The sequence below is a fragment of the Hypanus sabinus genome, chromosome 3, assembly GCF_030144855.1.
Source record: "Hypanus sabinus isolate sHypSab1 chromosome 3, sHypSab1.hap1, whole genome shotgun sequence".
In the NCBI taxonomy this organism is placed as follows: Eukaryota; Metazoa; Chordata; class Chondrichthyes; order Myliobatiformes; family Dasyatidae; genus Hypanus; species Hypanus sabinus.
The window spans coordinates 17,115,240-17,183,394 of record NC_082708.1 but is presented as its reverse complement, the minus strand read 5'-3'; the positions used below and the strand labels follow the sequence as shown (position 1 = coordinate 17,183,394).

Below are 68,155 nucleotides of genomic sequence, written 5' to 3'. Positions count from 1 at the left end.
GTTGAAAGGTTCAAATACATCAAATCTGATTTTAAAGACTAAAATTGAGATGGAATTGTTTCTGTATCTCTCCATTCTGAGCGTGTTGCATTTTGTTGTGTGTCCCAGCCCCGCATTGCGGGTCTTGCCTTCGTGTGTGTAGGACTCTCGATCTTGGATTTCTTTAAACACCCCCAGCTGCCTATGGCAGTTTAAGGCACACTTTTGACAAATTGCTTGATCACCTGTCTTAATCCCGGTTTGGTACCTGAATGTCTCACATTTACCAATGTGCTAACTAAATACAATTTGTGAAGTACCAGTAAGTCTTTTCTGATAGACTTGAGGACAATAAACATCAGCAGTGTTTGTGTTAACCAGATCACAAGTCAAGCAGCATCTACAGAGAGAGGATATGAGAAGAGTAGGATGGGTAGTTGTGTGAGAGCACAAAACTGTAAAGAGGTTTTGTAATGAATATGGAAATAGGGAGATACAAAACTCTGTGGTGTCAATTTGCCATAAATCAATTGTAAAGCTGTAAATAACATGCATGTCTATACAAATAGCATAATCAAATCACTGAATCTTAAGTTAGAAGAGTATTAATAAAATCATATATAATGGAAACATTTTTACTCCCTAACATAGTATTCAGTCCCCCCCCTCCACAACCCTTTGTTCACACAAATGAGTATTACAACCGAGGATTTTGATCAATTTAACTGTAAATTTTTAATTGTGTACCTCATGCTCCTTTTTTCACAGTAGAGTCCAAAAACAAGGAAAAGTAAAGCCTGAAAAACTAAAAACTCAAACTGAAATGTCAGCAGTTCAAAAGTATTCATCCCCCTTTGCTGACTACTTAGCTGTGGGAGGTGGTTCAACTATTTCAGCCAGCAGTCTTTTTTGGATAAGTCTACATTAGCTTTGCACAACGTGATGAAGCAAGATTTGCCCATTCTTCCTTGCAAAATTGCTCAAACTGTGACAGGTTTTTTGGGGAGTGGCAGTACATAACAATCTTGAGGTCAAGGTCATAACTGACTGGGCCACTCAAGGACATCAGCCCTGGGGTTGTTCTGGCAGTGTGCTTTTGGTTATTGTCCTGCTGAAAGACTTGACTTCCCTCATCAGTTTAAGCCTTCTGGCAGGTTTTTATCTGGGATCTCTCTGCATTTAGCAGCTTTCATCTTCCCATCAATCTTCAGTTCCTTCTGCTGAAAAGCATTCCTGTAGCATGTTGCTACCTCCACCATACCTTTATAGCAGGGATGATGTTACCTGGCTGATGCATAGTATTAGATTTACGCCACAGGTACCACGTAATGTTGAAGTCAATAAGTTCCACCTTTGTCACATCCAACCACAAGACCTTCTTCCACATCTTTACAATATCTTTAAGTGACACTTTGCAAAGTCTAGATGGGCAAAGATTTTTTTTTAAACCAAGTTTTCTTCCTTGCTACTCTTCCATAAATACCTTTTTTGTGCAAGGCCTTAGAGATTGTGGGTCCAGTTGCAACCATTGACGGCAGTTCACTGAGAGTGACTGTTGGTGTAATAGTAGCCTCTCATACAAGTGCCATTCTTCAGCGACTAAGTTTCGAGGGGTGGCCTGACCTAGGCAGTGTGGCTGAGATTTCATACTTTATACTGAGCTCCAACATATGTTCAGTAGCTTTGAGATAGATGGTCCTGTACCCTTCCCTAGATTTGAACTGCTCTGTTACCATTTCTCTGGCTTGTCTTGAATTCTCTTTTGTCTTCATTTTGATTTGGTCTGTTGAAAATCTACTATAATGTTGGACCTTACTGAGAGGGAGGTTATTTATTCTTATCAATTAATTGAAATTAGTGATCCTCCAATTTTCTACATCAACAAATTGAGCAAGTTGGTAAGGTAATATACAGTATTGTATCTGAGGAAAATTAGTAAAGTAATTACAAAGGGGATGAATACTTCCTCAGAACCAAAATTTTGGTTTAAAATTTTTAGTAAATTGTTGACATGTTTTGGAAGGTTTTGATATGATGCACAATGTTTTACACATTAGCTCAAAAATCCTACCTCAATATATTTTAAATTTAAAAAAAAAGACATTAAATGTGAAAATAGTTGTAGGAGCTGAATTCTTTTTCCAAGGCACTGTAATTAAATAATTTCCAGTTCTGTGAAGACAGATCCTTCCCAATGGATATTTCTCCTTTTCCAGACTGTTGCTGTGCCGAAGGTAGACGTGGTATGTAAGGGAATAGAAAAATCTGATCTACCATTTAAAATTAAATTGCAGGAGTGAGGCAAAAGAGCACAAACTCAACCTCATACCAAGTTATATTTAGCATTGTTACCTGGAAGTTTTTTTACACATGGGATAATCAAATCACGCACTCGCCACTCTCCTGAGTAAAAAACATACCCCTGACATCTTCTCTGTACCTACTCCCCAGTACCCTAAACCTGTGTCCTCTTCGGGCAACCATTTCAGCCCTGGGAAAAAGCCTCTGACTATCCACACGATCAATGCCTCTCATCATCTTGTACATCTCTATCAGGTCACCACTCATCCTTTGTTGCTCCAAGGAGAAAAGGCTGAGTTCACTCAACCTATTCTCATAAGACATGCTCCCCAATCCAGGCAACATCCTTGTAAATCTCTGCATACTTCTATGGCTTCCTGTAGTGAGGCAACCAGAACTGAACACAGTGCTCCAAATGGGGTTTGACTAAGGTCCTATATAGCTGTAACATTACCTCTGGGCTCCTAAATTCAATTCCACAATTGATAAAGGCCAATACACCGTACGCCGTCTTCATTTCATTTTTAGAATCTTTTTATTGGTACATAATCTTCTACAGCTATAAAATGATACAAAACTTCAACAAATTAATATATATACAATTAATAAAGCTGAAGAAAATAAAAAACTAATATATAAAAATGAAAAGAAATATATGTAAGAAAAAGGAAAAAGAAAGAACCCCATCTACCTAAGGAAACAAAAATTCCACTGACTTTAAAAAAAGGGGGGGGGCGGAGCCCATTAGGAAACAACCCCTGGAGCAATACATCTTACAATCATCTATATATATTTTTTAAAAATCATAAACTGCCAATTTATATTTATATAGAATAAGAGTGGAAGGAAACCATATAAAATAATTCAAATTAAATTATAATATTTGGCAAAAGAGCCCCATCTTCTCTCAAAATCGAATCGGGGATCAAAAGTTCTAATTTTTTCCAAACTTGAGAAAACCATTCAATTAATGTAGGGACAGAGGAATCTTTCCATTTTAATAAAATAGTCCTTCTTGCCAATAATGCAATTACATGTTGATCTGAAGATGAGATACCCTGAATATGATAATGGAACTATTTCAAATAGAACAGTCAATCTATTAGGTTGTAAATTAATTTTAAGAGCTTTAGAAATTGTAGAAAACAAAGATTTCCGGAACGGTTTTAATGAAGAACATGACCAGAACATATATGACAAAGTAGCTACTTCAGTTTTACACCTATTGCAGTAGTTGTCTATACTAGGAAATATTTTAGATAGTCTCTCCTTTGTTAAATAATAATGGTGAACAATTTTAAACTGAATTAAAGAGTGATTGGCACATAAGAGGAACTTACATTTTTCAAAACTTGCAACCAATCTTCATTAACGAAGGTTATATTAAGTTCTGTCTCCCAAATTTGTTTAATCTTTAGTGAGAGGTTCTCTTTTTGTAACAAAAGTAAATTATAAATTCTGCTAATGGAACCTCTCACTAAAGAATTCAACTTCAAAATGGTATCCAACAAATCAAATTCTTACAAATATGGAAACTTAGATAAATATTGTTGTAAAAAATGTCTAACCTAAAGATATTTCAGAAAATGTGTATGAGCGAGAATATTTGTTAATTAACTCTTCAAAAGTCATCAATCAACCATCACAAAATAAATCTGTAAAAGAACGGATCCCTTTATTTCTCCATAAGAGAAAACTGGGATCAGTTATTGAAGGTTTAAATAAAAAGTTTCAATATAAAAAACTAGACAACGTAAGTTGTTTAAAATTTTTAAAAATTGTGAAACTGAAACTAAATCCGTAAGGAATGTTTAATAACAGGGTAAAGATTTAGATTTAGAATTTTAGAGTTGTAAAGGTAATGGAGCTCCAAATATTGAAGTTAAATAAAATTGTTTAACAGCTTTTAATTCCAAATCAACCCATAGTGGTTTTTGGCTCTTGTCAAGCCAATATAGCCAAAAACATAATTGTCTAATATTAACAGCCCAGTAATAGAGTCTTAAATTAGGAAGTTGAAGTCCACCATCTTTTTTAGATTTTTGTAAATGATACTTATTAATTCTTGGACTTTTATCATTCCAAATAAAGGAAGAAATAAGAGAGTCAGTTTGATCAAAAAATTTTCTAGTTAAAAAGATAGGTATATTTTGGAAAATATATAAAAATCTAGGTAAAATCATTCCTTTCACAGCATGGATACGACCTATTAGTGAGTAAGTGGATTCCATCTAGAAAATAATTGTTTCACGGAGTCCATTAAAGGAACTATATTCGCTTTGTAGAGATCTTTATTTTTTTTTGTAATTATAATACCTAAATATTTAAAAGTATTAACAATTCTAAAATGAATATCATTATATATAAAAACAGAGGCATTTAATGGAAACAATTCACTTTTATTCAAGTTAAGTTTATATCCTGAAAATTTACCAAAATCTTTTAGTGTTTCCAAAAGATTAGGAATTGATTCCTCAGGATTCAAAATAAAAACCAAAAGATCATCTGCATAAAGAGAAATCTTATGTATAGTTCCATTCATAGAGATACCATGAATATTTTTAGCTTCACGTAGTGTTATGGCCAAAGGCTCCAATACAAGATTAAATAATAAAGGGCTTAATGGACATCCCTGTCTAGTGCCACAAGAAAGTGAAAAAAAAGAGGATGCCTTCTTAACCACAGAGTCAACCTGTACAGCTGTTTTGAGCATCCTATGGACTCAGACCCCAGGATCCCTCTGATCCTCCACACTGCCAAGAGTCTTACCATTAATGCTATATTCTGCCATCATATTTGACCTACTAAAATGAACCATTTCACACTTATCTGGGATGAACTCCATCTGCCACTTCTTAGCCCAGTTTTGCATCCTATCAATGTCCCGCTGTAATCTCTGACAGCCCTCCACACTATCCACAACACCTCCAACCTTTGTGTCATCAGCAAACTTCCTAACCCATCCCTCCACTTCCTCATCCAGGTCATTTATAAAAATCACAAACAGGAAGGGTCCCAGAACAGATCCCTGAGGCACACCATGGGTCACAGACCTCCATGTGGAATATGACCTGTCAACAACCACTCTTTGTCTTCTGTGGGCAAGCCAGTTCTGGATCCACAAAGCAATGTCCCTTTGGATCCCATGCCTCCTTACTTTCTCAATAAGCCTTGCATGGGGTAAACTAAATTGGCCAAAAGGTCTAGTACTGTTCGGTAGTATATCATGAGTGTATCTTGGTGGCAATAATGTCTTGGGCTGAAAGGCCTGTTTCTGTACTGAATGACTGATTAATGAATTAATATGAGCTAAATTAACAAAACAAGCATGAACTCCTATACAGTACATTTCTTTTCACAACGTACCCCTCACAGAATGAACCAATTTAACTATGTACAGTATTTGATTACCTAGTTAATTTTTCTATTGCACCTGATCTTTTGTGCATAACACTTCAAATTTCTTTGCATCACCACTTAACTTGCCAAGTGCATTTGATTTGGAAGTTCACTAGTAACTAATCACAAAAGACTCATACAAGAGTGTGATTTTTGAACAATAATTGATAGATTGGTTTCCATCAGTTATAAAATAAAATTGAATTGACTTTATTACTTACATCCTTCACATATACTATCTCAAGATTAATTTTCTTGTGTACATTCACAGTGGATACAAGAAAATACAATAGACTGAATGGAAAAACTACAAAGACAGGCAATCAATGTACAATAGAAAACAAACTGCAAATACAAAAAATAATAATATTGAGAAATGAGTTGGAGAATCCTTGAAAGTGAGTCCCTGGGTTGTGGAGCCAGTTCAGTACTGAGGTGAGTAAAGTTATCCACACCAATTTGGGAATCTGGTGGTTGACTTCAAGATGGCAGCAAGGCACAGCACACAGCGGCCACTCCAGGAATGAATATTTGTTATCTGTAAGTAGGGGCCGTGTACAATCCTGATTTGATGGAGGCGGACATGTGAAGCACGGAGGAACATCTAGTGGAACTTCTGAAATGCCTGTTTCGCTGCCGCTGCTACTGTGCGATTGGAAAAATCTCCAGGAGGAAGGCCCCGAATCCTCAGCTTTGCCTGTTGCTTGGCGGCTGGTGCTGGGGTCGAAGTGCTCGGTGCTCGGTGTCGGAGGGCCGGTCGGAGGCTTGAAGTTGGCTGTGGTCGAAGCTCCCATATAGTGCTGTATTGGCAAGCTGCGGCGCTGGAGGTTCATGGCAGGAAGAGTTTTTCTTCCTTCTGTCTGCGTGAGATGATGGGCTGTCGGGACTTTGAGACTTTCTTTTAAATTGTGCCATGGTCTGCTTTTTATCAGATTATGGTTTTGCTTTGCACTGTTGAAACTATGTGTTATAATTTTGTGGTCTCTGTCAGTTAGTCTTTTATCAATTATGGTATTGTCTGCACTGTTGAAACTATATGTGAACTATACTTATACGTAATCTATGTGGTTTTGTGTATGTCTTGTAGCTTTAGGTTTGTCTGATGGGTTTGTAGTTCCTTTCCAAGGAACACGCTAAGACGGTAGTGCGATATCGATACTCAGCAGCCTCTCCGGACTCTGGATTGGGGATTACCAAATGTTACGTGGTTTTTCTTGTGTGATCTGTTTTGTGCTTTTTCATGATATCATTCCGGAGAATGTTGTCTCATTTTTTAACTGCATTGTAATTGTGGTTTATAAATGACAATAAACTGAATCTGTATCTGAACGGTGATAACTTTCTGAATCTGCTGGTGTGGGACACAAGGCTCCTGAACTTCCATGCAGGGTGGTTGGGGGAAGGGAATATCTTTGATGATGGATACTGCTCTTGTGTGGCATTGCTCCTTGTAGATGTGCTCAATAGTGGAGAGGGTTTTTCCTGTGATGGACTTGAGTTGTATCCACTACTTTTTGTAGGCTGTTCTAGTCACGAGCATTGTTGTTTCAATGTAATTACTACTGGCCCACCACCTTCCCACCCACCCCATCCATGTCTTGGTAACCCCTACACTTCACTATGTCACCACACTCTTGACTGGCTTCCCCAAGATGGCACAGGAGTTGTTTTCACATCATCACGTCACTACCAATCCAAAAGACCATCTCACTTTCAATCAATCAATCACTCTATCTCTGCAGGTCATGATTTTTGAAGTGTGTCCAGTTACTTCTTTAACTTGAAGGATTCTGCCTCCACCACTCTTTCATACTGCGACCCCATCACCTGAGTGAAAATAAACCTTATTTCCCCTCTAATTTGTCTAATAATTATATTAAATCTGTCTTGTCCTCCCTCTGTGATCCTGAGATCATCCAGAACTCTGCACTTCATTCTAACATAATCTTTACTCTTTGTCTCCTTTTTAAATAATGCATCAACCTTGGTTTCAAATCCCTTTATGGTTGCTGCTACATATTACTTATAATCCTCTCAAGGTCGGTAACCCTCTGACCTATTCCTAATCCTCAAAACTGGCTGTGGTCAGCTGAGTGCATATTCCTACATCACCGTGAGAGTAATTTATTGACTGGGAAATTAATTGGTTTGCAAGAGTAGAGGTATCATTAACTCAAGAGATTTTGCAAATGATGGATGTCCAGAACAACACACAAACAATGCTGGAGGAACTCGGCAAGCGAAGCAGCATAAATGGAGCAGAATAAACAGTTGACATTTTTGGTCCGAGTGGCAGATTTCACAGTATAGAATTGTGGTGAGCTACATATACCTGTCTGGACACGCCCCCTGCTGACTGCTCCTGTGGCTCCTCCCACAGACCCCAGTATAAAGGCGGTTGAGGCCTGAGCCCGGCCTCTCAGTCTCCAGGATGTAGTATGGTGGTCACTCACTGCTGGTTCCTTCTTCCAGTCAATAAAAGCCGATACATCTCAGAGTGAGTTATCGATGGTGCATCAAGAATCCACTTAGAAACGAATCTGTAGTAAAACTTCAATAATCTAGTATCTTGTTGTTTGGAAATTCTGATATTTCTGGCTTTCTGGGTGCAGATTTCTGTCCTTCATTTAACTCACTGGTGTACTGGTTTCCTGGCTCCCTTCGCCACATTGGACCCCTGCTTTCTGAACTCCTGATCTCACCAGGTCTCCAGTTTGAATGCTTTCTTTAAACTCATCGGGTTTAATGGTGTGTGTGTGTGTGTGTGTGTGTGTGTGAGTGTGTGTGTGTGTGTGTGTGTGTGTGAGTGAGTGAGTGATTAATGGCACAGTGGAGTTTTCCACGCTGCAAGCCGTGCCACCCAGCAGCTCAGAATCAGATTTATTATCAGCGGCATGGCTCGAGGAATTTGTTAACTTAGCAGCAGGAATGCATTGCAATACATAATATAGAAAGAAACAAATTAATTATATAAGTTACAGTAAATATATATATTAAATAGATTAAAAAGTGCAAACAGAAATAATATAAAAGGTGAGGTAGTATTTATGGATTCAATGTCCATTTAGGAATTGATTGACCGAGGGGAATATGAAGTGTGTACCTCCTCCCTAATGATAACAATGAGAAGAGGGCATTCCCTGGGTGACGGGGGTCCTTAATAATGGACATCGCCTTTCTGAAGTACTGCTCCTTGAAGATGTTTTGGATACTACGGAAACTAGTACCCAAGATGGAGCTGACTACTTTCTGTAACTTCTTTCAGACCTGTGCAGTAGCCCCCGCATGCCAGACAATGTTGCAGCCTGTCAGAATGTTCTCCATGGTATGTCTGTAGAAGTTAGCGTGTTTTAGGAAGAGGACTCCTGATTTAACCCTAACCTAGTTACCGGACAATTTACAATGATCAGTCTTTGGACTGGGGGAAGAAACTGGAGGACCTGGAGAAAACCCACTCATTCCACGGAGAGGATGTACATGTACAGAGACCCTTTCAGGTCGGCGCCGGAATTGATCCAAACTCAGGAGTGCAGCCAGCTGTAAAATGGTGTCGAACAAACAGCTACGCCACTGTGGCGTGTTATATTACTGCACAACGTCTTTAAAAAGTGACATAAGAGTATGTTAGCGGCTAAGTTGAAGTATCAAATAGCCCAGGAAGTTGAGAGATAGCAGATACTGGAATCTGGAGAAAAAACAAATACGAATAGCTGGTGGAACTCAGCAAGTCAGGCAGCATTTGTGGAGAGAAATGGCTGTTCAACATTTTGGGTCAGGACCCTTCATCTGGACTGAAAGATAGTGGGGATAGAGGCAGTATAAATGGGTAACAGGGTGAATTAGTACTCCCTTTCCTGTCAGAATCCACCCGCAGTCCTTTGTTGCCTCCACCTATCGCCTCCCAGCTTCAGTCACTATTCCCACCCTGTCTCCTCCAGCTGCTCATCACCCCTCCTCCCCCCGGAACCTACTAGCTCTTACCCCACTGCTTCTCCTCTGCTCTTTAATCTGACAGTCTCCTCTCTTTCAGTCCAGATGAATGGTCTCAACCTGAAACATCAGCCCTCCGTTTCTCTCTGCCTGACCTGTCCAGTTCCTTCAGCAGTTTGTGCTTCAGCCCATAAAATCTGCCTTGCACCACCAGAATCCTAAACTGCTGGATTAATGGATTTTTACTGCATTCCACATACAGGAACATTACGCAGGCACAGCAGCTGGTCCATAGTTTGTTTTCTAAAATAAGTATACACTCGGTACCTGATAAAGTGGACAGCGAATGCATGTTCATTGTCTTCTGCTGTTGTGTCCCATCCACTTCAAGGTTCGATGTGTTGTGTGTTCATATTTGCTCTTCTGCACACCACGGCTTTAACACATTTATTTGAGTTCCTCTTGCTTTCCTGTCAGCTTGAACCAGTCTGGCCATTCTCCTCAGACCTCTCTTATTAACAAGGCGTTTTCACCCACAGAACTGCAGCTTACTAGATTATTCTTTGTTTTTCATATCATTCTCTGTAAATTCTAGAGAATGTTCTGTGTGAAAATCCCAGGAAATGAACAGTTTCACAGATACTCAAACCATCCTCTCTGTCACCAACAATCATCCCATGGTCAATGTCACTTAGATCACATTTCTTCCCCATTCTGATGTTTGGTTTGAACAACTGAACCTCTTGACCATGTCTGCATGCTTTTATGCATTGAGTTGCTGCCAGATGATTGGCTCATTACATACTTGTATTAACAAGTAGATGTACAGGTGTACCTAATAAAAGGGCCACTGAGTATATCGACTGCAATGACAAATGTTACAGCACAATTATTTTTAAAAATTAAGGAGTGAGTTAAGTTTCTGTGAGGAGACCTAATGATGCTTCAAGACTGTAAAAAATCTGACACCAGCACAGGTTGCAAAGGCCATAAAAGGAATTACATGAAATGTAGGTTCTTATCGTAAATCCCGAACAGCATTACAATCAAAAAGATTGTCAAAGTCAATCACATGTAGCTCCAATCTCCTTAAGCGATTAGAAAGTACCAGGTATTTACACCTCAGCAACCAATGAGTGATCGTAGCAGATGAGCAGATGCCTTATATGCTGGCTGTGAGACTGGGGAATTTGCAAATGATATTGAGCTATTGATTACCCGACAGAACCCATGAAGAACTGAGTTGTTGTACATTAAGAAAGCTAACGAGCTTTTATTATGGAATACTCAAAGCAGGAACCTGAGTATCCACAGAAGCTGCTGGATTATATGAATGGATTTCTTATATCCAAGGTAAGCAAGAATTTCTCAAAGCTAAGGAAGTGAAATCACGTCATTGATAACTTTTCAGTTGAAATGTATTTACTAGTCAATTGGATTTAACCCTCATCATGACATAGATATTCTGTCGATGCTGGAAATATTGAGCAACACACACAAAATGCTGGAGGAACTCAGCAGATCAGGCAGCATCTATGGAGGGGAATAAACAGTTGACGTTCCGGGCTAAGAACTTCTTCAGGACTGGAAGAGAGTTGGGGTGGGGGCGCAGAAACTCAAATAAGAAGGTGGGTGGAGGGGAAGGAGTAGAAGATGGCAGGTGAGGGGGAAGGTAGGTGGGTGGGGGAGGAGGGATGCAGTAAGAAGCTGTGAGGGGAGGGGATAGGTGCTAAAGGTAAAGGGCTAAAGAAGAAAAACCTGATAGGAGCAGAGTGTGGACCTTGAGACAAAGGCAAGGAGGAGGAGCACCAGAGAGAGGCCATAGGCCAGTGAAGAGAAGAGGTAAGAGGGGAACCAGAATGGGGAATGGAAAAGGTGAGAAAGGGGAGGGGGAGTCATTACAGGAATTTGGAGAAATTGATGTTCCTGTCGTCAGGTTGGAGGCTACCCTGACAGATTGTGAGGTATTGCCCGTTGTCGACAGAGTGAAAGTGCTCAACAAAGCTGTGCGGCAACCTACGTGGGGTCTCAGCAGTGTATCTGGAGCACTAGATGCAGTGGATGACCCTGACAGACTTGCAGGTGAAGTATAGCCCCACCTGCAGTGACTGTTTGGGGCCCTGGATGGTGGTGAGGGGGCAGGTGTAGCACTTAACTACAGCAATGCATTGGTATCTGTTGTCAGATGATGATAGTTGAGTTAGCTACTGATAAGGAGAGTGAGTTGGCCACTGGACCCTTCAATCCTGCTCCATCATTACTGGTCCCCTTAGACAATAACACCATATGACACAGGAGCAGAAGTAGGCCATTCAGCCCATTGAGTCTGCCCCACTGTTCCATCATGGCTGATCCTGGATCCGACACAAACCCACACACCTACCTGCTAGCCATATCCTTTCAACTTCTGCTTTAAATATACCCACAATATCGGCCTCAATCACGGTCTGTGGCAGAGCATTCCACAGATTCACTACACTCTGGCTAAAAATATTCTTTCTTACAAGTGGAATATTGTGTTCTAAAAGATCGCCCCTCAGTTTTAAGGCTGTGCTCTTTAACCAACCACAGGAAACATCCCCTCCTCATCCACCTTATTAGTCCTTTACACATTCAATAGGTTTCAGTGTGACCTCCCCCCCTCCACCCCGCATTCTTCTAAATTCCAGTGAGTACAGGCCCAAAGCTGCCAAACGCTCCTCAAGCATTAACTCCTTCATTCCCAGAATCATCCTCGTGAACCTCCTCTGGACAACATATTCTTTCTGAGATATGGAGCCTAAAATTCTTGATAATATTCGAAGTGCAACCTGACTAGTGTCTTATAAAGCTTCAACATTCCTCACCTATCACCCTACCAGCCTACAGATCCAACGCATAATCCTCCGTAACTTCTGCCACCTCCTACGTGATCCGACCACCAACCACATCTTCCCCTCCCCCCCACTCTCGGCTTTCCGCGGGGATTGCTCCCTATGCGACTCCCTTGTCCATTCATCCCCCCCAATCCCTCCCCACCGACCTCCCTCCGGGCACTCATCCCTGCAAACGGAAGAAGTGCTACACCTGCCCCCACACTTCTTCCCTCACCACCATCCCAGGCCCCAGACAGTCCTTTCAGGTGAGGCACCACTTCACCTGCGAGTCAACTGGGGTGATATACTGTATCCGGTGCTCCTGATGTGGCCATTTATACATTGGGGAGACCCGCCACAGACTGGGAGACCGTTTCGCCGAACACCGGCGCTCAGTCCTCCAGCAGTGGCGGGATCTCCCTGTGGCCACACACTTCAATTCCACAGACCACTCCCACTCCGACATGTCTGTCCATGGCCTCCTCTACCGTCAAGATGAGGCCACACGCAGGTCGATGGAGCAATACCTTATCTCCCACCTTGGTAGCCTCCTACCTGCCGGCATGAACATCCAACTCACAGACCTCCGTTGGTACCCCTGCCCCCCCCCCACCCCCATCCCTATCTATTATTTTAGTCTGGTTCTCTTTCTCTCTCTTCCCCCCCACTATAATCTCTCCCCCCAGCCCTACCTTTCTTTCTCTTTTATTTCCCATAATTCTCCACCTTCCCCCAGCCCATTTCCCTTCAGCCTACCACTTCCCAGCTCTCTACTTCATCCCTCCCCCCACTTCTTATCCCCCCTTGACCATCCCATGTAACTTCACTCCTGATGAAGGGTTTCGGTCCGAAACATTGTCACTACCTCCTCCCATAGATGCTGTCTGGCCTGCTGAGTTCTGCCAGCATTTCATGTTTTTTTATTTCAGCATTATCTCCTTGTTTTTATATTCTATTCCCCTTGAAATAAATGCCAGCATTGCATTTTCCTTCTTTACCACAGACTCAACCTGTAAATTAACCTTCTCGGAGTCTTACACGAGGACTCCCAAGTCCCTCTGCACCTCTGACATTTGAACCTTCTGCCCATTTAAATAATAGTCTGCATTATCATACATTTCCCAACATTATACTCCATCTGCTGCTTTTTTATGCCCATTCGTCCAATTTGTTTAAGTCCTGCTGCAATCGCATTGCTTGCTAAGCACTACCTACCCCTCCATCTATTCCTCGTATCATCCGCAAACTTTGCCACAAAGCCATCAATTCCACTATCTAAATCATTGACAAACAATGTGAAAAGTAGCAGTCCCAATACTGACCCCTGAGGAACACCACTAGTCACTGGCAGCCAACCAGAAAAGGCCCCTTTTATTCCCACTCACTCTTCTGAGCCATTTTCCCATGGCTTAATATCATGATCTATGAAAAAAGTGTTCTAATTCCTCTTTTAATACTTCTCATGATCTTACCTCTAAAGTCTTCTAGGACAAAGAATTCAAAGTGCTCATTACACTCTGTGAGAAACTTTGTTTCAAAAAGTTCCAAGGGACCTTTTACACCAACCTGATGTAGGCAAAGGAACGTCTCAATCTCATATTTCCAAAGAAACTCTAAGCATAATGCATTGGACACCACTAAACAAAGATTGGTATTCCATGACGTAGAGTCACACAGTAAAAATACAGTTCCTTCAGGCCACCATAAGGAAGGCATGTGGTCAGGGAATTTAGTTCAAGACCCATGAGGTAATTTTGAAGATCTATTAAATTCTGGTTAAACCGCACGTGGAATATTATGTTCAGGTCTGGTCATCTTATTATAGGAAGGATGCAGAAAGTTTGCAGAGATTTACCAGAATGCCACCTAGATTACAGAATATATCTTGAGAGGATAGGTTGAATGAGTTAAGGCTTTTTTCTTTGTAAAAAAGGAGGATGAGAGGTGACTTGGAGGTGTATAAGTGGATAAGGCATAGATATAGACTGGATACTTAGAGACTTTTTCCCAAGATGGAAAAAGCTAAGATGAGGGGGCATAACTATATGTGGGGGGGGGGGGGGGTTGGATGTCAGAGGTAATTTGTCTACACAGAGCGTGATAGATGCATGAAACACCCTGCCAGGGATGCTGGTAAGTCTTAGATAGGCAAGCGGATGAAATAAAAATGGTGGTCTATGTGGGCGGAGGGTATAGATTGACCTTAGAGTAGGTTAATGAATCAGGACATCATAGGCTAAAGGGCCTGTACCATGTCCTAAGTTCTAAGTCCATGCAGGTCAATAAATCTCATCTATACTAACTTCATTTACCAACAGTGGGTCTGTAGTCTCCTATGCCTTGGTGGTTTATGTGATTAACCTGATTTTTCTTAAATATAACAAAGTCATGTTTCTATGCATAAGTACATTAATGCACAGGTGCAATGAAAAAAAATAAATGCAGCAACATGTGTACAGTTCATTGCAAATAAGCAGCATTCACAGAAAAAAGACACAATTTATGTATAATCTCTGCAAGAAAAAGACAAAACAGAAAAAGTGCAGTGTAGTGCAGAGTGATCAAAGTAGGCATACTGTTACTATGCTGAGGTAGTGATGCAGGTTGGATAAAGAGTGAATGGTTGAAGTGAAGTAACTGTCCTTGAATCTAGCCATGAAGGACTTCAGTCCTGCCCGATGGCAGCTGCAAGAAGGTGGCATGACCCAAATGGAGAGGATCTTTGATGAGAAGGTTTGCAATCTTGAGTCAGCACTGCCTGCAGATACTTCCAGTGCTGGGCAGGGATGTGCCCTTAATGTACTGGGCTGAGTTCACTGCTCTGCAACTGTATTACTTTCCTATGCATTTGAATTACCATACCCATCCGAGATACTTATCAGTTGCACTACATACACAGGGCCCTTAGTATTGTCAAGGAACCCTCCCACCCTGTCCCACAATCGCTAGCAAGTTTCTACAGAACATTCTGGTTGGTTCCATCAACGTCTGGTATGGAGCGGCCACTCCACAGGGTTGGAAAATGCTGTAGAAAGCTGCAGGTTCAGTCAGCTCCATTGTGGGCTTCCCAGCATCAAGGACATCTTCAAAAGGAGATTCCTCAAAAAGGCTACATCCACCATAAAGGACACCCATCACCCAGGACATACCCTCTTCTCATTGTCACTGTCAAGGAGGAGATACAGGAGCCTGAAGACATGCACCCAATGTTTTAGGAACAGATTCTTCCCCTTCACCATCAAATTTCAGAATGGACAATGAACCATGTACTACCTCACTTTTTTCTTCTTCCTCTTTTTTGCACTACTTGTCCAATTATTTATATTTATTTCTTATTCTAATTTATAGCATATATATATATATATATATTGCACTGTACTGTCTGTGTTGGTGCATGGCCTAGTGTGCAAGGCATCAGACTAGTAACCTGAAGGTCGCTGGTTCAAGCCTCAGCTGAGGCAGCGTGTTTGTGTCCTTGAGCAAGGCACTTAACAACACATCGCTCTGCGACGACACCGGTGCCAAGCTGCATGGGTCCTAGTGCCCTTCCCTTGGACAACATCGGTGGTGTGGAGAGGGGAAGGGCTGCAGCTTGGGCAACTGCCGGTCTCCCATACAACCCTGCCCAGGTCTGCACCCTGGAAACTCCAGGCGCAGATCCATGGTCTCTCGAGACCGACGGATGCCACCACCACTGTCACAAGATAACAAATTTAACCTAATACTGCATGCCAGTGATACTAAACCTGATTCTGATTCAGATCGCTTTGACCCTCTACCATCAGGCAGGAGATACCATCGCATTAGGACAAGGACGGTTAGGATGGGAAGTAGCTTCTTCCCCCAAGACATGAAACTACTGAACTTGCTGCCGCCACCTAGGTCTCATCATGAATGAAGCACCAACAGTGCTACACTGTTTACTTGAGTCATAATTGCACATTAAGCTGAATGTCAATCTTATGTATTTTATTATTCATTTATTTGTGGTAATATTACTTTATGAGTTGTGCATGAGTTAAATGTGCTGTGTAGTGCACCTTGGTCTACTGGTATGAAGTATATGCATACGTGGGGAAAATAAAAACTAAAGTTATTTTGAACTCCGTGGAGCATGTGGGGATCCTCCGATATCCAGGCACTCTTTCTTTCTTTCTTTCTTTCTTTTTTCTTTTTATTTTCTTTTCTTTTTTTCAGATAGGGATCTAAGGGGGGGGGAAGGGTTAAGGGGAGGGGGGAGGGTTAATATTAATTTTTCACTATTCTAATATTCTATTCATTTTATGTAATTCTCTTAAAATTAATAAATAAATAAAAAATTCTGAAATATATGCATACGTTTGCTGGTATGCATGTATATGGTTGAATGATAATAAACTTGAATTTGAATGGACCGTGATGCAACCAGTCAATATAGAATGTAGAATTATACAAAGCAATTCATAACACGGTTCTGGTTGTAGACAATGTTTGCTGCCTGCGAATTGGGAGTATTTGACCTTCTGCATGAGGACACTGTCCTGCTCTCTTCCAATGCCATTGCCGAACGTCTTAACACCAGTGCTGATGGCATGGAAAGACTACTCTCTGCATGTGTCGGACTCCAGCTGCTGGATGTCAAGGACCATCAAGGTGAAGGTACTCAAATTAGAACGCTTCTTGTCTATCGATGTATTTGGGCATGACTGCAGTAGGAAATTGGTATTTCATTTGGATTATCAAGGCTCAGCATGTGTATTTTCAATTCAGTTCTTATTTGTATTATTTTAAACAACATGTTGACTCACCCTCAGTTGCAAGTGCTACTGCTAACTTAATGATCTGTTAATAATTCATCAGGGGTGATTGATAAGTTCATGGTCTAAGTTAGGAGACGAGTTATTAACTTCAAACTTTCTGCATAATCACTCAGAGTTGAACTGCATGTGCATGTTATGAGAGCTGTATAACTCATCTCCCTCTACCATAGGCCATAGACTTATCAATCACCCTTGCTGTGGACACTTTCTGGAGGTCCAAGATCTGTATGCTCCACAACCGCTGGACTAAGTGTGTAAATGTAGGAGGGGACTCTGTTGAAAAATAAATGTGCTAGGTTTTCCAAAAATGACTCCTTCTACCTTAGGCTACAAACTTATCAATCACCCCTCGTATATTCTTTCTAAGTTAATGCATTAACTTCATTGTTAAAAAAAACAACAAAATCTACCAATACACCCAGTGGCCACTTTATTAGGTATCACCTGTACTTAATAACATTGTCACTGAATGTATGTTTGTGGTTTTCTGCTTCCACTTCAAGGTTGGATGTGTTGTGCATTCAGAGATGCTCTTCTGCACACCACTGTTGTAACACATGGTTATTTGAGTTACTGTCGCCTTCCTGACAGCTTGAACCCAATTTAGCTATTCTCTCTCCTCTGACTTCTCTCACTAACTAGGCACTTTTGCCCAGACTGGATGTTTTTTTTTGTTTCTCACATCATTCTCTGAAAACTCTAGAGACTATTGTGCTTGAAAATCCCAGATGATCTGCAGTTTCACAGATACTCAAACCACTCCCATTTGGCACCACAATCATTCCATGGTCAAATACACTTAGATTACATTTCCTCCCCATTCTAATGTTTGGTCTGTACAACAACTAGATGACTTGACTCTGTCTGCATGTTTTTAATGCATTGAGTTGCTGCCACATGATTGGTTGATTAGATATTTGCATTAATGAGCAGGTGTACAGATGCACCTAACACTGTGGCCATTGGGTTATGAGTTGTCGGGGTGAGGATAAATCTCCACCAAAGGAGGGGTAAGGCGGTCCTTCCCTCTGCAAGCCTGCAGGTCACCCTTGGGTGAGGCGTAGCACCTGCTTACCCCCCCCCACCCCCCCAGTCAGGGTCACATGAAGCCATAGGAGCAGCAGGTGCTGATCACAAGGCCTGATGTGACCACTGATGCCAGGCAGACAATCTCTGAAGCGAATTGATAATGGCTGGGGCGACTTGTCTTGTAAAGACACTGCCCAGAAGAAGCCAATGGCAGGCCGCTTCTGTAGAAAAAGTTTGCCAAGAACAATCATGGTCATGGAAAGACTATGAATGAAAGGGGACGACTAGAGAGATTTTTAAAAATTTTGATTTCTAGTATGATTCATCGGTTTCTGACGCTTCTAGTTCAATTAAGCACATAGTAATTACAGCATTTCATCACAGTGCAGCCCAGGATGTTGTGCCGACCTTTTAACCAGCTCTTTTCTTTTTCAATATTTTTATTGATTTCTACAAAAAAGAATACAAAGTACAGGAGGATATACATCATATATCAATTACAATATATGTGAATCACACTTATAGTCTCATTCATGTAAATTAAATTGAATCATATTATTGAAAAGTAATAATTTTATTATACAAAAAAATCTAAAACCATTACCAAGAAAAACTGTTTGGTAAAGAAAGAAAAAAGGAAAAAAAATCCTTATCATATAGAAAAAACATTATTAGCCAACATCTGTACTTGATAACAAATCAAAGATTTTGAAAATAATTCAAAAAAGGTCCCCACAATGTTTGAAAGTTTTGTCTTGATTCAGAAATTGAACAACAAATCTTCTCTAAATTTTAAGCATGATTTAACATCGCTTAGCCATTGAGCATGAGTAGGTGGAGCAACACCCTTCCACCTAAGCAACAATGCCCACCTAACTATAAGAGAAATAAAAGCCAAAATGACTTTCTGCGATCTCAATTACATACATTTCCTAAAAGTACTGATAAGAATTTATAAGATGTAATTTTTATTTTGAAGCCTTTTCATAATGGATCAATATCTAATATTTACGGTATGTTGTTGGGAATGAGAAACGCTCCTTTAGACAAAATTAAAAATCTCTGGGAATAAGATTTATAGACTTCAATTTCTGAGGAAACTTGGAATGAAATTTTTAAAGTGGTTAATACCTCATCGTTGTGCGCCCATCACTCCTTCTCACAATTTAAAGTGGTCCACGGGGCCCATATGACTAAGGATAAGCTTCCTCGTTTTTATTCAGATATATCTCCCTATTGTGACAGATGTAACAATGGAGCGGCTTCAGTAATTCATATGTTCTGGACATGTCCGAGTCTTGAAAAATACTGGAAGGAAGTATTTCAAACTTTTTCTGTACTTTTTAAAGTAAAATTTAAACCAAACCCTTTGACTGCCTTATTTGATATTGTTGGAGGAAAAGGTATTATCTTAACCAACTCTAAGATCAATCTAATTTTTCCCTCCATTTTCTGTTACTACAATGCACAACCAGCCTTTGTAATAAGCACAAAGCTTTCACAAAAAAATGTTATATTTTTACTGTGGATCACTTTTACTTAAAAATCAGCAGCTTAGAAATGACACTGAAAACCATTCAAATTATTGGTAAAAAAAATCATTTGTATGTTTTGTAAACCTGCTACTTCACATTTTATAGATTTGGAGAGTTATACAACATGGAAACAGGGCCTTCGGCCCAACTTGCCCATGCTGACCAAGTTACCTTCCTGAGCTAATCAAATTTGCCAATTTTTGACCCATATCTCCCTAAGGCAGGGGTTCCCAGCCTGGGTCCACAGACCCCTTGGTTAATGGTAAGGGTCCATTGGTAATGGCAAACAAAAAGTTGGGAACCCCTAGTATAAGCCTTTCCTATCCATGTTACCTGTCCAAATGTATTTTAGCATTGTGATTTACCACTTCCATTGGAAGCTCAGTCCAAAAATATGCCCCTCAGGACCCATTAAATCTTACCCCTCACATAAACCTATCCTTCTAACTTTTGACATTCCCCTCCTGAGTGTGGGAGGGGAACTGCTGTGACCATTTACCTTATCTATTCCTCTCTTGATCTTATAAACATCAATAAGCCTCCTTCTCTCAAGCAAAACAATCCCAGCCTAACCAGTCTCTCAGTCTCCTGTCATAACTCAAGCTCTCTAGTTCCAGCAACAGCCTTGTGAATCTTTATTGTGCCCTCTCTGGCTGGGAGCTTAATGTCCAAGGATACACGTTGCATCTATAGGATAGGTTGGTAGGGAGAGGGGTTGAGTGGCTCTGTTGGTAAAAGTTGAAATCAAATCATTGGAAAGAGGTGACATAGGGTCAGAAGGTGTTGAAAAGTTGTGGGTAGAGCTAAGGACCTGCGAGGGTAAATATACCATTATGGGAGTTATATACAGACCCCCAAACAGTAGTAAAAATATGGTCTGCAGATTACAACAGGATATAGAAGATGCATGCCAAAAGGGCAATGTTACAATATTCATGGGGGAATTTTAAATGCAGATAGATTGGGAAATTAGGTTGCTGCTGGATCCCAAGAGAGGGAATTTCTAGAATGCTTACAAGATGGCTTTTTAGAGCAGTTCATGGTTGAGCCCACAGAGGGATCAACTGTTCTGGGTTGGATGTTGTGCGAGAAACTGGAAATGATTGAAAAGCTTAAGGTAAAAGAGCAAATAGGGAAGTGTGATCATAATATGATTGAATTCACCCTGAAATTTGAGAATGAGAAGATAAAGTGGGATGTATCAGTATCACACTGGAGTAAAGAGAATTGCAGAGGCATGAGAAAAGAATTGATCAAAATTAATTGGGAAGGAACACTAGCAGGGATGATGGCAGAGCAGCAGTAGCTGGGATTTCTGGAAGCAATTCAGAAGGCACAGGATATATACATCCCAAAGAGAAAGAAGCATTCTAAAGGTAAGATGGCACAATCGTGGCTAACAAGAGAAGTCAAAGTCAACATAATAGCCACATAGAGGGCATATAATAGAGCAAAAATTAGAGGGAAGTTAAAGGATTGGTAAGCTTTTAAAAACCAACAGAAGGCAACCAAAAGGTCATTAAGAAGGAAAAGATGAAATACAAAAGTAAGCTAGCCAACAATATTAAAGAGGATAACAAAAGTTTAAGATACATAAAGTGTAAAAGAGAGGCGAGAGTGAATATCAGATTGATAAAAAATGATGCTGGTGAGGTATTACTGGGGGGACAAGGAAACAGCAGAAAAACTAAATTTGTATTTTGCATCAGACTTTACTGTGGAAGACACTAGTAGTATGTTGAACATTCAAGAATGTTAGGGGACAGAAGTGTGTGAAGCTGCTATTACTAGGGAGAAGGTTCTTGGGAAACTGAAAGGTCTGAAGGTAGGCAAGTCACCTGGATCAGATGGTCTACATCCCAGGATACTGAAAGGGGTGGATGAAGAGATTTTGGAAGCATTAGTAAATGATCTTTCAAGAATCACTAGATTTTGGCATGGTCCTGAAGACTGGAAAACTGTAAATGACACTTCACTCTTCAAGAAGGGAGAGGCAGAAGAAAGGGAATTATAGGCCAGTTAGTCTGACCTCAGTGATAGGGAAGATGGTGGAGTCGATGTTAACGATGTGGTTTTGGGGTACTTGGAGACACATGATAAAATCAGCCATAGTCAGCATGGTTTACTCAAGGGAAAATCTTGCCTGCCAAATCTGTTGGAATTCTTTGAAGAAACAGTGGCCTAATTCGGCTCCTACATCTGATGGTCTTATGGTCTTCATCACATCATGTGCAGACCAAATCTGCACACAATATTCCAGGTGTGTCCTTACCATTATTGTATACGATCATAACATGGTGTCTCAACTTTTGTACTCAGTTCCCCATTTGATGATGGCAAGCAAACCAGATGCCTTCTTCTCCACTTTGTCCACCTGTATTACCAGTTTCAGGAAACCTTTTCCTTTACTCCTTATCTCTCTGTTCTGTAACACACCCCAAGACCCTTTTTTTTCCTCATGTAAATCCTGCCCTAGTTTAACTTCCCAAAGTGCTTCAGTTTGCACTTATCTCAGTTAAATTCCCTTTGCCATTCCTTTGCCCACTTTCCCAGTTGATCTAGATCCTATTGTAACCATGAACAACTGTCCACCACACCACTGCATCTCTGTAAATCTGCAGTTCTCAACTTTTATAATGCCAAGGACCCATACCACAATGCAAGGCGTCCATGGGCCCCAGGTTGCAAATGGCTGTTCTAAATCATATCATGCCAACTACATATTCAGTGCCCATTATTAGGTACAGGACTGGAAGCTGGTGTGGCTTTCTGTTGCATTAGCCCATCAACGTCAAAGTCTGATGTATTGTGCATTCTGAAATGCTCTTCTGTGCACCACTGCTGTATTGTCTGTTTATTTGAATTACAGCTTGAACTAGTCTGGCCATTCTCCACTGCCCTCTCTCATTAGCAAGATATTTTCATCCACAGAACTGCCACTCACTGTGTTTTTGTTTTGATTTTAGCACCATTCTCTGTAAGGTCTAGAGACTGTTGTGCATGAAAATCCCAGGAGATCAGCAGTTTCTGAGATACTGTAACCATTGTGTCTGGCAGCAACAATCATTCCATGGTTGAAGTTACTTAGATCACATTTCTTCCTCATTCTGATGTTTGGTCTGAACAACAACTTGACCATGTCTGTTTGCTTTTATGCACTGAATTGCTGCCAGATGATTGGCTGATTTGATATTTGCAGATATACAAGTGAACCTAATAAAGTGGACACTGTATGCATAAGCATATATTTTTTCTTCCATGTACAGCCTTGTACAGTAATACCAATTTGTCCAGAATCTACCTGACGAAGACAAGTCCCAAGACGTTACATTATTCAATGGCATACTATTCACAAACCATTTACCATTGTTTTTCCTACATTACTGATGCAATAAGGTAAGAAATTTACATTTTCTGAGAATGTTTCTATTACATTTGAGTTCATATCTCCATACGCATTAAAACAAGGTGGACCACAAATGATTGTTGAAGATGCAGGAGCTGCTAGTGGTAGTCAGGCCTACCAACATTTGAGAAAGGATGTAATGCTGAGGCTTTAGTAGACATCGGACAAACAGTACTTGAAGTTTTGTGAGCAGCTTTGAGTCCCTTATCTAAGAAATGATGAGACCATAAGACATGAGAGCAGAATTAGACCATCTGGCCCATCGAATCTGATCCTCAACCCCAGTTCCCGGCCTTCTCCCCATAACCTTTGCTGCCATGTCCAATAAAGAACCTATTAATCTCTGCCTTAAATACACCCAATGACCTGGCCTCCACAGCTGCATGTGGCAACAAATTCCACAAATTTATCACCCTTTGGCCAAGGAAATTTCTCTGCATCTGTTTAGAAAGGGCAACCCTTTATTCTGAGGCTTATGCTCTCTTGTCCTAGACTCTCTCACCATGGGAAACATCCTTTCCATATTTACTGTCTAGGCGTTTCCAATATTCAAAAGGTTTCATTGAGGTCTCCCCTTTATCCTTCTGAATTCCAGTGAGTACAGACCCAGAGCCATTAAACATTCCTTGTATGATAACACGTTAATTCATATAACCATATAACAATTACAGTATGGAAACAGGCCATCTTGCCCCTTCTAGTCCGTACCGAACCCTTACTCTCACCTAGTCCTACCTACCTGCACTCAGCCCATAACCCTTTATTCCTTTCCTGTCCATATACCTAACCAATTTTTTTCTTTTTTTTTAATGACAAAATTGAACCTGCCTCTACCACTTCTACTGGAAGCTCATTCCACACAGCTACCTCTCTCTGAGTAAAGAAGTTTCCCCTGTGTTACCCCTAAACTTTTGCCCCTTAACTCTCATGTCCTCTTGTTTGAATCTCCCCTACTCTTAATGGAAAAAGCCAATCCACATCAACTCTATCTATCCCCCTCATAATTTTAAATATCTCTATCAAATCCCCCCTCAACCTTTTACGCTCCAAAGAATAAAGACCTAACTTGTTCAACCTTTCTCTGCAACTTAGGTGCTGAAACCCAGGTAACATTTTAGTAAATTTCCTCTGTACTCTCTCTATTTTGTTGACACCTTTCCTATAATTTGGTGACCAGAATTGTACACAATACTCCAAATTTGGCCTCACCCATGCAATATCTTGTACAATCTTACAATGATTCCTTGTACAATGATTCCTGGAATCATCCTTGTGAACCTCCTCTGGAAACTCTTTTCTAAATGGGGGGCCCAAAACTGTTCACAATACTTGAGGTGAGGCCTCACCAGTGCCTTATAAAGCCTCTGCATCACATCCTTGCTCTTGTATTCTCGACCTCTTGAAATGAATGCTAACATGGCATTTGCCTTCCTCACTGCCGCTCAACCTGCAAATGGAGAGGATTCAGAGGAGGTTTATGAGAATGATCTCAGAAAGCAAAGGGTTAATATACGAGGAACATTTGATGTCTCTGGGCCCCTACTTGCTGGATGCTTGAAGAATGAGTTGGGGGCGGAGGGGAATATCATTGAAACCTATCTAATTTTGTAAGGCCTAGATAGAATGGACATACAGAGGATGTTTCCAACAATGGGAGAGTCAAGGACCAGAGGGCACAGCCTCAGAATAGAGGGAAATCCCTTCAGTACAGAGGTGGGAAGGAAAATCTTTAGCTGGAGGGTGGTTAATTTATGGAATTAAATGACACAAATGGCTGCGGAGGTCAAGTCTTTGGGTATATTTAAAGCAATGGCTCTTGATTTGTAGAGGCATCAAAGATTATGGGGAGAAGGCAGGAGAATGAGGTTGAACTGGAAAATGAATCATTAGACTATAAGACATAGGAGCAGAATTAGGCCATTTGGCCCATTGAGTCTTCACTGCCATTCAATCGTGAGTGATCCTATTTTCCCCTCCTCTGCACCACTACCTGACATTCTCCCCATAACCTTTGATTGCATGGCCAATCAGGTCCAGAGCCACCAAACGTTCTGCATATGATAACCCTTTCATTACTGGAATCATCTTTGTGAACCTCCTCTAGACTGTCTCCAATGCCAGTGCACCTTTTCTTAGACCAGGGGCACAAAACTGTTCACAATACTCAGTGTGAGGCTTCACCAGCGCCTTATAAAGCCTCAGCATCACATTCCTACTCTTATTTTCTAGATCTCTTGAAATGAATGCTAACATTGCAATTGCCTTCCTCATCACTGATTCAATCTGCAAGTTAACCTTTAGGGTTTTCTGCACAAGATCTCCCAAGTCTCTTTGCATCTCAAATTTTTGGATTTTCTCCACGTTTAGAAAATAGTCTGCACATTTATTTCTTCTACCAAAGTGTATGACCATGAATTTTCCAACATTGTATTTTATTTGCCACTTTCTTGTCCATTCTCTAATCTAAGTCCTCCTGTAGCCTCCCAGTCCCCGCAACACCACCTGGCCCTCCACCAATCTTCATATCATCTGCAAATTTGGCAACAAAGCTATCTGTTCCATCATCTAAATCATTTATATACTGCATAAAGAGAAGTGGTCCCAACATCGAGCCCTGTGGAACACCATTAGTCACTGGCAGCCAACCAGAAAAGGATTCTTTTATTCCCACTTGCTGTCTCCTACCAGTCAGCCAATGCCCTAAACATGCTAATAACTTTCCTGTAATACCATGTGCTCTTAACTTGGTAGGCATAGAATTCCATTTGGCAAGATTTTCCCTTAAACGAACCATATTGACTTTTTCCTATCTTGTCCTGCGTCACCAAGTACTCCATAACCTCATCCTTAACAATCAACTCCAACATCTTTCTAACTGCTGAGGTCAGGCTAGCTGGTCTACAATTTCCTTTCTGCTGCCCTCCCTTCTTTCTTAAAGAGTGGAGTGACATTTATAATTTTGCAGTCCTCTGGAACCATGCCAGAGTCCAATGATTCTTGAAAGATCATCAGTAATGCCTCCACAATCTCTACTGCTACCTCTTCCAGAACTCTAGGGTGCAGTTCATCAGGTCCAGATGACATATGTACCCTTAAGTCTTTCAGCTTTTTGAGCAACTTCTCCCTTGTAATAGTAACTGCACTCACTTCTCTTCCCTCACACCCTTCAACATCTGACACACTGCTGGTGTCTTCCACAGTGAAGACTGATGCAAGACACTTATTTAGTTCATCTGCCATCTACTTGTCCCCCGTTATTATTTCTCCAGCCTCTTTTTCTAGCAGTCCTATATCCATTCTCATCTCTCTTTTAATTTTTACTTGAAAAGGCTTTTTCTATCAATTTTGATATTGTTTGTTAGCTTGTTTTTATATTTCATCTTTTCCCTCCTAAAAATTCTTTTAGTTGCTTTCTGCAGGTTTTTAAAAAGCTTCCCAATCCTCTATCTTTCCCATAATTTTTGCTTTGTTGTATGCCCTCTCTTTTGCTTTTACATTAGATTTGACTTCCCTTGTCAGCCACAGTTGTACTATTTTGCCATTTAAGTATTATTTATTTTTGGAACGCACCTATTTTGCACATTTCTTATTTTCCCTAGAATCTCACGCCATTGCTGTTCTGCTGTCATCCCTGCCAGCATCTCCTTCCAGTTTACTTTGGCCAACTTCTCTCTCATACCACTGTAGCTTCCTTTACTCCACTGAAATACTGCTATGTCAGACTTTACCTTCTCCCTGTCAAATTTCAAGTTGAACTCAGTCATATTGTGATCATTGGTTCCTTAGGGTTCTTCTACCTTAAGCTCCCTGATCGCCACTGGTTCAGTACATGACACCCAATTCAGTGTAGCTGATCCCCTAGTAGGCTCAGTGATAAGCTATTCTAAAATGCCATCTCATAGGCATTTTATAAATTCACTCTTGAGATCCATTACCAACCTAATTTTCCCAATCTACTTGCATGTTAAAATCTCCCATGACCATTATGACATTGCTCTTTTGACACACCTTTTCCATTTCCCATTGTAATCTGTAGTCCACATCCCAACTTCTGTTTGGCGCCTGTGTATAACTGTCATCAGGGTCCTTCTACCCTTGCAGTTTCTTAAATGCAAGCCACAAAGATTCAAAATCTTCTGATTCTATGTCACATCTTTCTAATTATTTGATGCCACCCTTTACCAGTAGATGCACACCACCCATCTGCCTACCTTCCTATCTCTTAGATACAATGTGTAACCTTGGACACTTAGTTTCCAATTACAGCCATCCTTTAGCCGTGATTTAGCAATGGCCACAACATCATACCTGACAGTCTGTAATAATGCAACAAGATTATTTCTTGAACTCCATGCACTGAGATATAACACCTTGAGTACTCCATTTGCTGCCCTTTTTGATTCTGCATCACCAATGCACATATTCACCCTGCTGGCTGCAATTTTGTCCTATCATCTGCCTGCCCTTCCTGACTGTCTGGCTGCACATTATCTTTGCTTTTTTACCATCTGTCCTATCCTGAGTCCCTTCACTCTGCCTATCCCCAGATTAGTTTAAACCCACCCCAGCAGCTCTTACAAACCTGACCACCAGAATATTGATTCTCCTTGGGTTCAGATACAACTTGTCATTGTTGTACTGGTCATATCTTCCCACAGAAGAGATCCCAATACACCAAAAACTTGAAGCCCTGCCCCCCGCACCAGCTTCTCAGCCACACATTTATCTGCCAAATCACTGTTTCTACTCTCACCCGGTGCATGGTACAGGTAGGAATCCAGAAATTGCTACCCTGGAGGTCCTGCTTCACAGATTTCTGCCTCATTCTCTAAATTTTCTCTTCAGGACCTCTTTGGTCTTCCTATGTCATTAGTTCCAATATGTACCAAGACATCTGGCTGCTCCCCCTTCCACTTCAAAATGTTGTGGATATGATACGAGATGTCTCTGACTCTGATACCTCAGTGGCAACATACTATCTGGATGTCTCGTTCATGTCCACAGAATCTCCTGTCTGTTCCTATGACCATCGCTCCCCTCTTCTCCCTCTTTCCCTCTGCATCATGGACCCATGCTCGGTGCCAGTAACCTGATTTCTCTTGCATTCTCCTGGGAGGTCATCTTCCACAACAGTATCCAAAACAGTGTACTTATTACTGAGAGGAATGGCCACAGGGATACTCCTGCACTAACTGTCTATTCACTGTCCCATTCCTTCTCCTGACAGTCATCCATCTACCTGCCTCCTGCAACTTAGGGGTGACTACTCCCCTGTAACTCCAATCGATGATCTCCTCACTCTCCCACACAAGTGGAAGGTCATCCAGCTGCTGCTCCAAATCCCATCACGGTCTTCAAGGAGCTGCAGCTGGATGCACTTCACGCAGGTGTAGTTTCAACATCTGGCATGAAGAACACACAATGGCCACTTAAACTACACTAAATAGCCCTGGCACAGTAAGGAGAAAGGGAAGCTTAACGGAAACTTACCTGGACAACCTACTCAGAGACAACATCTCCTCCGAGCCGAAGCCTCCTTTGAGTCAAAGCCTGACACTCCCATTCTCAGCAGTGGCCCACTCACAAAAATGGCCGCTCTGCTTGTCCATTCTGGTTTTTTATGGGCCATTCTGTCTCTGCTCTGCTCCAACCCGCCTGAATGACACCAAATGCCCACGAAGCTCTCCTTTTAAACAAACGCCGCCGACCTGCGAGAAATCTCCTCACTGTGTGCTGCTCCTGCTACTGATTGGGACGTCAGAATCATCCATGATGGAATGGTGGAGCAAGCTCAACAGGCCAAATGGCCCAACTTTGCTCCTATGTCTTATGGTCTTATCTTTGTGCTAGTAAGCCAGATGTTTGCCAACAAGGACAGGGTTATTGTCACATTTTAACATCTCATTGTAGCTGGCCTAAAGGTAGGCCTGCCTCACCTCTACTAGAGTGACATGGGTTTTACACTGATTTCCCGTGCAGGGTTTGTACGTTGAATGCAGAGTTGCTCCAAATCCCACCCAGTCCCCCATCCACCACATCCCGAAATGTGCTTGTTGGTAGGTCAATTGGCAGCTGGGTATTAAGGGAAAGAGGAAGGTAGGAAATGGGTATTTGAGAGACATACAGGGGAATACTGTAGGCATGGGGGATAGAAATGTATGGATTCAGATTCATTTATCGCATGTACAGTGAAACATACAGTGAAATATGGTGATTGCATTATAAACCAACGCAACCTAAAAATGTGCTTGGGGCAGACCACAAGTGTCGTTACACATCCGGCAGCATCACAGCATGCCCACGTTGTTCAGCAAATCACCACAAGCAGCACTGCAACATAACACAAACACAACAGAAAATCAGGCCCCTTTCCAACCCACCCACTCACACGCACGGAGCCTCCAACAACAGGACCTCTGACCTTCGGTCCTTGTTGAGTTTGCTCTGAGGGGTGACATAGACTGAAAGAAACAAATTCCATAAGGAAATGGAAATTGTTTTGTCAGGTGATGAGAAAACCAGATTCGGAAGTGGAGTTTTGCCTCACTTGGGTGGTCTGTTTGGGGCCCTGAGTGGAGGTGAATGGGCAGGAGTAGCACTTTTGCTACTTACAGGGACAAGTGCTGGGAAGAAGATTAGTGGGGAGGGATGAATTTAAAAGGGAATCACAGAGGGAGCGATCTGTGTGGAAAGAGAGTGGGAGGGGGAGGTTGGCGATTGGCGGCAGGATCCCTTTGGAGATGGCGGAAGTTACGGAGAATGATGAGTTGGTTGTGAAGGCTAATTGGGTAGTAGGCAAGGACAAGAGGAACTTTTTCATTGTTAAGGTGGTGTGAAGGGTGAGCACTAACGCCTAGGAAATGGAGGAGATGCAGATGAGGGCAGCATGTATGATGGAAGAAGGAAACCCCTTTCTTCGAAGGAGGAAGTCTCTGATATTGTGCGAAGGAAAGCCTCATTTGGGGAACGAACACAGCAGAGGTGAAAGAACTGAGAAAAGGGACAGGTGACAGGGTGAGAACCAGTATAGTCAAGGTAGCCACAGGAATAGGTAGGTTTATAAAAGATGGATGCCGCCTGAACTGCTGAGTTCCTCCAGTATTTTGTGTGCATTTAAGATGACACTGGTGAAACATAGCAATGACTTACTGGCAGCAAACAGAACTACTAGCTACTCAATTAATTGTTAGTTGCCTACTTTCTATTGCACAATTTGTTCTTTTTTTTTGCACATTGGGTGTTTGACGATCCCTTTTTTTAAAATGGGTTCTATTGGATTTTTTTGTTTGTGGTTGCCTGTAAGGAGTCAAATCTCAAGTCTGTACATCGTATACATACTTTGATAATAAATGCACTTTCAGCTTTGAAGTTTGAATTATAAAAATGCAACCTGAGGTGCACATAATACTCAAGAGTGGTCTCACTTTGTAGGGAATGCAGATTCCACAGGAGCTTTCTAAAGGCTGAGTGCACACCAACATTGATATGAAAAATTCTGCAAGGGCTATGGGGTAATGATTGACAATGGTTGATAATGATTGGACAGTTTGTTCAAAAATCTGGCATGGACTCCATGGGGCAATATCCTCTATGATTCTACACAAGTGCGTTTAGCATGACAGAAAAAGGAAAACTTGGTTTTCCCTCAGAAACCTAAGAACCACCTTAGTCTAGGTTTGTCATTTTGACTGCATACATGTGCACTGCCAAATGAGACAATGTCCCTCCGAATCAAGGTGCACAACACAGTACAAATAGCTCTCACACAACCCAAAATAATACTACCACTGGTAAATTGACAAATAATAAGGTGCATTTATAACAGGAGTTAAAAGGTAACAGTATAACACTACTGACGCTTCATACGTGGTGAGTCCTGGTTGGTGGCAGGGAGTTCAGTAGTCTCACAGTATGGGGGAAAAGAAGCCGTTTCCATTTTAACAGTCCTTGTCCGAATGCTATTGTACCTCCTGCCTGATGAAGCTTACTGGACAGAAGGGAGGAATCATTGATAATGCCAAGGGCCCTGCATACACAGTACTCCTGGTAAATATCTTGGATATGAATGCTTATTATAGTTATTGATCCATCATTTCAGAGAGAATTGATCTTTCAATATTCTACTTCAGGGAAGGGAAAAGCCAATATAAACGAGCATTTGGAATCTCTTCAACTGAACTCTTTGAGGCTCTCTACAGGTATGTGATAGTCTCTCTACACTGCTGTGATATTCTTTGGATTCCTTGACAAATGAATATGAGTTTCTAGAAAATTGGTAGAGTATTTCATCATCTTAATGTGAGACTGACATACAATGTTCCACTTACTGTGTTCATTCATCTAATAGGTACACAAACAAAATGCTTCAGTAAACAGCTTCCAGTGTAGTGCACAGAGAAACGTTTATCCTCAGAAAGTAGTTAGTGTGTGGAATTCTCTACCCCGAGACGCAATAGAGGTCATCTCATTAAATGCTCTCAGTGGTCACTTCAATAGCTATATCCTGCGCCTAATAAAGTGACCACTGGTCTTCTACTGCTGCAGCCCATCTGCTTCAACCCTGAATGCATTGTGCTTTCAGAGATGCTCTTCTGCACACCAGCATTGTAACGTGTGGTTACTTGAGTTACTGTTGCCTTCCTGTCAGCTTGAACTAGTCTGGCCACTCTCCTCTCATGTCTCTCATTAACAAGGCATTTTCAGCCACAGGATTGACACTTACTGGATTTTTTTTTTTTGTTTTAGCACCACTCTCTGTTGGCGCATGGCCTAGTGGGCAAGGCATCAGTCTAGTAACCTGAAGGTCACTGGTTCGAGCCTCAGCTGAGGCAGTGTGTTTGTGTCCTTGAGCAAGGCACTTAACAACACATTGCTCTGCGACGTCACTGGTGCCAAGCTGCTTGGGTCCTAGTGCCCTTCCCTTGGACAACATCAGTGGTGTGGAGAGGGGAAGGCCTGCAGCTTGGGCAACTGACGGTCTCCCATACAACCCTGCCCAGGCCTGCGCCCTGGAAACTCCAGGCACAGATCCATAGTCTCACGAGACCGACGGATGCCACCAATGACCAATGACTCTCTGTAAACTCTGGAGACTGTTGTATGTGAAAATCCCAGGAAATCAGCAGTTTCTGAGATTCTGAAACCACCCTGTCTGGCACCAACAAATATTTCATGGTCAAAGTCACTTTGATCATATTTCTTCCCCATTCTGATGTTTGGTCTAGACAGCAACTGAACCTCTTGACCACTTTTATGAATTGAGTTGCTGTCATATGATTTCCTATTTAGATATTTTTGTATCTAGGTGTATAGGTGTACCTAATAATGTGGCCTTTGAGTGTATATTTAAGTCATTGTTAGATAGATTTTTGCATAGCAGTGGAATTAAGGGTTCTGGAGAAAAGGAAGATTTGTGGATCTGAGCCTACAGACAGATCAGCCACGATCTTACTTAATGGCAAAGCAGGTTCTGTGGGCCAAGTGGCCGACTCTTGCTTGTATTCCTTATATCCTTATGAGGGAACTTGATTGGCACTTGAGGAGGAATCTTGGTAGGTCAAATGACCTTTCCTGTGCTCTAAGAATTTTAGGGTATTGAGGAAGCTTTAAAAAAAGCTCTGCAGGAACTTTAGTTCATTCTTTTCTTGGACAGTTTTGTCTGTTACTCAGCTGTTAGACATCGTTTAAATTGGGTATTGGCGTATTATTATCACATGTACAGTGGTAAGAGAAACTGTGTTGATGTTGGAGAGATTCAAGAGGAGGTTCACAAAAGTTATTCCAGGAATGAAAGGGTTTGAGGAGTGTTCGATGGGTCTCACTGGAGATTAGAAGAACGAGGAGGAACCTCATTGATTATTGAAAGAGTGCATAGAGAGAGTGGATGTTTGTTATAGTAGGGAGGAGTCCAGGACCAGAGGACACAACCTCAGGATAGAGGGACATCCCTTTAGAACGGAGATGAGGAGGAATTCCTTTATCCCGAGGTTAGTGAATCTGTGGAATACATTGCCACGGATGGCAATGGAGGCCAAGACATTGGATATATTTAAAACAGAGGTTGGTAGGTCCTTGATTAGTAATGTTGTTAAAGGTTACAGGGATAAGGCAGAAAAACGGGGTTGAGAGGGATAATAAATCAGCCATGATAGAATGATGGAGCAGACACGATGGTCCAAATGGCCTGATTCTGCTCCTATGTCTTATGGGCAGTTCTGTCTGGTAACCAGCTGTTAGCCTTTACATTTAAATGGGGTTTTCATGTTGGTACTGCGTCACATGTACTAAAATACAATGATAATTACAGGATACAGTGCTACTTACCAAAGTGCTACTTACAGGTACCAAAAAATGTGGTAGTACAACTTGTCTTGGATACCATTCATACAGATCAAATCATTATACCGTGCACTGAGATAAAACAAATTAAAACAATAACAATGCAGAATGAAGTGTAAAAGCCACAGAGAAAGGGCTTGTGTGACTTAACAACAAAGCGCAAGATGGTAACAGCATAGATTGTGAGCTGATGAGTCCATCTTATCGTAAAAGAAGTCCATTGAAGTGTTTGATAACAGCAGGATAGAAGCTGTTGTTGATTAAAATTATAATTAAAATAGTATGAAATAGCTTGTGAAAAGTATTAGCATTCTTAGAGCAACACCAGTAAATTAATTCAATGATACAACAGGTCTGAAGAGGAGATGCTGAAGTTTATGCAGCTGATGAATTCAACCTGGAACATTTGTGGGAAGGATGTGGTAACTGCATTTGATCTTTCAGCTTTTACCAGCATTTTTGATCTTGGAGGTAAGTGACTGATTATTGCCATGCATTCCTTTCTGAAAATGTTTGCTGAAAGAAATTGTTCAGAGAAATGCAACTTTTGAGTTCAAAAGCTGCAAGGTAATGTTCCTCTATAAAACCCTGGTTGGATCACACTTGGAGTATTGTGTTCAGTTCTGGTCACCTCATTATAGGAGGATGTAGAACCTTTAGAGAGGGTGTAGAGGATATTTACTAGGATGCTGCCTGAATTAGAGAGCATGTCTTAGATTGGGCAAGCTGGGCCTTTTCTCTTTGGAATGAAGGAGGATGAGAGGTGATCTGATAGAGGTGTACAAGATGATAACGGTGGAAATAGCTAATACCAGGGAGCACAGCTTTTGGGTGATTGGTGAAATGTACAGGGGATATGTCAGGGGTAAATTTATTATACAGAGAGTAGTGGGTGTGTGGAACATGCTGCCAAGGATGTTGGTGGAGGCAGACACATTAAGGACATTTAAGAGACTCTTAGATAGGCACATAGGTGATAGAAAAATGGAGGGTTATGTGGGAGGGAAGGGTTAGATTGATCTTAAAGTTGGTTAAAATGTCAGCACAACATTGTAGGCTGAAGGGTCTGTACTATGTTGTAGTGCTCTATGTTCTATATAAATGTTATTTTGTACCTGGTTACTAGACCCATGACCTTCCTACCTCTGGGTTAGTTTACTTCCCAACCTTCTGCATATGCCAGTTACATCTCTGTTTTGTCATGTCTTTGATTAATATTTTTGATAAAGTTTAACAGTACAACTGGCCCTTCAAAGATTTCATCCAAGTGCTTAGTAATCTGCATTGTAATCTGTTCCAGCAGAGCATGACTTTTTTTTTATCCTACTATCCAATTATTAGAATGATAAAGTAACAGAGCAGGGAAACAGGCCATTCGGCCTGACTTGCCCATGTTGACCAAGACTCACACCAAAGGTAGTCCCATTTGCCTATGTTTGTCCCTTTAATTTACTGCCCGTTATGCCGCTGTCATTTAGGGCAGCAGTGGAAGTCCTCCATCTCTCCCCGTGCATATTGTTGCACACAGGTATGAAAGGATTCTTTACTGCTGTTTCTGTAGTGATTTTTTCTTTGATCAGTCAGGGTTGTCAGCCCTGAGCTGAATCCCTGAACCTGGAGGTTCAGTGAACCACTTATTCTGGCCTCTACCCTTTGAACTCTTTGGGATGGCTGACCCTACCAAGAGCCAAAGCTCAAGGCCCTGACTCCAGCCAACATAGCTCTCAGGGTCATTACAGCCCACAGCCCTCTAAACCCTATGGCAAGGCTGTGGTCCTCTTGGAGGTATGTCTGTCCCACCTCACTCTAAACGTTACCTACCTATGAACCTGTCCAAGTATATTTTAAATGTTGTTAACATACCTGCCTCAACCACTTCCTCTGGCTGCTCACTCCATACACGGACCACTCTCTGGATTAAAGCTTACCCCTCCAGTTCCTATTAAATTTTTCCCATCTCTCTTTAAACCTTTGCTATCTGGTTCTTGATTGCCCAGCCCTGAGAACAAGACTGTGTACATTCACTTATTTTATTCCACCCTCCCATGATTTTCTACACCTCTATAAGGTCACCCCTCAATGAAATGCTCCAGTGAAAAAAGACCCAACCTGTTCAACCTCTCTCCATAACTCATAGACCTGGCGATATCCTTATAAATCTCCTCTGCACACTTTTCAACTTGGCCTCCATGGTTAAATTTCTCCGTGTTACAACCTATTTTTTCCTGACATCTTGTATTCGTTCAAGGTCTCTTTGCTCCTCTATCAATGCTTGGGAAAAGAAACCTGCAGATGCTGGAAACCAAAGCAGACACAGAGAGTGCTGGAGATACTCAGTTCAGACAGGATCCACTGAGAGAAAAACACAACGTTAGGATTCTGGGTGACATGCTGAGTGTCTCCAGCACTTTGTTTTCAATAAAGGTTCCTTAAACCTCAGTTTTCCAATGTCCTCTCACTCCACCTCATTAACAAACACAGTGGATTCTGGTTAATTGGGACACATTGGGATCAGCATATCTTGGCCCAATTAAACTGCTACCTCAATTAGCTGAAGTTCCATGGAAATAGTTAAAAAAAGATAAAAAAGATAAAAAAGATAAAAAAGATAAAAAAGATAAAAAAGATAAAAAAGATAAAAAAGATAAAAAAGATAAAAAAGATAAAAAAGATAAAAAAGATAAAAAAGATAAAAAAGATAAAAAAGATAAAAAAGATAAAAAAGATAAAAAAGATAAAAAAGATAAAAAAGATAAAAAAATATAAAAGATAAAGATAAAAAAAGATAAAAATATATAAAAATATATTTAAAAAATTGTTTAAGTTCCAATGTACTTAAACAATGTACTTATATTACTGTGGTACTATTGGTTGTATTTTAATTAAAATACAATCAAAAGTACCACAGTAATATAAAACTGTGTATTAGTTCCTAATAGTTATCAATGGAGGAATTCATCCAGTGTGTGCAATGAATAAAATCAGCACAGGCGCCTTATACAGACAATGAACTGTCTTCAGACAATGCTATCAATGGTTGTATCCTCTGAATCTTCATTTTCATTGTAACATTCGAGAAAATTGTCAATACTTCCAAATTTTTTGTAGCTCCTAACTTGAAGCAGTGGAATTGTTTCATTTGCACTTCTGGCCATGTCTGGCATCTCTAAGCCTGAAAGCTTGAAATTGCAATCAGCAAAATGGTTCTGAATTGTCTTACTGCTTATTTCTCACCAACTATCAGTGACAAATATCCCCACTTTTTGAACACAAGTGCATGCAAATGACACTATTTAAAACCTTTTCGCCTTAAGCACAATGTGGCGTCTAATGGCCACACAGGTGCACATGACTGCCACTAATTAAAATCTGTTTGTCAGCAGTCTCCTGCCCCAATTAAGTGGCATAGAGTCTCATATAAACGAAGGGAATCCCAGCAACTTACTTGATTAGATTTTGTTCTTTAAGAGTTGTCCCAAATAAGAAGCTGTCCCGATAATCTGGTGGCCCACCAGAATCCACTGAACTTCAGTGTCTTAGGAACGTCTTTTCTGAATGTTTTCAGCTCACCGTCTTATCTTGAGACACATAAAAACTACGCCTCTGATGAAGCCTCTGCTAATGCCTCTTTGCACGAGTCAAAGCTAAATTTTATCCAACAATCTTCCCTTGAAGCACCCTGGAACGTTTCGTTCTTCAGGGTGCTGTTGGTGAGTTTGGACCTCACTGCTTTTGATACACCAAAGAATGACAGGTTAATATTTATCAAGGAGTTAGGTTGGAGATAATATTACACATCCTAAATTTGGGAGCTTTTGCCCACCTTCAAAATGGACAATGTTTGCACTAAGGCAAAAAGAAACACTTGCGTTAAGTTTGGCTATTTGATCGCAGAACATGAATGGTAAAGGCCATTGATTTTCCATCTCTAAATCCCACTTTGTCCTTTCATGGAGTCATACAACATGGAAACAACTCCTTATAAACCACCAGGTCCTTGCTGGCTATCATGTACCCATTTATACTAATTCTGCACAGATCCAATTTTATTTGTTTATTGACATATAATGCAGAATAGGCCCTTCCAGCTCAAGAGCCCAGTGATTCCCCCAATTTTAATTTGATCCTAATCTTGGGGCAATTTACAATTGATAATTAGCCTACCAACTGGTACATCTTTGGACTGGGAGGAAACCCATGCTGTCATGGGGAGAACGTACAAACTCCTTATAGGCAGCAGTGGGAAATGAACCAGGTCACCTGTATTGTAAAATGTTGTGCTAACCACTACACTAACGAGTCACCCAGGGCAATACCCACAAAATGCTGGACTAACTCTGCAGGTCAGCCAACATCTATGGAAAGGAATGAAGAGTTGATGTTTTGGGCAGAGACACTTAATCTAAATTCCGGTCAGCTCCCCCCAGTCCTATGCTGCACTCGAGTAATTTTAAAGATGAGCTTTATTTGCAACAGATACATCAAAACTTTGAAACAAACAGTGAAATGTGTCATTTGTGTCACAGTTCGATGATGTGCTGGGAACAGCTGGCAACAGCTGGGAACATGCCCGCAATTTACTAATCTGTACTTCTTTGGAATGTAGGAGGAAACTGCACCCAGAAGAAACCCAGACAGTCAGAGGGGAAACTTTTTACAGACAGTGACAAGAATTGAACCCCAATTGGTGTTGTAAAGCATTATGCTAATTGCTACACTACAGTGCTGCACATAGGTCAATTAGTCTGGCATTGGGAGAGAGGCATAGAGTCATGAAGTCAGAGAGCACAACAGCACAGAAACAGGCCATTTGGCCCATCTAGTCCATGCCAAATTGTTATTTTGCCTTAATCCAATGATCTGCACTCGGTCCATAGACCTCCATGTTCCTGTCATCCATGTACTTAAACCAAACTTCTCTTAAATGTTGCAATTAAATCTGCATCCACTGCTTCTGCTGGCAGCTTGTTACACACACACATGCACACACAACCAGAATTGAATCCGGGTTCCTTGATCTAAGAGACAAAACTTCTAACAGCTTTTGTAACATGCTACTGTGAGTTTACAGGGCAGTTCAGAAATCAAGAATCTAGAGGTGCATATAGATCATGCAAAGACAGTGGGTCTAGTTAGCAATGATCTAATAATTTCATGATCCTGATTGCTGATGTTAAATTTTTATTCTGGTTTACACTTCGTGGCCACGTTATTAAGTACCTCTTGTACCTAATAAAATAGCCACTGAGTGCACATTCTGCTGTTGTAGCTCGTCCACTTCAAGGTTCAATGTGTTGTGTGTTCAGAGATGCGCTTGAAAGGGGTTGAGGGAGATAATAGATGAGCCATGATGGAACAACAGAACAGACTCGATGGGCTGAGTGGTCTAATTCTGCTTCTATGGTATACTTTATGGTCTTGTGGTCTCTCCTGCACACCACTGTTTTGTTGCGACACCTGGTTATTTGAGTTACTGTTTCCGTCCTGTCAGCTTGAACCAGCCTGGCCATTCTCCTCCAGCCTCTCAAATAACAAGGCGTTTTTGCCTACAGAACTGCCATATACTGGATGTTCTTTTTGTTTCCCCACACAATTTAATGGAACTCTAGAGACTGATGTGTGTGAAAATTTCAGGAGATCAGCAGTTTCTGAGATACTCTGACACTTGTGATGGTATTGAATTTCCTGACCATGAAACAAAAACCTTAAAGCCCATCAGATATAAATAGCCACAAGCACCCTCAAAAAAAAATTATACTGTAACCACCAAATCTTCAATGACAAGTTTACTTGTTGGTGAGTTTAACTACCAATACCCCTCTTCGAGTGATGGGTCCCTTCTCTCTACCATAGAGAAGATACTTCCACCTAAGAAAGAAGTTTAAAACATTTCATTTATTTTCAGAAATATGCAATTAAGTCCAAAGAACACTCTTAAAAGACATTTAAAACTCAGAGGATTTCCATCTTAAACATTTCTATAACACAAACCATTTCCTAAACATGAGCACGTCATAAGCATAAGATTTCTAAAACACTGGTACAGTTCCTATAAACAACAAGGGTAAACCACAAGGCATCTATCACAGAAAGCAAAGCTGGCAGAATGGATTCTATTTCACCCTGTGTTTCTTATGGATATTCTTTATCCCATTCCTGCTAAGCCTGAACTGCTCCATACATTTATACTGTTTCTTTCCACTTGGATGACTTCGCACATGTATGATATTTCCTCAGATATCCTTTTAACACAAATGTTCTAAAAGCATCTCAGAGTCATAGACTTCAAGAATGCTCTAAATACTGTGAAGCCAACTTCCTTGAGTATGCAAACTTTCCAACTATAAACACATCAGTTATTTGATGTGCTAAATGATACTATACACCTGACTTGCAAACTCCTTGAACTAAGTAACTTAAGAGCCAGCTTGTCTGTTGGAAACAAAACAAAATTAAACAAACCATTAAGAAGCAATAAAGAAGCTGTAATGAGCTAACATCTGCTTTTACAGGCAAAGTGACTATTAAGAGATTATAATCATATAACCATATAACAATTACAGCATGGAAACAGGCTACCTCAGCCCTTCTGATCCATGCCGAATGCTTACTCTCACCTAGTCCCACTGGTCCGCACTCAGCCCATAACCCTCCATTCCTTTCCTGTCCATATACCTATCCAATTTTACTTTAAATGACAATACCGAACCTGCCTCTATCACTTCTACTGGAAGTTCGTTCCACACAGCTACCACTCTCTGAGTAAAGAAATTCCCCCTCGTGTTACCCTTAAACTTTTGCCCCCTAACTCTCAACTCATGTCCTCTTGTTTGAATCTCCCCTACTCTCAATGGAAAAAGCCTATCCATGTCAACTCTATCTATCTCCCCATAATTCTAAATACCTCTATCAAGTCCCCCCTCAACCTTCTACGCTCCAAAGGATAAAGACCTAACTTGTTCAACCTTTCTCTGTAACTTAGGTGCTGAAACCCAGGCAACATTCTAGTAAATCTTCTCTGTACTCTCTCTATTTTGTTGACATCTTTCCTATAATTCGGTGACCAGAATTGTACACAATATTGATTGATAGATCAGTTTGAAGTTATAACAAATGCATTGTTTTAATTTCAAATTGTGTAATGCTTTCCATTTATATTTCAAGAACTGAGGACTGACTCCTGTTTTACAACCAGAAATTAAATGAAACAATATTAGCTAGGAATTTACTTACACCTTTTTGATTTTACGAGTGGCCGATGTGTTTAGAAAGCTGGGATTAGCAAAGCACCATGGAGCCCACTGGCCTAACCATCACACACCGACAATCATTTCACAGTCAAAATCACTTAGATCACTTTCCTTCCCCACTCTGATGGTTGGTCTGAACAACAGCTGAACCTCTTAACCATGTTTGCATACTTCTATGCATTGAGTTGCTGCCATATGATTGGCTGATATGATATTTGCATTAATGAGCAGGTGTACCTAATAAAGTGGCTGCTGAGTGGAGAGGATTAAAGAGGACAAGACTCGGTCGGGAGGGCGAGAAATCAGTTGGTGCATGTGTGAAAGTGGTTTGGAACTTGTTGAGGGAAAGAGAGTGGGGAAGGAGTGGGAATTGCTGGGGGGGGGGGGGTGCCTGGGTCTGGTAATAGCAGACAAGGCGAGAGGAGGGGCTGAGGGAAAGAGAGTGGAGAAGGAGTGGGAATTGCTGGGAGGGGGGTTGCCTGGGTCTGGTAATAGCAGACAAGGCGAGAGGAGGGGCTGAGGGAAAGAGAGTGGAGAAGGAGTGGGAATTTGGGATCAGAGGTCGGCAGCTGGGGAGAAATGGATTATTGTGAAGGGAGAAATAAAAGGAATAAGGAGATAGTGAGGGGATGGATGAATGAAAACCAAGACAAAGGGAATAAAAGAATAAGAAATGACAAAGGAGAGAGTTCTGAAAGTGAGAAAGATGAACAAGTTCAGAGAGGAGGTGTTGTCATAATTAGGTTTAATGAGAAGGCGCAAGGACACATGAAGAAAATTAACCCGTTTGTGCTAACAACAACTCTGGCAAATAAGATAGGGGAAATAGTATTTGCAAAAGTCCTTAATGATGGCAATCTATTGGTAAGATGTGCGAATGAGGAACAACTTGAGAAAGCACTCAAGGTAAAAGAGATAGGAAAATGCAAGGTGGAATATACAGGGAGGGTGGGGGCACGAAATGGTGGTTGTAAAGGAGTGATCATGGGTGTACCAATGAATATAAACATGGAGGAGTTGAAGAGGAATATCAAAGGGGGGAAAGTAATTAATGTTCTAAGACTGAAAACAACAAAGGAGAGAATGAAAAAGGAAGGTGAAACAGTATTGATTGAATTTGAAGAAGAAAGAGTGCCAAGGAAAGTGTTCCTGGGTTTCATGAGTTACCCAGTAAGGGTATATGTGCCAAAGCCATTGAGGTGCTATAATTGTCAAAGGTTTGGACACATAGCTAAAAACTGTAAAAGGCAGAGGAGATGTGCTAGATGTGGGGATGATCATGAATATGGAAAGTGTGAAACAGGAGTGCAACCAAAATGCTGTAATTGTGGAGAAGCTCATAACGTGGTGTATAGTGGGTGTGAGGTTATGAGATGGGAGAATAAAATTCAAGAAATAAGAGTGAAAAGAAAGATCATTTATGCAGTAGCTGTAAGAATGTCAAGAGAACAGAATGATGCTCCTAATGACCAGAGAGCAATAGGGATGCAAGAGATGCAGCGACGAGTAAATGACAGGATTTATGTGGAAAAAAAAGCTCCAGTAACATTCATTGCAGGAGTCATTAATAGTACGGCAGAGGTAAAGTCAAAAAGTGACAAAATTCAGCTCTTGGTCAAAGCAGCTGCAGCATTTAGGGTTAGTAGGACTGACATGGGAAGAAGTGAGGGAGAACCTCACTAATCAGTCAAGCCAGGAAGTGTCATAGGTTGGTTAGTACTCATTATGGTGATTCTTTTGCAATGGAATGCAGGGAGTTTACTGGCCAATGGCCAGGAATTTAAGGACTTTATTAAGGAAATGGTTGTAAAACCGGATGTAGTATGTATTCAGGAAACTTGGTTGAAATCAGCTTTAGATTTTGTGGTACATGGGTATACAATGATAAGGAAAGCTAGAAATCTAGGAGGAGGAGGAGGTTGTGCTATGTTAATCAAGCAAGGTATACTGTATAGAGTACTGGAAAAAGGAGACGATCAGGAATACATAGTGGTGGAAATATGGGAGAGAGGGGAGGGAGTGGTCATAAATATAAGGGGAGGGAGTGGTTACTATTATAAATCCATGTAAAAGGTTGGATTTGGACAGCCTACTAAGGATACAAGGACAAAATAGACATAAAGTAGTGTGGTGTGCAGATTTCAGTGCTCACAGCACAATATGGGGGGATCCGATTACAGATTCAAATGGAACGGTAATTGAAGATTTGATGGAAGAAAGGGACTTGGTGTGTATGAATGATGGTAGAGGAACAAGGATAAACATAACAACAGGAACTGAGTCGGTATTAGATATTACGTTAGTGTCTAATGTCTTGGCTGGCATCAGTAACTGGGGAGCTTCAACAGTAGGCAGTCATCACTACCCAGTTTTATGTTCAGTGGGTGAAAGAGTTGAAATAAGACCAGGTGGGGGAGTCCCAAAGTGGGTGTTTGGAAAAGCAGATTGGGGTAAGTTCCAGAAGTTAACTGAAGAAGCATTGACAAAGATTGACTTTTCTGGAGATATAGATGAATTAAACAGTCAGGTGACTTCAGCAATTATTATGGCAGCAAAAGGATCTATACCCAGGAGTGAAAATAGGATGAATAGAAAACTGGTTCCATGGTGGACAGAGGAATGTTGTCAGGCTGTTAAAAACAGAAATAGAGCTTTCAGGCTAGTTAAAAGAACCCATAATATGCAGCATTTGATTCAATATAAGAAGGCACAGGCAGTGGTGAGAAGAACTATACGTCAAGCTAAAAGGGTAAGTTGGAGGAGTTTTTGCAACAAAATGGAAAGTACAACGCCTGTGGGAGAGGTATGGGGAATGATTAAGAGGATGGGGGGAGATAAAAGGGATTGGGAGTATCCAGTAATGATATCTGAGGAGGAAACAGCAGTCTCCAGCAGGGATAAGGCTGAGATCATGGCCAAGTCATTTGTAAAGATATATAGTTCAGAAAATTTGTCTGAAGAAGGGAGAAGGAGAAGGGAAAGAACAATGAGTCAATACCCAGGTGTGTTAAACAGGAGGAAAGAAACAGATGATATAATTAATGATCCATTTACTTCGGCAGAAATGGTGAAAGCAATAAAGAGATCAAGACCAACCTCCCCAGGGAAAGATCTAATATGCTATGTTATGCTAAAAAACCTAGGAGAAGGAGTGCTCTTGAAGTTACTGCATTTTTATAACAGAGTGTGGGAGGAGGGAAGATTACCAAGTGCATGGAAAGAAGCAGTAGTAATTCCAATAAGGAAACCTGGCAAGGATCCGTCAAAACCCACTAGCTACAGGCCAATAGCACTAACATCAAATATATGTAAGGTAATGGAAAGTATGATAACTGAAAGGTTATCATATGATCTTGAGAAGAGGGGAATGCTGGCAAGTTATCAGAGAGGTTTTAGGAAGGGAAGGAATTCCATGGACTCAGTGATAAGGTTAGAGACTGAAATAAGAAAGGCCCAGGCAAATAAAGAATCAGTAGCTGCAGTGTTTTTTGACTTTGAAAAATATGATATGATGTGGAAGGAAGGATTATTAATGAAATTGCACAAGATGGGGGTTGGGGGGAGAGTTTTTAATTGGATTAAAGATTTTTTGTTTGTTAGAAAAATTCAAGTTCGGATTGGATCAGAATTATCAAAACAGTACACAGTGGGAAATGGCACACCCCAGGGTAGTGTGATTAGCCCGTTACTTTCATCATTATGATCAATGATGCCTTCACAAAGGTACCAGTGGATATAGGTAGGTCACTGTTTGTGGATGATGGGGCCTTGTGGAAAAGAGGCAGGAACACGGAGCATATAATCAGGAAACTACAAGGAGCAATTGATGAAGTGGTGGAGTGGGGTTATGATTGTGGATGTAGATTTTCAGTGGAAAAAACTCAAACTGTATTTTTCACTAGGAAAAGAATTGAAGTAGGGAAGAAGTTAAGGATGTATTGGATTGAATTAGAAAGGGTTGGATCATTTAAATTTCTGGGAGTTATATTTGATTCACGATTAACATGGGCAGACCATATCAGGAAAGTTGAGGAGAAATGTAAAAAAGTAATAAATGTGATGAGATGTTTGACTGGTAGGGAATGGGGAGCAAGTTGTTCAGCATTAAAGAGAATGTACGTGGCTTTAGTAAGATCTGTGTTGGATTATGGAAGTGTAGCATATGGATCAGCAGCGAGGTCTCTTATAAGGAAACGGGATGTGATTCAGGCTCAGGTTTTGAGAGTGTGCAGTGGGGCTTTTAAAACATCACCAGTATCAGCCCTGCAGTTAGAAATGGGAGTAATGCCTTTGGAATTAAGAAGGATGCAACTGATGGCAAACTACTGGGTTAATTTGCAGGGACACAATGACTCTCACCCTGCTAAAGGAGTGTTGCAGGAGTCCTGGGAAAATGGGAGGTTTCAGAGGGAAAAATGTAGTCGGGTAGGGAATGATATTGCTAGATCATGTGGAGTGTTTGATCTAAGGATAAGTCCTTCAGTAGTTTATCCGGTTGTAGCTCCATGGAAGCTGGTATGGCCTGACCTAGACTGGCATTTGTTAGAGGTAAAAAGGAAAGTATAAAACTGATTTGGTAAGTGCATTTAACTGTCATGTGATGGAAAAGTATAGTGACTATACTCGGGTCTATACAGATGGTGCTAAGGAACCTGAGACAGGAGTGACAGGGTTTGGGATGGTTATACCAGCAAAAGCAATTGCAATCAGCAGAACATCTGATAAGCGGTGTATACAGTGGAGATGATGGCAGTGTTGGGTGGAGAAAACTAAACTAGTCAAAGCGTTGATATGCTCAGATTCATCTTCAGTACTAGCAAGTTTAAGGTCTTCTCACTCAAACAGCCGGCAAGATGTACTTCATGAAGTCCTGCAGTCAGTCACAAGAGTTGCAAATCAGGGAGGTCAGGTGAAATTTCTATGGGTTCCAGCTCATGTAGGGGTGAAGGGCAATGAAAGGGTGGATGAGTTGGCAAAGAGGGCAATAAAGAAAGAAAATATAGAAATGCACATTAGTATCAGTAAAGCAGAGGTTAAGTTTGTAATCTGGGAAAAAAATCATCCAAATGTGGCAAGAAAGATGGGACAGGGAGGGGAAAGGGAGGCATTTATATCAAATACAAAAAAGTGTTGCAGGTACTAGGGTAGGTAGTAGATACAGAAGAGAGGAAATTGTGTGGACAAGGTTAAGGCTGGGGCACTGTGCACTAAACCAAACACTGAAATTGATAGGGAAACACCAGACAGGATTGTGTGCGGAATGTCAAAAAGAGGAGTCAGTAGAACATGTAGTTCTGAGTTGCAGGAAGTATGGGATACAGAGGGAGATGATGAGAATTAATCTAAGGGAATTGGGGGTGCAGGAATTCACATTAAAAGGGTTGCCGGGCATGGGTGAGAGACACAGGTCAGGGTATTTTTAGCTTTCTTAAGGTGTACAGGGTTTTTTTTTTATAGGATATGATGGATAAACAGAAATAGGGTACTAGGATGGGGAGGATAAAGTGTAGGTTAGGGTATGTGTATGTGTGCGATTGGGCGAAGGGATTTAGAATGTGAGTCCATTGCATACTCCGGAACAGAAGGAGGCGGTAATGCACCATTAAGCTGGGTGCCAATCGCCGTAAAACAAGACAGAGAGAGAGAGAGAGAGGATTAAAGAGCTGATCTTTCAGGCTGAGACATCATTATGAAAGGTTTCGGCCCAAAACTTTGCCTCTTTATTCTTCTCCATAGGTGTTGCCTGACCTGCCGAGTTTCTCCAGCATTATATGTGAGTTACTCTGCACTTCCAGCATTTGCAGAATCTCTTGTGTTTTATTTTTATGTGGGACATTATCTTGTTGGTCTAATTTTAATTTCTTGTCAGTATTGCAGCAACAAAGCAATCCTTTAAATAGTTTTTTTTCACATCATTACTTTGTTAGTGCCAGAGGCATGGTAACTAATTACAACTATTCTAAAAAGTATATTTTGTCCCCTTATTTTTAAAGGGTGTACTGGTGCATTGGCAAAGGAATGTGTCTCCGCATATCCGAAGTCAACCATTACTATCTACGACCTTCCAAAAGTCTTGGAAATGGCAGGGAAACACTTTGTGTCCCAAGAGGAAAAACGGATTCTATTCCATGAAGGTAAGTAGAACTATACAAATGTCTGGGCGGCAAAAGGACTTCGTAATCATTGGACTTCAGACTCACTGAGATACACAGTGAAGAAATGAGCTCAGCCACACCTTGTTGACCAAGATTCTCAACTGGTAGTCCCATTTGCAAGTTCTTCCCCCCCCCCCCCAATATTCCTTTAAGTCATTCCAATCCATCTACCATTCCAAGTATCTTTTAACTATAAAAGCAAAGATGTATGCAACAATATGTTAATAAGATGCTTTAAAATGTAACCAAGGCAAATACATGCTTGATAGAGCTCTTTAGAAAAGCATATAATTCAGATAATGGTAGTAGAGTCATTTCAAGCATGTATAAGGGGTTGTCAAATCTTAAAATCTTAAAACACATTTGACTTCATACATTAATACAAAATGGGAGAAGGAAGGAGGGATAATTATATCCGAGGAAGAATGGACAACAATATGGAGATGTCAATGGAAGTGTACCAATTCACAGAAATGAAGGGAGTTTGGATGGAAAAACTTATAAGATATTTTATTACACCCTCTCAGAAATCCCATTATGATAGTAACCTCCCTGTCTGCTGGAGAAATTGTGGAAATCAAAATGCAAATCATTATCATATTTTTTGGGACTGCCCTGTTATCAAAAACTATTGGAGGGGGATACACAATGCCCTACAAGACATCTTTAAATGTGAAATACCCTTGGAGATAATATCTGGGAAAAGGCTCCGAAGCATTCGGGCTCTTACGACCAGACTATATAACATTTTCTTCCCCCAAGCTATCAGACTCCTCAATTCCCGAAGCCTGGACTGACACCTTGCCCTGCTGTCCTGTTTATTATTTATTGTAACGTCTGCACTGTTTTTGTGCACTTTATACAGTCCAGTGTAGGTCTGTAGTCTAGTGTAGCTTCCTCTGTGTTTTTTTTTATTACGTAGTTCAGTCTAGTTTTTGTACTGTGTCATGTAAACCATGGTCCTGAAAAACGTTGTCTCAATTTTACTATGCAAATCATTTATGGTTATAGCAGTTATGGTCGAAATGACAATAAAAGTTGACTTGACTTGACTTGACTTGACTTGAGAGTAAGACCATATATGTTGGATATGTACCTTAAGAATGGTTAAAAAGAGATAAATATTTAATGAATATACTGTTGGTGGCTGGTAAAAAAGACTCTTACTAGGAAATGGTTATCACAGGAGAGCCCAACTTTAAAGACATGGATGAAAATTACAATGGACATTTACAAATTGGAGAAGATAACAGCATCTGTTAATCATAAGCTGGAACAATTTGATTCATACTGGGGAAAAATGGTTTAACTACAAAATGCCTCATAGGCCTGATTTTATTCTCACAAATCAATGAATCTGTTGTAAAAGAAAAAGATCACTCCTGACTTGTACATAGTTCTTTCCTTTTGCTTGTTTTTTCTTTCCACTCTTTTCTACAAGTGTATACCCCAGATAAATACTTTGTGGAGATTTTGTGATATATATGATATATATGTACAATGTCTGAAATACATCTTATGGAAATGTTTGTTTGATGAACTTCAATAAAAAATAAATTACAAAAAAAAAGCAAGGATGTAATATTGATGCTTTATAAAGCAGTGGTGAGATCTCGATTGGAGTATAGTGAGCAGTTTTGGGCTGTTTATCGACGAAAGGATGTGCTAACACTGAAGGTGATTTGAAGGAGGTTCACGAAAATGATTCTGGGATTGAACAGCTTGTCATATGAGGAGCATTTGATGACTCTGGGCCTGTACTCACTAGAATTCAGAAGAATGAAGGGTGACCGCAATTGAGACCTGTCGAATGCTGAAAGGCCTCAATGGAGTGGATGTGGAGAGAATGTTTCCCATAGTGGGAGAGTCTAAGACCAGAGGACCTAGCCTCAAGATAGAGGGGCATCCTGTCAGAATGGAGATGAGGAGGAATTTCTTTAGCCAGAGAGCGGTGAATCTGTGGAATCCATTGCTACAGGCATCTGTGAAAGGCAGGTCTTTATGTATATTTAAGGCAGAGGTTGATAGATTATTGATTGGTCAGGGCATGTAGTGATATTGGAGAAGGCAGATGATTGGGGCTGAGAGGGAAAATGGATCAGCCATGATGAAATGGCAAACAGACTTGATGGGCCAAATGACATAATTCTGCTCCTATATCTTATGGTCTTAAATCTTGTTAATGTACCTGCATCTAACATTTCCCCTGGCAGCTCTTTTCATATATGGACCACACATTGGGGAGGGGGGGGGGAGTTCCACTTCAGGTTCCTCAGCCTCTCTTCCCCCTCATCCCTTCTATGCCCTCATGTTCTTGATTTTCCAACCATGGGGAAAAATATGATCTATCCCCCTCATGATTTTTACACCTAATTAAGGTTACCTCTCATTCTCCTAAACTCTGATCAATGAAGTTCTAGTTTGCTCAACCTCTCTCTATAATTCAATCCATTTAGTTTTCAGCAACAGGCATTCAAAGCATCACATCCATGCCAATTATCTATTATTCCTCTATACTAACCCCATTTGGGGTGGCTGGGTGGAGATACGTCTCTACCAAAGGAGGTGTAAAGCACTCCTTCCTTCTGCTACCCTGTAGATCACCCTTGGGCAATGTGTAGCATCTGTTTAGCACCATCTCCCCCAATCAGGGTTGCGTGAAGCCACGGAAGCAGGTGGTGGATAGCTGGTGCATATCACAAGTCCTGGCTATGCCACCATTGACGCCAGGCGGACAATCTCTGAAGAGTACTGATAATGGCTGGGGACACTGCCCACAAGAAATCAATGACAAGCCACTTCTGTTGAAAAATTTTGCCAAGAACAATTGTGCCCACGTCATACAACATGGCACATAATGAACGAGTGAACTAATCCAATTTAACAACATTGGTCCACTGTCTTCTCTGCCTTAGCAATTCAATTGCTCATCTAACCAGTTCTTAAATAAAGAGAGACTCTTTGTCTGTCTTCCTCAGTCAGTGAGTTCCAGAATTCTAATATTCTCTGGTCAAAAATGTTCTTTCTCTGATTCCCTCTGTATCTCTGACTACTTACTTGATTTTAGATGTCTTTGTTATTGTAAAAGTCAAAATAAATTTATTGTTAAAGTATGTATATGTTACTCTATACTACCTTGAGATGCCAGTTGATATTCATGGATTATTGTGGATAGTTTTCTTGCAGTTTGGTTGACATAATATTTGCTGCATTTCACACTTTCGATCTTGTAGACCAAACAAGAAGGTCGACAACACATAACCAAGAGGTGACCAAACAGGTTGTCCTTCCATACAATCGAAATATTTTAGAAATGATGGCCGAACTGGTCCAAGAAAACGTGCTGAGAACATGAGTTGTAAATAGTCCTTGAAAGTGAGTCTGTAGGCTTTGGAATCAGTTCGGTGTTGTGCTGAGTGGAATTATCAACGCTGGTTCAGGAGCCTGATGGTTGTAGGATAATAACTGTTACTGAACCTAAGGCTGCTGTAGTTCCTACCTGATGGTAGTACTGAGAAGAGAACATGGCCTGGATGGTGGGTGCCTCTGATGATGGATGCTGCTTTCTTGTGGTAGTGCTCCATGTAAATGTATTAAATGGTGGGGAGGGTTATGCTGTGATGGACTGGCTGTGTCCACCACTTTCTGCAGCCTTTTCTGTTCCTGAGCATTGGTGCTTCCGTAACTTCCTGGCTGTGATGCAACCAGTTGGAATACTCTCCACTATACATCTATAGAAGTTTATCAAAGTTTCCAGTGACATGCAGACTCAACACGATCCTGTAAGAAGGTAGAGATGCCGTCATGCCTCCTTTGTGATAAAACTAACGTTCAGTTTCCAACTATTTATTCTTTCTTCTCATACCTCTGTGGAATTCTATTAAGGCCCACCAGCCTCCTCCACACTAAATCAAACAAACCCAACCTATAACTGAGACCTCCATTCCACACTATGTCCTCTCCAGTGCAATCACATTCCTACCGCAGCACAGCACTGGAATGGTATGCACCCCACTGCGGCTGATGTCACGCGTGGCAATGATAGCAAATTAATTTCATCATAGTCGTCAATCACTGTCACTTAATCTACAGCGCTACCAGGCATGAGCTGAAAAAAAAAAACCTGCTGTTAAAAGAAGGCTTTGGAAAGCTTTTAGATCTTAAATCATGTTCCCCTCAAGCACTCCACTCACCAAATATCTTGTCTCAAGTTACTCCAACATGGGACACAAAAATGCTATTTTGGTGATTACTTAATAGATTAAAGACTTGCAAAATAAAGACTTAAAGCCTAAGCTCCATTTGTGACTGCAGTACCAAGATGTACTGTAGACATCTCTGGGAAGTATTTTCTTAAAAAGTCAATGCAACCTAGAATTTATCTCATCTGTGTGTCGGATTTGGGAAATAGAAGGGGAAAGACAGAGAAAGACTGGAACTGATGTTAAGCAAGAGTTGAGATTGAGTGTAAAAGTTCAGAGGTCCTACTGCAGTCACTCAGAATGTTGGAGAGGCTAGAGTTGGACTTGTGTGTTGATGGGTGAGAGGAAGGAAAGGGGCTTATTTTGTTGTTGTTTTGCTTGCTGTGTTCTGATTGGTTGTATTCTGCTGACATGGGCATGCTGTGTCGGCAGCAGAATGTGTGGTGACACTGACAAGCTACCCCCAGCATTTCTCTGTAGGTTTCCATGTACAAGCAATAAATACATTTGAATCTTAGAGTCACGGAAAAGTACGGCATGGATACAGGCCCTTTGGCCATCTACTCCATGTTTAATCTGCCGACTCCCATAGACCTGCGCTGGGACCATAGCCCTCTAAACCCCTACCATCCATGTACCTATCCAAACTGGAAAAAGGGCAGAAAAAAATCATAAATTAGTGAATTGCTTTACTATTGTCACACAAACTAAGGTACAGTGAGAAACTTTGTTTTGCATGCCATCCACACAGATCATTATGATACTGTATTGAGGTCACATTGTCTTGAGGCACTGGAGTTACTGGGAAAAATTCAACAGGCTAGGCCTCTATTAGATCTAATAGGAACTCTTTTTATTCAAAGTGAGGCAGGTATGTGGAATGAGCTGCTAGGGGAAGTGGTTGAAGAAGGTACAATAACAACTTTTAAAAGACACTTGGACAGGTAAATGGATGAGAAAGGTGAGAAGGTTCTCAGCCAAGCACTGGCAATGGGATTAGCTTTCGTGGGGCAACAACTAACCAAAGGACCTGGTTGCATGCTGCACAACTCTATGTCTCTGTAACACTTGATTCCAGCATCCCAACATGCTGTAGTTTTAACTTACATCAGACCACAATATCTTATCAAGAACTACTTCAACAACTCTCTCAACTCTGCTTCTCAACCATCTTATTGCCAACTTGTCCCACTTCTATTTCAAACTATGATCAAAGATCAGAGTAAATTTATTATCAATGTTTGTACTGTATACAGTTCGTCACCATATCACATTTTCTTGCAGGCATTCACAGTACAACAAAGAAATGCAATAGGCTCAATGGAAAATCTACAGACAAAGACTGAGAAACAACCAGTGTGCAAAAGAAAACAAATTGTGCAAATACAAAGAAAGCAAATAAATAAATAAATAAATAATACTGAGAACATGAGCTGTAGAGTTCAAGAAAATGAGTCCATAGGTTTTGGAATCAGTTTAGTGTTGAGGTGAGTGAAATTACCCATGCTGGTTCAGGAGCCTGATGGTTAATATTATGATAATAAACATTTAGTTTCATTTGCTTCCTGACACCAATGGTACCAAATTGCTTAGTTAATTATACCTAGTGCTGGTAATAATGGATGAGTATAGTTGTTGATAGTCTGAGTGAGTATAACCTGATGCATATTTCAAGTGGAGTCAAATTGAGTTCTATCGTCATGTGCACAAGTACAGTGAGGTATAGGTACAAAGCTGACAACTGCATCACAGGCATGATGGGAAATCTCAGTGAAACCTGTTGAATATTGAAGGGCCTAGATAGAGTGGACATGGAGAAGGTGTTTCCAATGGTGGGGGAGTCTAGTACCAGAGGGCACTGCCTCAGAATAGAAGGATACCCATTTAGAACAGAGATGAGGAGGAATTTATTTAGCCACAGCTAAATAAATTCATTGCCACAGCAGTGGTGGTCAAGTCATTGGGTATATTTAAAGTAAAGGTTGATAGGTTCTTGATTTGTAGGGGAGTCAAAAGTTACAGGGAGAAAGGGACACTAAATCAGCCACAATGGAATGGCAGAGCAGATTTAGTGAATAGCCTAATTCTGCTCCTTTGTTCTATGATTTTACAGTATGTAGATTCAGACAACAGCACACAGAACCTTCTCTAAATTATGCACAAATTGTACAAGACAGCAAGAACTAGAAAAAAGAGCAAGAATGAAAAACAAGGCATTAGTGCAAAAAAAAACACCATCAGAAACAAGTTTCTAACACTCTTCCTCCTCACCGTTACTCTTTAAACCATTGATGGGAGAGTCAAGAACATAAAAAACACAATAAATATAAATACATAAGATCATCTTCTATGCATATAAATAATATATAAGTGTATGTTAGCACTGCATCAGTTTCATGGTGCAATAGATGTTGGGAGTTTCCTTGGTGGTCCTGTGATACCTCACTGATAAGTGAATGGGGGTCCTGTTTGGTAGTGGAAGAGGACTTCTAATTGATGTCACTCCCACCAGAGAGCTAGCTCTGGGAGAAATACAGAACATGAAAGCAGTGGGTATTAAGAGACCACCTGGTCCAGTCAAGCTGCCCTATGGAGATGGCTAGAGCATTACCACTAGACATTTCCCGGTGAAAATCCCAACTAACTTATTGAATCTCCTACATCTCACCATCTCCTGTTGACATGTCATCTGATGGGATAATCAAAAATGAAAAGAGGAAAAAATAGCATTTTATGAAGCACTACACTACAGCACAGAAACAAGTCCTTTCCAGTCTGTGCTGAGCCAGTATTCGGCCCACTCCCATCAACCTGCATCTGGACTGTAGCCCTCCATACCCCTCCCAACCATGCACCTATCCATTTCTCTTAAATGTTGAAATTGAGCCCACATCCACTACTTTGCTGGCAAATTGTTCCACACTCTCACCACCCTCTGTTTCCACCCCCCACACACACACACAGTTTGCCCTTAGATATTCCACATTTCATCTTTAACCTATGACCTGTAGTTCTAATTCCGCCCAACCTCAGTGGAAAAGACCTGCTTGCATTTAGCCTATCTATACCCCTCATAATTTTGCATACCTCTATCGAACCTCCCTTCACTCTCCTACACTCTAAGGAACTAAGTCCTACCTTATTAAACCTTTCTCTATAACTCAGGACTTCAAGTCTTGGTAATATCCTTGTAAATTTTCTCTGTGCTTCCATTTTTATTGATATATTACCTGTGACCAGAACAGCACACAATTAAGGAAGCAATTAAGGAGTATTAAGGAAGAAAATACTCTGAAAAATTCTGCCATGGTGGACAAGCCAAATATGGTGATCGTGTGGACAGAGTTAACCTTTTTGTAGTCAAATGCACCAAATGTTAGCACCTTCAGAAAAGAAGGACAGACTACTGTGGAAGGTTTAAATTCTTCATTTTAATGTTTAAAATGACAGCAGACTACTAACTTATCACCACTCTCTCTCTCTCCAAATACAGGAGACTTCTTCAAAGACCCCATACCTGAAGCAGACCTTTATATTTTGGCTAGAATACTTCATGACTGGACTCAAGATAAATGTCTGGAACTGCTCACCAAAGTCAACAAAGCCTGCAAAGCAGGTAGGTATACCCAGAATAAAGGGCTGTATATTTTTCTCAAATCCAGAAGAAATTAAGATCAGAAGATATCATCATCATCATGAGACTCGTCATATGATGTCAGCAGTCATGGTCTCATGACCATGATTCTTCTTGGCAAGTTTTACTACAGAAATGGTTTTCCATTGCCTTCTTCTAGGCAGTGTCTTTACAAGACAAGTGACCCCAGCCATTATCAATAGTCCAGAAGATTGTCTACCAGATGTCAGTAGTCGCATAACCAGGATTTGTGAAAAGCTCCAGCTGCTCATATGACCATCCACTACCTGTTCCCTTGGCTTCATGTGATCCTGATAGGGGGAGCCCAGCAGGAGCTAGACCTTGCCCAAGGGTGACCTGCAGGCTAGCAGAGGGAAGGAGCATCTTACATCTTCTTTGGTAGAGATGTATCTCCACACTGCCACTCAAGACAAAGGAACAGAATTAAGCCATTCAGCCCATCAAATCTGCTCTGCCATTCCATCATGGCTGACTTAGTATTCTTCTCAACCCCATTACCCTGCCTTTTCCCCTTAACATTTGAAACCCTTGCTGGTTAAGTGCCTATCAGCCACCATGTTAATATACCCAGTGACTGGGCCTCCACAGCTCTGTGGCCATGAATTCCACACCACCCTCTAGTTAAAGAAATTCCTCCTCACCTCTCTTCCAAAGGGACATGATTAATTCTGAGGATGTGCCCTCTGTCCTAGACTCACCCACTATTGGAAGCATTCTCTTTACATCTACAAAACATGAAACACAAAAGGTGCTGGAGAAACTCAGCAGGTCAAGCTGTATCTCTGGTGGCATGGTGGCATCAGCTGGTCTTCGGGACGAGAGGGCTGAGTTCGAATCCAGTCGGCTCCCTTGCATGCTAGCAGCTCGACCTCATTAAAAAGAATAACCTGGAGAGGGATGGGCTCCACCAGGTTTCAGATGCCCCAAGACTCGCAGTACGATGAGCAATCACTTAAAAAGATCGGTGCAAAAAGCTTGGCATGATGGTGCCTCGATGACTCCCGACGATAGGAGTTAAGGGCACGCACATGCACACACACACACTAGTGAGACCTAGAAGGTGATAGGTGAATCCAGGTGAGGAGAGGTGTAATAGGCAGATGAGGGCAGATGAGCCAGAGCTGGGAGGTGATAGGTGGAAGTGGCACCAGGCTGTAGATGATTGAATATGTTAGGAGAAGGTGGTAGAGCATCAATTAAACAGAAAGTAGTGGGGAGGGCAACTGGTGGGAGGAGTGTAATGGATGGATACAGATGGATGGGGGTGGGGAAAGGGAGAAAAATAATTTAATGGGGGACAGATGGACCAGGATGAGAGATAAGGGAACAGGAGAACAGTTATCAGAATTTTGACTCTATTGTGTCTCCATGGAGCCAAATTGAATTAGTTCCATAATTCATTGGAGGATAATTAAGCAGGATCCCAGGGATGGGGATGGGGGTAAAGATAGGGCGATATTAAATGACTGAACCTACAGCCTCGAAACAGCTGATGATCCAGAGACATGGGTTCAAATCAGTAGATGGGAAAATTAATTTCTGTTAATTAAATATTAGGATTAACAAGTTCAGCTGCTTCTACTGGTGCCAGTAGGGGGAGGGTCAATGCTGCTGCTGCTGCTTGTGAATGGGAAGAGTGGAGGAGGGCTTTGGGGTTCTGATGTTTCTATCACTCATTCTATGGGGTTGCTGGTTTCATGGATGTCTGTGAAGAGTAAGGATTTCAGGTTGTTTACTGTATATATTCTCTGATATTAAATTGACTATTTGGGCCATTTGTAGGAAGGAAAGAGGGTGGTAGTGTTGCAGCGGGTATTGCTGCTTTGTCGCATCTCCAGGGATCCAGGTTCAATCCTGACCATGGGTCTGTCTGTGAGGAATTTGCCAATCCTCTCTATGACTCTCTCCCCCACCCAGGTGCTCTGGTTTGCTCCCACATCCTATTAATGTGCTGGAAGATTAGTTTGCCCTCCTTCCATCAGGGAAAACCACATCAGGTCCAGCACACTCAAAAATTGTTAACTTCTCCAAGCAGTGAGGCTGATCAACACCTCCACCCACTAACCCAAACCTCCACACTACTTTATCTTTTCCTGTCAGTCTCTCTATGTACAGATTATCCTGTGCCTCATGTCAATTTATGGACATATAATCAATCAATGCATAAAGCTGTCTTACATTTTTACATTTATTGTGTTTATTTATTATTGTGTTCTTTATCTTATTGGATTGGATCTGGAGTAACAATTAATTCATTCTCCTTTATACCTGTGTACTAGAAAGGACATTACACAATCTTGAATTTTGACTTTTGGGTTAGTTACTTCTTAGTGTAAACATCTAAAGAATCAAATGGGGTGTGCAGACATTGGAAAAGGTACAGAAGAGGTTTACCGGGATGCTGCCTGGATTAAGGGCTATGAGATATAAAGCGAGATTGGTCAAGCACTGAGTGTTTTCTGTAGAGGAGTTCCCAACCAGTTTTATGTCGTGGAGCCTGACCACTAACCGAGTGATCCGTGGAGCCCAGGCTGGGAAATCCTGCAAGTCAGAGTCTGAGAGGAGACCTGACGGAGATCATAAATTTATTGGTGGCACAGATAAGGGAGACAGTCAAACTTCTTTTTCCAAGTGTAGAAATATCAACTAATAGCGTACGTGTATTTAAACCGAGGGAGGAAAGGTTTAAAGGAGATGTGAGGGCCAAGATTTTTTACACAGGGAGTGGTAGGTGCCTGGAATGTGCTGTCAAAGATCGTGGTCAGATATGGTAGGTGCATTTAAGAGGCATCCAGACACACAAATATGTAGAAAATGAAAGGATATGGATCACGTATAGTAGAAGAGATCCAGTTTTATTTTGGTGTCCTATTCGACACAGGTATCATGGGTGGAGTGGCCTGTTTCTGTGCTGTACTAACCTATGTTCGATGTGATTGATGCACAAGTGAGCCGGGATCATTCGAAGGAGAGATGGAATAGAATTGATGGGATTATTCTGCTAAGAAGTAAGAGAGAGCACAATGGGCTGAATGGCCTCCAATGTAATGATATTTGACTTTGCTGACCATAAAACTCCTAGATTTTCAGAAAAGGACAAGCCTAGTTCACAATGAATTTGAGCATGGGAAAATCTTTATCAATGTGACATTCATAAGCATTGTGAAACGATACAGTATGCCACTGGGGGAAGAATTAAAGATGTCCATTAAGTCATAAAGTCATAGATCACTATTGCAACAGGCCCTTCGGCCCTCCTAGTCTGTACTGAACTGTTATTCTGCTTCATCCCATCGACCTGCACCTGGACCATAGCCCTCCATAATCTTTTTTTCCATGTACTTAACAAACATTTTTACATATTACACCAAATATTAACCGCATCCACCAGTTCCACTGGCAACTCGCACTACCCTCTGAGTGAAGAAGTTTACCCTCTACTCCTGCTACTATTTCTTATGTTCTTATTTCACATTTTACCCTTAATCTATGATCTCCAGTTCTAATCTCACTCAATCTCAGTGGAAAAAGCCTGCTTGCATTTACCCAATCTATAGCCTTCCAGAGGAGATTTCTGAGAATTATCCCAGGAATGAAAGGGTTAAAGGAACATTTGATGTGTCTGGGCCTGTACTTGCTGACATTTAAAAGAATGAGGAGTAGATCTTATTGAAACCTATCAAATTTTGAAAGACCTAGATAGAGTCGATGTGGAAAAAATGCTTCCTACAGTTGAGGAGTCTAGGATCAGAGGGCACAACCTCAGAATAGAGGAACATCCCATTCATTAAGAAACGAGGAGGAGTTTCTTTAGTCAGAGGGGGTGAAACTGTGGAATTCATTGCCACTGGTGGCTGTGAAAGCCAAGTCATTGGGTATATTTAAAGCAGAGGTTGATAGGTTTTTGATTAATAAGGGTGTCAAAGGTTACATGGAGAAGGCAGGAGAATGGGGTTGAGAGGGAGGAGGTGTAGGGGCAGGTGTGTGGTGAACTACATATTCCTGTCTGGACACGACCCCCCCGCTGACTGCTCCTGTGGCTCCTCCCACGGACCCCGGTATAAAGACAATTGGAGCCTGGGCCCTGCCCTCAGTCTCCAGGATGTAGTATGGTGGTCAATTGCTGCTTGTTCTTTCTTCCAGACAATAAAAGCCTATATCTCGCCTCACGTCTCTGAGAGTTATTGATGGTGCATCAAGGTGTAGCACTTGTTCTGATTACAAGGATAAGTACCAGGAAGGAGATCAGTGGAGATGGATGAATGGACAAGGGAGTCCATTGTCCATGGGAGAATGGACAAGTAGTAAGTGGGGGAAAGTGAAAAATGTGCTTGGGGGTGGGATCCTGCTGGAGGTGGTGGAAGTTATGGAGTATTATGTGCCTGAAGTGGAGACTAGTGTGGTGGTAGGTGAGGACAAGAGGAACCCTATCCCTGGGGGGGGGGGGGGGCGGTGTGGCAGGAGGACATGGTAAGAGTTGACGTGTGTGAAAGATGCAGCTGAGAGCAGTGTTGATGGTGGAGGAAAAGACAGAGATTGAGAAAGGGGATAGAGGTGTCTGAAAAGGACCAGATAAATTTGACGACAGGGCTGAAGTTGGAGGTTATGTCTTACGGTTTTATAACTTTATGTTGGCCTTGCTTGTGTTGCTTGCTTCCTGCTTTAAAAAGAAAGCTAATCTCCCCTGTGCTTTCCTGCTTTGAATTAGGTAGCGGAGTGCTGGTGATTGAAGCCTTATTGAATGAGGATCGGAGTGGTCCCATCACCACTCAGCTGTACTCCCTCAATATGCTGGTACAGACGGAGGGCAAGGAACGAACGGCCTCAGAGTACGTCAGTCTTCTGGAGTCTGCTGGATTCAAGGATGTGCAAGTCCAAAGGACGGGGAGAATTTATGATGCCATCCTGGGAAGAAAGTAAACTGTTATGTCTACTTGTCGCCATTTGGAGGCATGTTTATTGAAAAGGATCATTCTGAAGGACCAGTAATATCTGTGGAGATGTCCACTGACAAAGTGTACACTGAAAATAAAATTCTTCTTCATGCCTACCACCTAATATGGCTGATACAAGGGGGCATAATTTTAAGGTGATAGGAGGGAAGTATAAGACCATAAGGCCATAATATTTAGGAGCAGAAGTAGGCCATTCAGCCCATCGAGTCTACTCTGCCATTCAATCATGGGCTGATCCACTTCATCCAGTCACCCCCACTCCCCTGTTTTCACCCCATACCCTTTGATGCCCTGGCTAATCAAGTAAAGGGAGGGATGTCAGGGGTAAGTTCTTTACACAGAGTGGGTATGTGGGAAGACCTGCCAGGGGTGATGGTAGAAGCAGATACATTAGGAGCATTTAAGAGATTCTCAGAGAGGGTCATGGATGACAGAAAAATAGAGGGCTATATGAGAGAGAATCAATAAATTGATCCTTGAGAGTAGGTTTAATAGGTCTGCACAACATTGTGGTCTGATGGCCTGTACTGGGCTGTGCTGTTTTATGTTTTATGTTCTCTGGTGGTTGTCTATCATGTCTGACAATGACAGGAACCTGTTCGGGAGTTTTTAAAGTGGAAAAACCATTACACTGGGGCAGTTTCACTCTCTTGACCTCAGAAGTCTGGGCCCAGTGGTATGGACAAGCGTCACAAGCTGAGGTCTTCCTAGGCTGCGGTGAATCACCATGACATCTTCTGTACCCCATCATACCCTTCACTCTCCATGGAGCATCGCAGAACTGCCTTCCTAGCCACTGGGCCTCACCGTAGATCTCATCTGCCAGTCCGCCAGAGCGGACTTTGCCTGCTGGGACAGGTATGTCTCTACCTCACCGGGGTGTGAGGCCACCAGCTACCCTCACCTGGTTTAGACCACCTGTCAAAGCGGTGTACCGAGTTGTGGCCACTGTCATATGCAAACAGCTGCTGGGAGCCACAGGTGAGAGCTGAGTGCCCGGTGGGGGCCAGAAGGTGAGTGAACTGCCTAACCCCTTCACTAGACTTGCTTCCTGTGTACACCCCTTATATGCTCTAATATACTCATCATAATTTTGCTGAACATATGTCCACAAAGATATTTGTGGAATAATTTCTTCCATAGTTCTACTGGAGATCCAGCAGGTCTTTATGAAACTTAGAGTCACAGAATGATAGAAGTATACAGCATGGAAACGGGTTCTTCTGCTCACTCATCCATTTTGACCATTTTGTAAAATAGCATTTTCCTTTATTTGGCCCATATGCTGTACATCTATTCCTGTCCTATCCTCGTACCAGCTCAAATTCTTTTTAAACATTATTATTTTATCTGCCTCTACCACTCCTTCAACAGCTCATTCCAAATACCATAAACATACCAAAAAAGCATGAACTTGCTCTTCCGATCTCCTTTAAATTTTCCCCCTCACTTTCATAAAACATAGGAGCAGAATTAAGCCATTTGGCCCATCGAGTCTGCTGCTCATGGTTGATCTATTATCCTTCTCAAACCCATTCTCCTGCCTTCCCCAGGAAGCCCTGAAGTCCTTACTAATCAAGATTTTAGCAATCTCCAACTTAAATATTGAAGATTTAAATATCGGTGCAGCTCGAAAGGCTGGAAGGGCCCGCTCTGCGTTGTATCTCAATAAAATAAAATAAAATATACTCAGTGACTTGGCCTCCACAGCCGCCTATGACAATGAATTCCACAGATTCACCAACTGCATAAATAAAGTCTTCCTCATTACTGACCTAAATGCATACTCCTGTATTTTGAAACTGCGTCCTCTGGTTGTAGACTCACTCACTATAAGGAACATCCTACATATGTCCACTCTATCCAGATCTTTCAATATTTGATAGGTTTCAATGAGATCCCCCTGCGGCTCTTCTAAACCCCAACGAGAACCAGGTTCAGAGCCATCAAACACTCCTCACACTTTAACCCTTTCATTCCCAAAGTAATTTTCGTGAACCTCCTCTAGACCCTCTCCAATGCCAGCACAGCTTTTCATGGCTGAGGGTCCCAAAATTGCTCGCAGTACTCCAAATGCAGTCTGACCAATGCTATAAAGCCTCAGAATTACGTCCTTGCTCTTATATTCTAGTCCACTCAAAATTAAAGCTAACATTGCATTCCCCTTCCCTATCATCTATTCAACCTACAAGTTAAACTTCAGGGAACCCTACACAAGGGCTCCCAAGCCCCTTTGCACCTCTGATTTTTGAATTTTCTTCCCACGTAGAAAGGTTCAGTCACTCGGCGTTCAAGATGAGATAGTAAATTGGATTAGACATTGGCTTTGTGGGAGAAGCCAGAGAGTGGTAGGAAATGGTTGCCTCTCTGACTGGAGGCCCATGAGTTTATGGAGTGCTGCGGTGATTGGTGTCTGTTGTTTGTTGGCTATATCAATGATCTGAATGATAATGTGGTTAACTGGATCAGCAACTTTGCAGTTGTCACTAGAATTGGGGAGTGCAGTGGACAGTGAGGAAGACTACTACAGCTTGAAGTGGAATCTGGATCAGCTGGAAAAATGGCAGATGGAATTTAATGCGAACAAGAGCGAGGTGTTGCTCTTTGACAGGCCCAACCAGGGTGTGTCTTACACAGTAAACGGTAGGGCACTGAGGAGAGTGGTAGAACAAAGAGATCTGGGAATACAGGTCCATAATTCAACGGAAGTGTTTTCACAGGTCGATAGGGTCATAAAGAAAGCTTTTGGCACTTTGGCCTTCATAAGTCAATACAGGACATGGGAAGTTGAAGTCGTACAAGATATTGCTGAGGCCTAATTTGGAATATTATGTGCAGTTCTGGTGACCTATCTACAGGAAAGATGTAAATAATTTTGAAAGAGTACAGAGAAAATTTACAAGAATGTTGCCAGGTCTGGAGGAGCTAAAATTTGTGGAAAGATTGTATAGGTTAGGACATTAGTCCTTAGAATGTAGAACATTGAGAAGAGGTTTAATACAGGTATACAAAATTATGAGGGGTATAGACAGGGCCAGCTGGTGGTACTTCAAGTCAGCACTGGACTTCAAGACAGAAGGTGCTGAGTTCAAACCCAACCCGGGCAGCAGCAGTATCTGTAGAGAAGAAAGGCCTGGCAGTGTACTTCTGTGTCTTGCGATGAAAACCCTAGAGGTCACAAAGAGACTTAATGACTGAACAACAATAATTAGATACATTAGTTACAAATCAGACTTTTTCCACTGAGGTTGTGTGGGACTAAACTAGACATCATAGGCTAAGGATGAAAGATGAGGGGGAACATGAGGGGGAACTTCTTTACTCAGAGAGTTGTGAGAGCGTGGAATGAGCTGCCAACACAAGTGGTGCATCGAGCTTGATTTAAACGTTTAAGAGAAGTTTGGATAGGTATATGGATGGTAGGGGTATGGAGGGCTATTGTCCGGGTACTGGTCAATGGGAGTAAGCAGTTTAAATTGCTTGGCATGGACTGAATGGGCCGGAGGGCCAGTTTCTGTGTTGTACTCTTCTATGATACTACAACTCTATATACTACCCAGAGGTTAATTTTCATGTGGGCATTCACAGTTGGTACAAAAAATACATCAGTATCAATGAAAAACTCCACACAAGCAAAGACTAACAAACAACCATTGTGCAAATACAAAATAAATAAATAAATAAATAAATGAAACCAAGAACTTGAGTTGAAGAGGTTGTGGATTCAGTTCAGAGTTGAGGCGAGTTAAGTTTTTCATGCTGAATCGGGAGCATGATGGTTGACTTGTTCCTGAACCTGGTGGTGTGGGACCTGAGGCTCCTGTACCTCCTTCCCAATGGAGCAAGGCCTGAATGGTGGGGATCCTTAATGATGGATGCTGCTTTCTTCTGGCAGCGCTCCTTATGAATGTGGAAGAGGGTTTTTCTGTGATGGGTTGGGCTATATCCACCACTTTTTGTAGCCTTGCCCATGTTTCGGCATTGGTGTTTCCACACCAAGACGAGATGCATCCCGTCAGGATAATCTCCAGTGCGCATCTATAGAGGTTTATCAAAGTTTTAGATGGCATGCCAAATTTGCACAGATTTCTAAGAAAGTAGAGGTGCTGCTTTGTGTTCTTTGCAATGGCATTTACGTGGTGGTCCCTGAACAGCTCTACTGAAATGATAACCCCAAGGAATTGAAACTTACTGTTCCTCTTCAATTCCATTCCCCTAATAAGGGCTGTCTCAAGGAGCCCCCGGTTTCTTCCTCTTGTAGTCAATAATCTACTCTTTGGTTCTGCAGGCATTGGGTGAGAAGTTGTTGTGGCACCATTCAGCCAGATTTTCAATCCCTCCTATATGGCGAATTGCCATGACTTTTGGTGATGACGCAGTTGAAGAAGACAAACGGGATAAGTGCCTTCTTCTCTATGCTGTACAACTGTGCTGCTACTTTCAGGAATCTAAGAAGTTACGCCCTCTGTACATCAAAACTTCCAAGTTCTTTGCTATTTACTGTATCTGTCTGCACAGTATTGGACAACCCATAATGCATCACCTCACTTTTATGTAGATTATATCCCAGGTTGATCCTTCTTGGCTCTGAGGTAAAATGGCACATTGCTTTGAATCCATTGCCTTTGCCCATTACAAACGGCATTAATATTTTAGTGTCACTCTGCAGGAGTTGTCCATCGTGTGCACTCTTCTGTGGCATGTGATTTATCACCAGGAGAGACCAGGGCAGACAACTCAAGAAAACACACGACCTACCTGACCTGAAATTGCATTGCAGGTCCTTCATTATCGATGGGTTAAATCCCAGAGGTTCTCGACTTGGGAAGCCCTCCTGAAAGGGATATGCAATCAATACTGGTCTTGAAAACAATGTTCACATTCCAGAAAATTAATATTTAATAGAAGCTAATGCTTTATTTCTAGTATAAACTTGGCTAGGGTATATAGTTTACTCAACTCAACACTGAACTGATCATTGAACACAGCCTACGGACTCACTTTCAAGGGTTCTACAACTCGTGTTCTTGATATTTTTGTTTGTTTGTTTATTTATTTAATTATTTGTATTTGTACTATTTTTCTCCTTTTGAAAGTTTGTTGTTTGTCAGTCTTTGTGTGCAGTTTTTCATCGGTCCTATTCTATTTCTACGTTCTGTCGTGGATAGAAGAAGAAGAATCGCCCTTAACTCGACAGTGGACTTATCGGGGCACTGTTGTGACGGTGTTTCCATAGCAAGCTATTCTTGTTTTTACGAGGCCAAGTTGCTAGCTCGACACTCAAACCGACTTGGACTCGAACTCGGGAACCTCCGCTCCGGAGTCTGGCGCTGATGTTATGGCACCAGCAAGCTGGACTCTATTGTGAATGCTTCCACAAAAATGAATCTCAGGGTAGTATTTGGTGACATGCAAGCAATGGCCACTTTATTAGGGACCTCCTTGCTTATTTGATTTACTGGTGCCTTCCTTCAGCCTGAACCAGTCTGGACATTCTCCTCTGACCTTTCTAATTAGCAAGGCATTTTTGCCCACAGAACTGCCTCTCACTGGATGTTTTTTTTGTTTTTTGCACCATTCTTTGCAAACTCTAGAGCCTGTTGTGTATGAAATTCCCAGGAGATCAGCAGTGTCTGAGACACCTGAACCACCCTGTCTGGCACCAACAATCATTCCACAGTCAAAGTCACTTAGATCACATTTCTTCCCCATGCTGATGTTTGGTCTGAACAACAACCGAACCTCTTGACCAGGACTGCATGCTTTTATGCATTGAATTGCTGTCACCTGGTAGGCTGATTAGATACTTGCATTAATGAGCAGGTGTACCTAATAAAGTGTCCTCTGAGTGTATACGTACTCTGATAATAAGTTGCCTTTGAACTGAACAATAGCATCACTGTTTGCCCTGGGTGAAAGATGAAGCAAATGCATGAGCTCCCAGTTTGGGTGACCTTGTAATCAGCTCTTGGCAAAGGACTTGAATGATTTGCAATTACGTACATGTCAACCCCTTCAGACGAAGAATTACAATGATTGTAATTCAGCAGCTGTGGTACTGCTTCAAACATGAGTCAGCAGATTGTGTTTTTAATTCCAACTCCACCCCCTAGACACTTCAGTACAAAGTGCAGGTACCTGCTAGCTGTAACTTAAAGACCAACTTAATTGGTCTACGGTACACAACACAACACCTGGAGCTGCCTTTTATTGTAACTGATCTCATTAGGGGAGCATTAACCACCTCATCCCTGCCACCAGAGTCTCAAATCAAACCTGACCAGACAGAATTAGAATCAGGTTTGCTACCACTTTCATGTGTCGTGAAATTTGTTGTTTTCTCCCAGTAGTACAGTATTGATTGGCTAGGTTACAATCAATCAATCAATAAATGCAAATACTGTGAAGGAGGAACAGAGAGCTGGTGCTTATGAGTTCACGGTCTTTTTTTTTAATCTGATGCCACAGGGAAAGAAGCTGTCTCTTTAACATTGAGTGTGTGTCTTCAGGCTCTTGTACCTGATGGTAGTAATGAGAAGAGAGCATATCCCAGGTGGTGAGGGTATTTAATGAGGGAAGTCTGCTTCTTGTGGCATCAACTTTTGAAGATCTCTTTGATGGTGGGCAGGGTGGGGGGGATTGATTGTGGCCCATGATGGAGCTGGCTGATTTTACCACCCTCTTCACCATCTTGTGGTTCTCTGCTGGAGGACTCATTTGGAGATTTGGTGTCACCAAAGACACTTGCAAATTTCTACAGCTGTACCGTGGAAAACATTCTAACTGGTGGTGGGCTGGTGGGGGGGCGGCACTGTGCAAGATATAAATAAGCTACAGAAGGTTGTAAACTTAGTCATCCCCATCTCGGGTACAAGCTTCTCCAACATCCATGACATCTTCGAAGAGCTATGCCTCAAAAAGGTGACATCTATTATTAAGGACCCCCATCACCCAGGTCATACCCTCTTCTCATTGCTACCATCAGGAGGAGGTACAGGAGCCTGAAAGCACACACTCAACAATTCAGGAACAGCATCTTCCCCTCTGCCATTAAATTTCTGAAAGGACATTGAACCCATAAACACTACCTCACTGCTTTTTTCCTCTTACTATTCTTCTTACTGTAATTCACAGTTTCATTATTATGTATTACAATATATTGCTGCCATATAACAGCAAAAATCATGACATATGCTGGTAATATTAATTTTGATTTGTGATCTGTGCTGATTTTTTTTGAGTTGGATCAGCACATTGAAGCGTTGCCACTAGGGGGCGGACAAAACTAAGAAACAGCCATATGTGAATTCTCAGGGTGGTTGTTCAGGAAATATTAGATTTTTGCCCTATCTTCCAGATTGTCTCCAAAGTCAACCTTGATCTGTGTAGTGTATTGTTCGAACTTCAAGTCTGGGCCATATCTTGGACAAATCTTAAGGCCTGATCAGCAAAGAAGGTTTTTTAAGAAACAACTTTAAAGATGCAGGAATTGTGGAGAGGCAACCCAAAATTTAAGATTCAAAATAGTCGATTGTCATTCTTCAGTACATGGGTGTAAAGGAAAATGAAATGATTGTTACTCTGGATCCAATGCAGCATTAAAAACATAACAACCACAACAAAGACAATAAATATCAATTTAAAAACAATCCTATAAAACACACTGTACAGGTAATTGTATATGCATAAGCACAAAAGATTCTGTAGATGCTGGAAAAGCAACACACACAAATACTGGAGGAACACAGCTTTTATGGAAATGAACAAACAGTTGACCTTTCAGGCAGAGGAACTTCATCAGTCAATGATTGTTGGTTCCAGGTGGGGTGGTTTGAGTATTTCAGAATCTGCTTGTTTCCTGGGATTTTCACACTCAACAGCCTCGAGAGTTACAAAGAACAGTGTGAAAAACAAGTAGCATCCAGTGAGCAACAGTTATGTGGATAAAATTATCTTGTTAGAGAGGTCAAGGGAGAACGGTAAGACTGGTTCAAGCTGATAAAAAAGTGACAGTAACTCAAACAACCACACGTTACAACAGTGACATGAGAAGAGCATCTCTGAATACACGACATGCTGAATCTTGAAGTGGATGGGCTGACACGAACATACACTCAGTGAGAATAAATCTAATTCAGTTCCTCCCTTTCTGCCTCCACAGATGCTGCTTGACCCACTGAGTCCCTCCAGCAGTTTTGTTTTCCTGCTCCTGATTTCGGTCTCTCTTTTGTTTCTTGTTATTTTCCTGGATTGGTTTCTAGACCAAGTGTTCCCAACCTCTTTTATGCCATGGAGCCCAGGTTGGGCACCCTGATCCAGAGGATTGTTCCAGTAGAGTGTTGCACTCATTTCCTGGGAAGTTTTACA

The 68,155-nt window shown here is 41.4% G+C and overlaps 1 protein-coding gene across 1 annotated transcript; it reads left to right on the top strand.

Moving 5' to 3' along the window:
• Positions 1-8,120: 8,120 nt before the first annotated feature.
• On the top strand, positions 8,121-59,878 carry asmt (acetylserotonin O-methyltransferase). Its single transcript, XM_059963271.1, has 9 exons — positions 8,121-8,176; positions 10,835-10,962; positions 16,928-17,102; positions 23,094-23,223; positions 31,363-31,431; positions 33,924-34,042; positions 46,815-46,955; positions 54,672-54,798; positions 59,546-59,878. The coding sequence occupies exons 2-9, from the start codon at positions 10,888-10,890 to the stop codon at positions 59,751-59,753; spliced, it is 1,044 nt and encodes a 347-aa protein (XP_059819254.1). The 5' UTR covers positions 8,121-8,176; positions 10,835-10,887; the 3' UTR covers positions 59,754-59,878.
• Positions 59,879-68,155: the final 8,277 nt, after the last annotated feature.

Coding starts and splice junctions, on each gene's coding strand:
- asmt (XM_059963271.1), top strand. CDS start 10,888: ATGGAATACTCAAAGCAGGAACCTGAGTATCCACAGAAGCTGCTGGAT. Junction 17,103..23,093: donor CAAGGACCATCAAGGTGAAG/GTACTCAAATTA, acceptor TTCCATGTACAG/CCTTGTACAGTAATACCAAT. Junction 46,956..54,671: donor ACGGATTCTATTCCATGAAG/GTAAGTAGAACT, acceptor CTCCAAATACAG/GAGACTTCTTCAAAGACCCC.